The sequence below is a fragment of the Lactuca serriola genome, chromosome 4, assembly GCF_051521515.1.
Source record: "Lactuca serriola cultivar US96UC23 chromosome 4, Lser_US96UC23_V15, whole genome shotgun sequence".
In the NCBI taxonomy this organism is placed as follows: domain Eukaryota; kingdom Viridiplantae; phylum Streptophyta; class Magnoliopsida; order Asterales; family Asteraceae; genus Lactuca; species Lactuca serriola.
Window position 1 is genome coordinate 319173456 of NC_136411.1, and position 72089 is coordinate 319245544.

The 72089-nt window shown below is 36.4% G+C and overlaps 4 protein-coding genes, 1 long non-coding RNA gene and 1 pseudogene across 6 annotated transcripts; 1 reads left to right on the plus strand and 5 right to left on the minus strand.

The window, feature by feature from the left end:
• The first annotated feature begins 22446 nt into the window (after nt 1-22446).
• On the plus strand, nt 22447-23322 carry LOC145099543 (uncharacterized). Its single transcript, XM_079037105.1, has one exon. The coding sequence runs from the start codon at nt 22447-22449 to the stop codon at nt 23320-23322; it is 876 nt and encodes a 291-aa protein (XP_078893231.1).
• Nucleotides 23323-24518: 1196 nt separating this feature from the next.
• LOC145099544 (succinate dehydrogenase [ubiquinone] flavoprotein subunit, mitochondrial-like) lies at nt 24519-25412 on the minus strand. Its single transcript, XM_079037106.1, has 5 exons — nt 25370-25412; nt 25054-25123; nt 24844-24964; nt 24715-24752; nt 24519-24621 (listed from the first exon to the last, which is right to left on the minus strand). Exons 1-5 carry the CDS (start codon nt 25410-25412, stop codon nt 24519-24521), a joined length of 375 nt encoding a protein of 124 aa, XP_078893232.1.
• LOC145097350 (uncharacterized) lies at nt 24844-30034 on the minus strand. Its single transcript, XM_079034880.1, has 7 exons — nt 29362-30034; nt 28000-29104; nt 27599-27907; nt 25471-27494; nt 25220-25311; nt 25054-25123; nt 24844-24964 (listed from the first exon to the last, which is right to left on the minus strand). Exons 1-4 carry the CDS (start codon nt 29559-29561, stop codon nt 25566-25568), a joined length of 3543 nt encoding a protein of 1180 aa, XP_078891006.1. The 5' UTR covers nt 29562-30034; the 3' UTR covers nt 24844-24964; nt 25054-25123; nt 25220-25311; nt 25471-25565.
• A 2917-nt stretch (nt 30035-32951) lies between these two features.
• LOC145099545 (uncharacterized) lies at nt 32952-39869 on the minus strand (annotated as a pseudogene). Its single transcript, XR_013704624.1, has 5 exons — nt 39296-39869; nt 37569-37701; nt 36184-37300; nt 35816-36085; nt 32952-35725 (listed from the first exon to the last, which is right to left on the minus strand). The product of XR_013704624.1 is annotated as an uncharacterized LOC145099545 (transcript).
• Nucleotides 39870-42854: 2985 nt separating this feature from the next.
• Nucleotides 42855-43322, minus strand: LOC145097352 (uncharacterized). The gene is made up of 2 exons (XR_013704326.1): nt 43183-43322; nt 42855-43075 (listed from the first exon to the last, which is right to left on the minus strand). It is a non-coding gene; the product is annotated as an uncharacterized LOC145097352 (long non-coding RNA).
• Nucleotides 43323-43426: 104 nt separating this feature from the next.
• LOC145097351 (disease resistance protein RPV1-like) lies at nt 43427-47994 on the minus strand. The gene is made up of 5 exons (XM_079034881.1): nt 47513-47994; nt 46216-47314; nt 45822-46118; nt 43985-45593; nt 43427-43569 (listed from the first exon to the last, which is right to left on the minus strand). Exons 1-4 carry the CDS (start codon nt 47989-47991, stop codon nt 44022-44024), a joined length of 3447 nt encoding a protein of 1148 aa, XP_078891007.1. The 5' UTR covers nt 47992-47994; the 3' UTR covers nt 43427-43569; nt 43985-44021.
• Between the last annotated feature and the right edge of the window lie 24095 nt (nt 47995-72089).

Genomic DNA, 72089 nt, shown 5'->3' on the forward strand with positions numbered 1-72089 from the left:
TACTCGGCTCATATCAGCTATCTCTGCCTCTGTACGTGGACTTTGAGTCTTACTCAGCTTGGTATTTCTTTCGATTGGTAACTCCCCTTTCTTGGAATTTTCCATACTAAAATGCTTTAGTACCTTATCCAAGTATGTATCCTGACTGAGTCCTATCAGTCTCTTCTCCCTGTTTCTTACTATCCTTATTCCCAGAATATAAGGAACCTCTCCGAGGTCCTTCATAGCGAAACATTTCCCAAGCCAGTACTTGACCTCTTGCAAGGTTGGGACATCATTTCCTATGAGTAGTATGTCATCAACATACAATACGAGGAAGCTCACTATACTCCCACTGGCTTTGACATATACACAAGATTCATCTTCGCTTCGCAGAAAGCCAAACTCTTTAACTTTCTCGTCAAACCAAAGATTTCATCTGCAAGACGCTTGTTTCAATCCATAAATGGATTTCTCAAGCTTAGACACTCTATTTGGATGCTTCGCATCGACAAAACCCTCTGGCTAATTCATGTACACATCCTCAGTCAACTTCCCATTAAGGAAAGCGGTTTTCACGTCCATCTGCCAGATTTCATAATCATGAAACGCAGTTATTGCAAGCATTACCCTAATAGACTTTATCTTCGCAACTGGTGAGAAGGTCTCATCATAGTCAACTCCGAGAGTTTGAGTAAAGCCCTTCGCAACCAGTCGCGCTTTATAAGTGTGCACATTCCCATCCATGTCAGTCTTCTTCTTGAAGATCCACTTGCACCCAACTTTCTTACGACCTAGTACATTATCAACCAAATTCCAAACTTGGTTGTCGTACATGGACTGAATCTCGTTGTACATCGCCTCTTTCCATTTAGCAGACTCTGGGCCTGCCATGGCTTCTTTGTAGTTGCTAGGTTCATCCAAATTCATTAGTGTGTCATCACTAATAAACATATCCCCTTCAGTAGTAATATGAAAACCATAAAACTGGGGTTGAACACTAACCCTACTAGAATGTCTAAGAAGTAAGGACTCGTCAACGAGCTCAACAGGAGTTTCCTCCTCGGGTTGAGTGCCAATGTTAGAGGTTCCTTCATTGCTGTTCTCTTGAATCTCTTCAAGATCAATTTGCCTCCCATTGTCCTCTTGGCTTATTAATTCCCTTTATCGGAAAACTCCTCTTCTAGCAACGAAGACAACATTGTCACTCGGTCTATAGAAAATGTAGCCAAAAGACTTCTGTGGGTAGCCGATGAAATAACATTTCTCACTTCGAGGTTCGAGCTTGTCGTGAGTCTCTCGTCTTACGAAATCCTCGCAACCCTAAACCTTAATATGTGCCAACGAGGGAGCTTTCCCTGTCCACATCTCGTGAGGAGTCTTGGTAACCTTCTTGGTGGGAACTAAGTTAAGGATGTGGGCGGCAGTCTCTAAGGCATACCCCCAGAAAGCTATTAGTAACAAAGTCCGACTCATCATAAAACGAACCATGTCCAACAATGTCCGATTACGTCTCTCAGCCACACCATTCAATTGTGGCGTTCTCGGAGGCGTCAACTGCGAAACAATTCCACATTCTTTTAGATAGTCGTGAAACTCAAGACTTAGGTACTCTCTTCCTCGGTCTGACCGAAGCATCTTGATTTTCCTACCCAACTGATTCTCCACTTCATTTTTAAACTCTTTGAACTTTTCAAAGGTTTCTGACTTTTTCTTGATTAAGTAGATATATCCATATCTGCTATAATCATCCGTAAAAGTCACGTAAAAGCGGCAATTCCTTGTGGTGGATCTAAAGGGCCCACACACATCGGTGTGTATGAGATCCAGTAGATCCTCACCCCTTTCACAAGTGCTAGTAAAGGGTGACTTGGTCATCTTCCCAATCAAACAAGATTCACACGTGTCATCATCCCTAAGGCCGAATAACTCTAACACTCCATCCTTTTGGAGTTGGGCTATGCGTTTCTTGTTGACATGGCCAAGGTGACAATGCCACAAGCATGCTTTGTCTAGGCTAGTAGACGAATCAATATTCAATACATCATTTCCTAAATTATCAACAACCATCACAGATTCATAAATCCCATTACAAGGTAATGTATTAAAATAAAAGACACCATTCAAATAAACATTAATAGAACCATTACTATTATCAAAAGAATATTTGAAACCTTGTCTAAACAATCCATGAAATGAAATAATGTTTCTTGCCATATCTGGCAAATAACAACAATTTTCTAAATCTAACCCTAACCCATTACTCAGCACTAAAGAATAAACTCAGACTCTGGTCACAAGCGACAATCTTTTGTTTCCCATAATCAAGTTTATCTTCCCATGTTCCATCTCCCTACTTCTTCTTAGGCCCTGCAAATCAGAAAAAATGTGGTAACCACACCCTGTATCAAGAACCCGTGAAGTAGCAAATGATGAGTTATTAGATTTAATAGAATACATACCTGCGAAGGTGGGCTTAATCTTCTCATCCTTTATGTCTTGCAGATACTTAGGGCAACTTCGTTTCCAGTGGCCCTTCTGGTGGCAGTAATAGCACTCTGCTTCTTTGGGGTAGGAAGAGGGTTTGACCGAACCAGCTTTGGTTCCACTAGAAGAGGAACCATCTTGGTTCTTACCCTTATGGTGGCCCTTACATGGGAGTAGCCACAACAGGAGATGGTTCAACAGATTTGTCTTTGAGGCTGCTCTCAGTAGTCCTTAGTAATCCTTGGAGCTTGCTCAAGGAGACCTCTTCCCTATTCATGTGGTAGGTCATTCTGAACTGGTTGTAGCATGAAGGCAAGGAATGGATGATTATGTCGATAGCCAAATCCACATCAAACTTAACATTAAGTTTGAGAAGACGATTAGCATACCTCTGCATTTTCTACAAATGAGAGGTTAGGGATTCTCCAGTCCCCATCTTAGCGGTGATCATGTTAGTAATGATCTCATAGCGCTCTTGCCTCGCGGTTTGGTGGTACATGTCTAGAAAATCATGATGCATTTCATACGGATACATGTCCTCATAGGACTTTTGGAGTTCGAGATTCATGGTGGCCAGCATGATGCAATGAACTTTCGTAGCATCACGCTCGTGGGCCTCAAAGGCAACCAAGTCTTCAGGAGTAGCAACATCTGGGATAATCTTCTCAAGCTTTTCATCGAGGACATATTCTTTGTCCTCGTAGCAAGTGATCATGCGAATATACTTCATCCACCCGTTGAAGTTTGACCCATCAAATGTCACCTTTTGACATAGGTTCATCAACGAGAATGACCCAAAAGCGTTGTTGTTGTTGTTGTTGTTGTTTGCAGACATCTGAAAAATAAAAGGAACAAAGCTTGATTAGAAATGAGTCCCTAATTAAACACCCAAATGAGAAATTAGGGCTAGGACCCAACAACATTATTTACAACTTAGAAAGGGATGTCGTACTCTATAAGTAAATAATTTGAAGGTAAGTGAATGACGATTCACTAATTCTCACCATGAAAAACGAAAAAGAGATTAAGTTTTAAATGTATTTGAAAACTCCTAGATCTTTGAGATTCATTGAAATTTTCAATGGCATGTTTAAATCTCGATATACACTTCAAATTTGCGACTGGGGTGTCGAGGATCGCAAACAAGTTGTAAATAACCATGCGAATCAACATGGTGCAGTCAATGTCTCTATCACCTAATCAATGTGCCGGTTAGCCACGCATGCTCTATTGATCTATGATAAACATCGAGCCACCCTTTTCCACCAATGCCAATCCCAAATTAATGTGTCGGTTAACCACGCACGCTCCACTAACGTTTGACAAGGGTATAAAGTGTAATTCCATGGAATAGCATCATTTTCACATTTTGCCCTAAAGTAACTAAGATTGGGAATTTGTTAAAACATGTTAGTTACTTTGCAATATTCATTATACTTGTAATGAGGTATTAAGTGCCCTATCCTATCTGTTCAGCTAACGACCCTCCACCAATCAAGCAAGCGGTGGGTATGAGTGTACACCTATTAAGCGCCATTTTATAGGCAGCAACCTTATACCCACCTTATAGATCGGCTTCGTGAATGAGGCCTACTAGCGATAAGACTAGCTTTAATCTTATACATATATATTAATCTTGTAATAATATAATAGTATAGGGTTGAGTTTTAAACCTGTAAAACTCTAAGGGTTTGAAATTTAAATGACTTAAAATTAAACTTTTAATCATAAAATTTAAATTTCAAAACTTGAGGACAAGTTTTGAACTTTTCAAAACAAAAGGGATCAAATAACAAATAATTTAAATTAAACAATTAATTTCATAATTATCTATATTTGACCTAATCTAATTTTAGTTACAAGATAATTACCAAATAATATAAATAATCCACATTTATCATATAAATAAACTATTATTCAAAAGATTTGAAATTATCTATTATTTTGGCATGGATAATCATTCAATGACAATAATATTCAGAATTTCTCTTCAAAAAACGATTTAGGCATTAATCCCATGACAAAACAGCAACAAAATCCCAAAATATCCTCTATCTGACAGCTAAACTCGTCGAGTCCACATTGGAACTCGTCGAGTTCCTCATGGAACTCATCGAGTTCATCAAACAGTTAGCACAAAAAAACAATTTTCAACAAACAAACACTTAAAGCATCACATACAATAGAAACCAATGAAGGCTCTGATACCACTGATGGGTTTTATGCATAAGAACAATCCTATGCGCTCATAAAAAAACCTAATGCTTATATCTAGGTTTCTATATTGTACATGCTTTGAATCCAAGACTTATAAACCCTAATCTAGCATACATATATCAAAACTAACATATAGAATCAGATCTAGATGTTTACCTCTTCAATGGAAGCTTGATTCTCCTTTCATGGAGCTTAGAGTCACAATTGTAACTCCTCTAATGGCTTACAAACCCCACAAGCAAGAAGGCAATATGAGAGAGGGTGAGAGATGCTAAAATCGGCCCTAGGTTTCTCTTTGAATCAAGTGTAGCTGATTTTCATAGCCTAGGGGTCATATTTATACTGTATGTTGCTAGGGTTTCACTCTAAACCCTAATGGATAGCTTAGCCACCAAGCAGCCCAAGCAACCTTCTAGAATAAGGCCTTGGACGAAAATATGATGGATCCCCATCATAATTTTGTTCCCCCTTAGTCCATTAGGTTTCCTAGCCCAAAAACTCAACTATCATACATTTGACAGTTTATGCCCCTTTATTTAATTAATCTCTTTTAGTCACCAAATTAATTCCTAATTAATTTATGACCAATACCAATTAAATAAATATGATTTCTCCTTTAATATATTATTCTTATAATATATTAATAAACCATAATATTCTCTCTCTCTCTCTCTCTCCTTAAATTACCTTGTCAAGTTGCTTTGCTGAAGGCAACCCAAAAGGACCCTGCACAACCAGGTCAAGTACATACCAAATATAGTTACGGGCTTAGACACTAATCCAACAAATTCCAGAGTTTGTAGATCTGGTGGTGTGTGCCACAAATGGGCAAGGAGGGGCACTTTGCGAGGGATTGCCGCCAGTTAGCCCCAACTCAAGATATAAGGATCTGTTACCACTGCAATTAGGTTGGTCATGTGAATACCAACTGTCCATTGCTCGTTGCTTGGCCGGCACAGGCTCCAGCGCCGACTACACTGAGGATTACAGACGGGAGGCAGGGTAAAACAGAGCCCCTGAGGGCTCAGGGACGCGCCTTCCAGCTGGTATGTCTTTTTCTCCTATCTTATCATTTATGATTGTATTATGAACTTTTGTTTTCCTTTTTCATGAGTCGTTAGGACATAGGAGGTGTGAAAGGAATTTGTTGTCAAATGATGGTAGATGATTAGGATCCAGAGATGCTTTCGAGAATGAGAAGTTAGGGTAGAGAATCGTCAGTTCAGGGTAAGTAGTTGTAATTCAGAAATTCAGAGGTCTTCAGTTGGAATTCGGATTCATTTGAAGTTCAATTATTCTGTGTTAAGAGAATTATTTTGTGTGGGTTATTCATTCTATGGTGAATTATGGTAATACTTGGTTGGGACGGTTAAGTTGTGTATTGGTTTCACCACAAGAGGGTAGTGGTTGGTGTTTTAAGCGGGGGAGAATCGGGAATTATCTGATGGGGCGTTAGCCATTCAAGGTGTTGTTTGTTGCGGTTCGAATAACGGTTTCCGGAATGGTTGGATGATCAAACATGAGGTTAGGGTTGAATCGGCTCATATGCATGGTTAAGTCAGGATTATATTGTACAGATTGGATTAGGAGTTTGAAACCTCAAGTGGGGGAGAACTGACTATATGGGAGAGGGCACTAGGATGAGTCCCGGGTTTTGCTCAATAGTCCTAGGGTGGGCCGGATACACTGAAGGCCAACAAGGCGCACCAGTCAGGCCGAAGTCCCAGAGAACGGTCCATACATGCTGAAGGTTCTGAGAGTGGTCCACATAGGCTGAAGGTCCGGTGAGGCGGTCCACTCATGCTGACGACTCCTAATGTATTTTGTTAGAAATACGTTTGGGTATTGAGTATGCTGCTATGCTATTGTAATCAGTAGGTCTGTCTTCTGGTATTGAACATGCTGCTAAAGGATGCTGAAGACTCTCGTAATTTTTGTTATTTGCAAGATTGTTGTTAGGGGATAGGATGAAGTATGGAAGTTCTTGGTTTGATCATCTTCTTTCGTTGGTTTGGAGGATGGTAATGGCATAACAAGGAGTCAAGGAATTTCCAATGTTTTGGTTCATCATATGGCTTGATTTTGGGTTAAGTGAGCGGTCAGAGTGATTCGAGGATCATTCTTCTTGGATTTGGTAATGCTCCAGTTGGGTATTGGAAGTAGTTCCGAATGGATATTCATCAATTTTAAGGAAGTTTTCGTGAGAAGGCATCTTGGGTAGCCGCTTTCAAGCAGGCTTTAGTGGAAACTCGCGTTTGAAATCATGAGCATATTCGTACAAGGTCCGTGTTTTGGGAGACTATAACGTAAATGGAGGACCCTTTGATTTGTGGCGCGAGACATGAGTTTCAGACGGAGGGTGTAGTGTCATTGTGATGACGTAATCAAAGGATTATCTAGGTTAGAATGTCCTATTGTTCACGTTTTGGGAACCTGGTGGCTAGACTAGACGAGAGACTGGTAGTCTCAGCAACGGTTGAGAGAACCTTTACACCCAGGTTAGTGAGAGGTTGCGATAAATTAAAAGATTTTGGATGAAATGCAATGGTATAACCTTGGATTTCGAGAGATGGTTTTAGAACCAAGTTGGATTTTTCTTCGGGTATTTAGCATGTTGCTTTGTGGTATCACCCGCATGATTGTATGTTATGGGGAACTACTAGGACATAGAGAGTGGTATGATTGTTGTTGGTCGGTATTATGTGCATACTTCATATTGGTTGTCTAAATGATGACATATTGTGTTTGGTTGGGTTGAGGCGGTATTGCTTGTTGCAGTAGGCCAAGACACCCATTGAGGGCCGACGGTAAGTCGTAGCCACGGATGCTCAGGAGGAAGGATAGGATTGGAATGGAAGGCCAACGGACCCAGGGTGGTCCGAATAGACTGAAGGCCCAGTCAGGCGGTCCAGTCATGCCGAAGGTTCGACGCACTTTGGTTTGAGGAGTTAAAGGAGGTATTGAATTGTCGCAATAGCATGTAACCTATGATTCTGTTTTCTGGTGGGAACCACAAATGATCAGAAGTTAGATAGTCAGTCTGAGGGATAAGTGGAATGAAGTTAGCAATGGTTCAGTATGAAACGGTCTGTTAGGGAGTCAGACTGGTTTCAAGATTTCAGGCTTCAGATTTCAGATGAAGTGGAATTGGTTGCTATGTGGACTTATGGATTTGGATGTCTCTTAGGTGAAAAAATTTCGGCTAGGATTGATCGTCTTGGGAATGTCGTTAAGAGTATGAGTTGAGGAGGCGTCCCTCAGGGTGTCGGCTTGCCACGGATGGCAAAGGATGATTTCGAGGACGAAATCAAATTTAAGTGGGGGAGAGTATTGACATCCCAATTTCCAAATATAATATTTATGGCTTAAAAGATAAAATTTCCCTTGGAACTCGTCGAGTTGATGGCCTCAGAGTCGACGAGTAGGAAGTTTTGTTCTCGACGAGTTTTAGAGAATAACTCGACGAGCTGAGGCTGGATGAGGAAACCCTAATTTTTAGGTTTTGGGCCCTATTTAAAGGACCTTAAGTCCTTCCCTCAAACCTCCCTTACCACCTTCCTGTCCAGAAAGAAACCCTAATCGATGCTAACCCTATTTTGAGTGTGTGAGGCTAAAAGTGTGTTTTTGGTGCATTTATTGAAGAAGCTTGAAGGTTGAGAAGCTTGGAATGAGAAGGAGCTTGTAGATCTAGCACTTACATCGTCTTGGCTTTCATTTGAAGGTAAAAAGTCATTACCTTGACTTCTCATTGCTTAGATCTTACCTTGTGAAATAAAATGGTCTTTTCTAGTGCAAAATGGAGTCACTTTTGGATTTAAGCTAGTCACAAGGGCATGGTTTCAGATCTAGACTCCTCTAGACCCTTATGGACATAAAGCCTCAAGCTTTATGAAGCTTTGGGCCTCCTCCATGTCCAAAACCTCTTCCTAAGACTAGTATTGAGTGTTTTAGCTTCTTGGAGCCTTGCATGCACGTAAAGTTAGCAACTTTACATGGTAACTACACCCTAGGAGCGTAGATCTACAGTTTGAGGCCTTGGTTTCGCTTAAGAAAGTCTGAATGAGAAAAGGGCTGAAGGAACTTGATGAGTTGCATAGCCAACTCGACGAGTTGGATGAGGATTTCCCGCTTTCTGGATTCTGCATGAACTCGACGAGTTGGTTAGGGTTTACCTGACATTTTGTTAGATCGGTTTGACTGTTTGTACATGCTAGCTAGTGAATGATATTTATGTGTTGATTGTGTGATTGGGGGTGGGTTGAGGAGGTCCTGCTTTGTGCTGAAGGCCAACAGACCCAGGGCGGCCCGGATAGACTGAAGGCCCTGCAAGGCGTACCAGTCATGCCGAATGCCCGACGAGCGGTCCGAATAGGCTGTCAGCCCTGTGAGGTGGTCCAGACGTGCCGAAGGCATGGAGAGTGGTCCGGATAGGATGTAGGCATCGCGAGGCGTTCCAGTCAGGCTAATAGCTCAGTATGCATGTTGTTGTTAGGATATTGATCTGGTTTGTATGGTGTTGGTATTTTGGGGGTAACTCACTAAGCCTTCGAGCTTACACTTATCGATTATTGTTTCAGGTACTTCTGATGATTACGGGAAGGCAAAGGCGTGACCATACACATCCTCACATGTTATGATTTTGATTTCTGGGATACTCTGATATGAAAATATTTTGAAAAAATTGTAATAAGAAATCGTTTTTGAATGCTTAAAAAGTTTTAAATTGGCATGATTTTTATGGATATTACAATGCAGTTCATGAAATTAAAAAGCATTAAGTTTAGTGGTTTTGTTAAAAGTTGATAGCTTCATTTTATTACTTCTTTTACTAGTTTATTTTAGTTCATTCCATTTAATTTTAGTTAATCTATATGGATATTTTCCCTTTTTGTTATTATTCACCTTTATCAGGTACTTTCTAGTCTTTTAAACTTAATTGGAGGATTTACCAAAGACTATTCGACTTGGAGGTATAGAAGTAGTGCGGGACCTTTGGAGGCTTGCGGTTTGCTTATGGAGTTGAAGTGGTGCGATTAGGCTTGTTGTCAACTTGATCAAGAGAGCGATTGGCACTTAATTTTTAGATAAGGAATGATGATGAAGTGAATAGAAATCGATCTTTGGAAGATTAATGGAGCAATGGACCATCTTGGGAGAGTCAAGAAGACACAATTAGGCTATCAAGAACCTTTACATGTGGGTTGGACCAAGAAATAAAGGAGCAAACTAAAAGGCCATTCAAATGGGTCAAATGGCCCACTCAGCAGAATCCACGCGGTCCGCATGGATTTACAAATGGTCCGCGTGGATCGCACTGTGAAGGATCCGAATTTTTGCATTAAGCCTATATTTGGGGAAAGTTGGTGGGATACTTTTGGGCAACTTTTGGATCCGAGTTTGGTTGAATTTTTACTAGAGTTTTTTAGGAAGGAAAAGAGAAAACTCGAGAAAGAAAGAACACACTTTTTGCTCTCTAGAAGACCTTGAAGATTTGGAAGCTTAGATCATTTTTCTTTCATATTTACATCTTGAACAATGTTTTGTACCTTTAAACCACTTTGTATTTCTTTCATTCTGGCCATGCTTGGCTAGATTTATGTTTGGTTGATTAGGTTTTGACCCATGTATGATTAGTTGCTTTGAATATTTCATCTTATCTTGTGTTTCAAATGTTTTCTAGTCAAACATCTCCTTGTGTTTATTTATCTTTGATCATGAGCTTTGACTAGTAAGAAACAAATGGTTTCTATGTTTGTTTTCATTTCATTTAAACCATGGAAATGTTTCCTTCGTAATGATAATGTAAACATTTGATTATCTTTTGGACTTACTGAATCTTAAAGCTTAATGCTAATTGATTTCCACAAGACTATATGCTTCATTGGTTTTGTTGCTTTAATTAAGGAAATGTGTTTTGAGATCCTCTAACCATTTTAATAACAAAGAAGAGTTGAGGTAATTTGTGCTTATGAATTACTATAGCCAGGTTTAATTAAATCACAAGTGTTGTTCTATTTAATCTAATGCTAATTCAACTAAGATATCCATGTGATGTATTCCAAAATCAACCAAATTTCCTTCATTGATTTTAAATCAAATCATCTACTTGTTTATTTGTCATCTCTACATTCTAGCATAGTTTTAATTTTCTCAAACAATCAAAAAGATTTAAACCCCCCATTTTACTTTATTTTTTGTTTTAAAAGTATTTGGACAAGTGCTTTTCATAGAGATATAATTTGAACCAATCTCCATGGATACGATCCCTTTACCATTATACACTATTTTAGTGTAAAAGATTTAGGGTTATTAATTTTGTTGGCCTTGACAAGCACCAAAAGTGTACAACACACGTCTATGTTGATTTTAAGTGGGATCAAGAAATCACACACCCATGTTTAAATGATTTCCCAACTAAAGCTTCTCTCAAAGCCAGAAGTTGCAATTAATTAAAAAATGAAATTCAAATTAACATCTAACATCTATTATTGGCTAGATAATAAACATTCAATTAGTTAATTAAAATTCATAAAATAATTTTGGCATCAAACACACATTTAAACATCTAATGATTATCACACATTATGCTAATTAAGTTAAAGCATAAAAATTTACCATATTTTCAAGTTAACTAAACCCCAAAAATAAACTACTCTTTAAAACTAAAATTGATAGCAATCAAGAAATAGATTTTAAACATCGTCATCTTACTTAATAATAGTTAGCACAAAATAATGTTAAGGGAAATAAGATTACTCCCCTTGGTTCTTTCATTTGAGTGTAGCCCAACAAAAAGAAATACACATCCGAATATTTAGCCTAAAAGAAATAAGACCAGTAGCCCACTCGTGTATCTGTCAGCGTGTGCGTCTTATCCTAGCAATAGGAGGAATTCGAAACCTCTCCTCAAACTCAATCGCACCTTTCTCTTTCTTTATTCTTCTTGCTCTCGCTTCAAACGACCATAGCCTAAAAATCCACCAGGTTCACTCCTAGGGGGTGTTTGGGATTACTTTTTAAGCTCAAACGTTCTTTTTGTAAAAGTTCTTTTTGATTTTAGCTTTTGAGAAGGAAAAACCCAAAAGTTGTTTTTAAAAAGTGTTTGGGTTTCATTTCTTGACTTTTGAGTGTAATTTAGCTTTTAAAAGGCTAAAAGTCACAAAAATTCATACTTTCCTGACTTTTGAAATTTTTTCTTCTTTACAAAAAGTTACTTTGAAAAGAAATTTTGTATTTCCCAAACATATTTTTTCATTTTTTGATTTTTTGGAAAAGTTAAAAGCCAAAAATTCATTTCAAAAGTAAACCTAAACACCCTCCTAATTCTTGTTGCTTTCTTGAAATCGATCACACCCCACCAAAAATTGCGGCTCTCCTCCTATCTTACAATCGATCGAACACATCCCCACCCCTACTGTGGATCGATTAATAGGTAAATTTTACTGCTTTCTTGTTCGTTTCTCACTCTCCCTTCTTCCCTTTGTGATTCAAATCGCACCAAGCTACCCTTATTTCTTCTTTTCTGTTTTGAATCAAGATTCGTTTTTTATTTGCAGGTGTGCTTGTAGTGGAAGCGTATCAGTGATTTTATTGGTTTATATGGATGGAAGGAGGTGGGACATATGGGTGGAGAATGGTGGAGTTGGGTGGTGTTTAACGGAGGTATAAGGTGGTTAGGATATGGTGGATGAATATGTAGAGGTATAAGGGGTTGGTTGTGAGGATGGATTGGAGTGATAGATGATGGTTGGGTTATGGTTGTTAAGGGTGGTTGGATCATTAATAAAGATGGCTGATTTGGGCGATTATGATGGTTAGGATGAATGGTGAGGTTGGTAACTAGTGAGATAAGGGTGGTGTTTTGGTGATTTTATATCACTAATGTTATTTAAGTGAAATGGGGTTAATTTGTTTATCAATGTCACTTTGACAATTATTGAACAAATCGGTATAGTGCGGAGTGAACATTTGTTTAATTTTGTCTTTGTTGAAAGTATACTGTTATTTAGGGGGGAAGCCCCTGAACCAACGGGGGTCTAGCGACAGCTCCCCTGGGAGCGAGGTCCAAAGGGCAGCAGCCCCTGGTGGGGTCCAAGGGGCAGAGCCCATGGTTGGGGTTGAAATTTTTTATTTGGGTTATATTGATGTATTAAAAATGCTTCAGAAATCCAAATTTTTGGTAAATATACTCGGTTTTGTGATCCATATTCTAGACCCATATTTAAGTTGGTTTATGACCATTTTTGTACAGTTTTAGGACATAAAACTATCATGTGGTAGTTTTAAGACAGGAAGTCTTTCTGGTTATATGACCATATTCGAAATTAGTTGTTGGTACACTTATTCTTCATAACATCTTGAACATTCTCTCTTTTGTTTCTCTCAATTTTCTGAGTCTTATCCGATTAAAGATTTAGAGTACCACCCAAATACTTTAATTTGAAAGTGTAAACACGATTCTCAGAATTTCCAAGCCTTTTATTACCCTAAATTTCTAACAGTGTTTGGTGATAGAATATGTATGAAGATGGTCATGGTGGTGGATTGTTTAAAGATAAGGCTATGGTGGTAATGGAGAAGGATGGTGAAGGAGGGAATGGTGGTCACGGTGGTGGAATTGAGAAGATGGTGATTGTTTTTATGCAACCAATAAAATCACAAGATACAATCAAAATCTCCTTTAATCTTCATTATTAGATGCAAACTCTTGTTTATTTCCTATTTTCTTGAATGCACATGTGTAAGAAACCAAAAGATGGATGAAGACTTTCCTTAATGAATTTTTATATTTGACCTTTCAATACTCAGCTTTTGTATGTTTCTTTTGTCACATTGCTTGTGTGTTTAATCAAATGGACTTAAACTAGGTTAAAACAATGGACTAGCATTTTGTTGGGCTCCTTGATCTTGTAATATGATAAGCTAACCTTCATTGTATGTATTTGTGGAATGGTTGCAAAATAATTTTATTTTAATCACGTCTTCAACCAAACCCGAAGATCTCCAACATGAAAAACATCATTGATAGAATTTTGAGCGTGTGAACCAAATCCGTCAATTCCTTATTAAAAACATATTTGGACTTCATAAAATGAAGACCACCGCACCTTCAATTCCTTAGAAAACTTTGGACTTTATAAAAAGAATTCCAACTTCCATCATCCCGTCGAATAGGATATGGGGGACCCACCAAAGTAGGTCGCACTTGCTTTAACAAGTGAAATAAATTCGTCAATTCGTTATAAAAAGAATTTAGACTTCATGAAAAGAAGATCAAATCCTACCAAAATATGTGGAATAAGCAGTTGGGAACCCATGAAACACATGTTACACTTGCAATAACAAGTGAAAGAAAACTGTCAATTCAATTGCAAGCACAACATTTTATATTTTGATTTTCATAAAAAGAAAACCAACTCCCACCAACCGGTCGAATAAGCGGAGGGGAACCCGAAAGAATTGGGTTGCACTTATGATGACAAGTGGTTATGTAAGCCGTCAATTCATATCAAGTAGCTTGTGAAAAGCTATATTTTGATTTCGTGAGATGATAACCAACTCCCACCAATAACCGTCGGATAGGCAGTGGGGACCTAAGTAACTTAGGCGAACTTGTAAAAACAAGTTAATGATTCGTCAATTCGTTTAAGAGCTTTAAACTTCATAATAGGAAAGCTCAAAAACCATGTAAATTTTTTAAAATTAGGGGTAAAAATAGGTTTTTTTTTAATGTATTTAATTAACGTAAAACATGCACTAAACACATCCCCAAACTTTCAACATTGTTGGTCCCGAGCAGGGGCGGAACACAAACAATACAACTAGAGGGGCCTAATTGAGGTTTTATGTAAGATGACCTAGCATAACAAAATTAACTAACAATTATGTTGTGTTTTTCAAAAAAACTAACAATTTTAAAATATCTCAATAATGGATTATTGTTTTAATGTTTATTATTAAAAATCACAACATAAAATAACATTTTAAAATTTTATATCGTCATTTTTGAAAAAAAAAGGATGAAAGCAAAAATAAATAAATCAAATAACATTTAACAATCGATATATACATTTTTTTAAAATATAATAATAATAAGTTGTATTGATTTTTTTTTGAAGCTGTCACACCCCGAAAACCTAAGGCGGAAACATTTCCGGGGCGGACTCCACGTTGAGTATCAAATCCAATGTACATAGTAAGCAAAGTAAACAACCATTACATTACATATTTGAATTTACATTTGTTCAAAAGTAAAGTGTTACAAGTGTTATACATATATCATATGAACAAAAGTTAAGACGAGTCTTCTGTACGCTCCGTCTTCTCCAAAAGGATCGTTGGGTACCTGTCTAATATGGACCTGAGAATACAAGTAGTTTGAAACTCAGCATAAAGCTGGTGTGTTCATAAGATGTTTGTTTTTGAAAATGAACAAGTTCCTTTTGGTTTTTCGAAAGAGTTTGTTATCCAAGAAAATCCCATATTTTCTTATATGTAAAGTTTGATTAACTGTTTTATTACACGAATCTGGTTATGTACAATTGTTATCCCAGGAAAATCCTATATTTTCCTAAAAGAAAGTTTAGTTATTGAATCCCAATGTAATGTTTGATTATCTATCATACTTGTCATATTAGATAGGTATTCTGATATCCTAACTGTGTTACACTTGAATGTACCTAGATGTGTGCCTTCATATTCGTATACCTATTCTTAATCATATTCATATTCGTATTTTTATATTTGTATTCGTGTTCATATTTGTATTCCTATTCGTATTCATACTCGCATTCATATTCGTATTCCTAGTCCTATTCCTAATCCTATTCGTATTCATATTCGCATTCGTATTCGCATTCATATTCGTATTCCTAGTCCTATTCCTAATCCTATTCGTATTCGTATTCGTATTCGCATTCGTATTCGCATTTGTATTTGCATTCGTATTCGTATTAGTTCTAATTGATGATTAGTATGAATTATTCATAGATTATGAAATATAATTTAGATTGTAACACTTTATCAAGAAATCTATGATTAGTCTGAAAGCTAACTTCGTAATTCGAACTATTTGATTAACACATTTTTCGATATTAGAAACATACAGAATAAAGATATTTGAACTGAAAATAATAAGTTTGAGTACAAGATTTCCTTGTACTTTTGCTTGTATTCCCTTCTGAAAACATTTGAAAAACATTTGAAAAAGGGTAGGGGTATGAACTCACCGGTCGAGAAACGTGTCGGATTGGATGCTAAGTGTCGGTTCGGGGCTTGATAACGCGTGAGGTTCCTATGTAATATGAAATGATATACAAATGTATCTAATTAGACTTTAAATCACTAATTAGATATGATTATACACTCCAAGACGCGAAAACACTTCAAATCAAGTGTTTGGAGTGACCCGGGTGACATCTAGGGACATATAAGGCTCGGATATGAAGTTTACTCCTCAAGAGTAAACTTCATAAGAGGGTTTACGGTTCTAATGACCCATTCCCCATGAGTTTACGACTGTAAACTCATGGTGGGGTGTTCTATGGTGCTAAATGGCCTTATATGACTTGGGAAAATTAGCTAGGATGAAATCTAGGGCTTAGGAATGGATTAAACTCACATATGGACCATTTAATGGAGTTTACGGCCTAAGAAGATGTTCTTGGGAGTTTTACGGCCGTAAACATCCATGAATGTGGTTTTGGCATGATTTAAGGTCCTTAACTTGATTGTGGTTGCTTCTAGACTCATTTCTAAGGCTTATGGTGTGTTTAAGTGGCATCTTAACACATAAAAATGAGTTTAAGGTCTAAGAAGATGAGTTTACGGTCCAAGAATGTTCTTGGGCCGTAAACTCAAGCTTGTCCCCTTTGTGTAAGTTTTGGAGCATTTCTTGAAAGGTTAAGAGGTTCTACACTCTCATGGAAGCTTGTTGGAGGTGTTTAGGGGCAAACTAACACCTAAAAATGAGTTTACTCCCCATGAATTAGTGTTTACGGTCCAAGCATGTGCTTGGGCCGTAAACTCATGTTTATACTCCAATTGATGAGTCTAATGTGTTCTATGTACATGCAACTAGGTCTTTAAGTCATATCTAGGCTCCAAATGAGGTTTGGAAGGGTTTTATGGCACAAAAACCCCATGTACATGAGTTCACGGCCTAGGGATGTTCTAGGACCGTAAACTCATGCTAATGGTCCTAATCCTCATATAAATATCGAATTTCAAGGTCAAAGGTGTTAAACTAGAAGCTAGGATAATTACCTTGATGTTTTGAAGCTTGATTTGGATGTTTTTGGCTCAAAATCGGATTTTAAAGAGAGAGTAGAGAGAGAAAGTAGAGAGAGAGTGGAAAAAGCTTCAAATGAGGCTCTCTCAACTTTATATATGCTGAAAGTTTGGGACACGGTGGAATTTTACCCGATACTGTCGTCAAGTGAGGCTTTTGGTCGTACCCGATTTAATTATTTTTATAACTTGACGGAATAAACCAATTATTTTTCAAATTAATAAATTGAAGCGTTTCCATGGATTTTTAACGTATTTGGACAATTATTAAGTCATAATAACAAACTTAAAATAAATGACTTAATTTAGAAACGAACGGAAACAATTTAAGACGACGAATTTTTAATGACGTATCGGGTTACGACGACGGAACGAACTTCGGGTTGTCACAGAAGCCCTTAAAAATGCAGGTTTTAAACGTATTCTAAGTAACTAAAAATTAGGTTGTATTTGACAAATGCTAAGTGATTATTGAGAAACACTAAATATATAAAATAAATAGAATTAGATCGTTAGGCTCCTAAATGGAAAGTAAAAATTTTTGTTGACCTTTATTTTCTTTCTAGATCCTAAGCTACAATAAATCAGCTAAAGCAATTTAAAAAGGAAATATTACTCTCTTCTTCAACCACCAAAGAAAAAGTAAAAACAAATAATTTTTGATGTTTAATAGTATTAGATATATATATATATATATATATATGGAAGACAAAAAATGGGGAGGCCATGGCCCTTCTAAGCCCCCATTACGTTCCGCCCATGGTCCCGAGAAATAAAAAGAGAATTAAACATTAAGTGCCAAAAACTCCCTGATGGCGCGTCATCTCCAAAATAAACTGATTTTCCTTGAACGCACAATGTTGATGGTTGATTTCTCATTTGGCCCATCTCGATTACATGTGTTTGTTGGTTATTGTTTATTTGTTTGCATATGTCGACATAGTACAGTTGGGTTGAGGCAGTACGACTTTGTGCTGTTGGCCAACAAACTCGGGGCAATCCAGCCATGTGTTGTGGGCCCGGGGTCCATCCGATCTTATGATTTTGGGCTCAGAGGCCATCTAAATTTATGATTGTGGGCCCATGGGACATCTAATCTTATGATTATGGGCCCGGGGGCAATCCCGTCTGATAACTGTGGGCCTGGGGGCAATCCAATTTTATACTGTTGGCCTGGTGTGCATGCATTGTATATGTATTGTTGTGTGGGGTATTTTGGGGGAACTCACTAAGATTTGGCTTATAGTTGTGGATTTAAATGTTTTTTAGGTACTTATGAGGATCGAGGCAAGGCAAATGTGTGATCGTACACATCCCCCAGTTGATTTATGTGTTGAGAGATTATTTTGATACTCTGATTTCTATGGATTTGATTTGAAAACACTGTTGACTACCTTATCGTTTTATTGAAATGTCTTTTAAAATGAAAATTTTTATCATAGTTTTGGGATGTTAGAAAGACCATGTGAACATAGAAATCTTTTCATCTTCTACTTACCACATGTGCATGTGGGTTGAAAATAATGGTGTGCATGTGTATTCCCTCCTTTTCCATTGATTTGAAACTTTTTGACAATTACATAGACACCTTCGTTGTAGTCAAACTCCGTCATATTATGGCTTTGTGTATGGGTCTCATGTTTCAAGAAAAGACGCCACATATGTGATGGTAGAGGTTTATCATAGTTCATTGCAATAGCACTACGCTTCCAAAATAGTTGCACAGTTCTATTGAATGTAAGATTAATACATGCTCTAATCGGTAATTGTCTTGCACCTCGCAATGCATTATTCATACTCTCAGAGATATTTGTCGTTAACAAATCCCATCGACGATTTTCATCATATAAAAGACACCATTGACTTTTATGATTTGTCTTAAATATTGCCAAGCTTCAAGATTGATTGTTTTTAGTTATTTGATGCACTTGACAAACTTTATTTTTTGTTTCGTGCTTCTCATAGCCCAACAAAATCTTTTTAGACTCACTTTGTTGTACTTTTTTATGAGATTACTTCTAACTTTTCGGAGACAAAAGCGATGGTATGCTAATGGCTCTTTCCATTAATCCATATCTTTTATTACATGGATTATTCCTTGATGTTTGTCTGAAATAACACAAAGTTGCCTATCTTGAGAAACATATTGCCTAAATTGATATAAAAACCATCACCAACTATATGAAGTCTCCTCATCAACGATAACATAAACAATCAGTAATATATTATTGTTGGCATAATTTGTAACATCAACAAGCATTTTTCCCTTGTATGAGCCCTTCAAATGGAAACCATTAACAAAAATAACAGGTCGACATAGATGAAATGCACGAATAGCAGGTCCAAAATCCCCAAAAACATATTTATATGTTACTACATCTGATGAGCCATTTGTATTATGAAACCATTTAACAGTTGTACTAGGATTGGAAGCCTGTAAAGTTGCAATGTACTTAGGCAACTCAACAAAGTTACTCTCCCAAGTTCCATAAATATTACCAATGGCTCTTATTCTACCACGCCATGCCTTCCCATATATAACATCAACATGCAAAACATTTTTAATATCTGCTTGTATCTGTTTCACTGGATAAGAAACATCATTTTCAATTGAGTGGGTTATGTATGAGGCAATAGTTTCAGAGTTCAAACTGTTATTACTACCTATACATGAACCATAACAATTGTGTGCACCCATCCAACATGTAATCTTTCACATTATGAAGATTTTTCTTCTTAAATGCACAAACATACCATAATCTAATTTTACTTTCATATACTTTGAACTCTTTATTTTGTGAGATCGACCAAAGTGATACCGCTTTTTTTACTTCTTCCCTACTTCCAAATAGCATTTCTAACCTTATTTTTTTTTCTAATTCTTTCCAAATATCCATATGAACCGTGTCTGCAAAATTTGCTATGCCATCATTTCCTGCATCTCTAATATCATTCATAAAGTTCACAACTGGAGTTTCACTCAAATCATCATAATGTATCACTTATCGAGTCACTTGCATTATCTTCACTACATTGTGAGTTGGGATCATCAAAGCTAAAGTCATCATCTGCCTCAAATCTATCATCATTGGGCAAAAGAAATGATACATTTTAGGGGTTGGTCAGTTATGGTTGTACTTGACTGTGACATCAAAATTATGAAGAAGATCTAAAAAAAAAACAATACTTATAGGCACCCTTGTTCGTTCATGAGATATTTTTTCAAATTCAACAAGAACTTGCACTCAATATTTTGATTATTCTCAGCTAAACAATACATCACGTCTAGACTTGAATCACCTATGACTCGTGATATATTATATATGCCACCAAATTCGTAACATAGTGAGATACTCAAATTATAGACTATCTTGTCAACTCCAACATGTACATCAATCAACTCCTTAAATTCCTCGTAGCCCATTCTAAGTATAGCAATATTTGAAGAATACAAAGTTGATTGATCATCCTTTATTAATCCATTCACATATTCAATATTACCACACCCAATATAAATTGATAAAAGAAAAACGGACAATCTAGAGCCACAATAATAATATATACAAAAATGTTGTTACATGATAATTCATAACATATAATAGATAAATTATTATTCCATATATAATATTTAAAATCCAATACATGCAAACATTTTTAGAAAAAAAATATATACCTTATACTAAAGGAACGTGATTTTTTGTATATTCAAATGTGAATGTGAGATGAAAGAATTCAAAATAAAGAAATAACGGTGAAGGTTGTGAAGAACGTGTGAAATATTATTCCATTCAGTGAGACGAATTTATGAAGTAAAAATAAAATTAAAAAGACATGATTTGACAATTAATAGAATTATTTTTATTTATTATTAGGGTGAATAGTGTCTTTGCTTTTCTTATGAAATGACAATTCAATAATTAAAAAATTATATTCAATATTGGTATAAATTATAATTATATATGTTATTTAATTAAAATAAGTTCAGATATTTTTAATAAATAAAATTATATAGTTCATATAATTAAAATAAGTTGAAGGACTAAAAATATAATTAAAATGGTTTATATATTCATAATAAAATTTAATATAAGTTGATATAAAAAACTAATTTTTTTAAAATTAAAAGTTGTAAACTGAAAATATAAAATAAGTTTAAGGGTTAAATTTAAAATTTGATAAGGTTAAAAGTACAACTCCTTAAAAATAAAAATAATGGATGCCCTGATGAGATCACCAAATTTTTGAAAGACAAATAAAACGGTCCTATTTTTAAAATAATTTTCTATATGCCCTATTTAAAAATAAATTAAATTAAATTAAATTAAAAAAAAACAACTCTGTGAAAAGAACATTCTCCTACATTTACCAACAATGTTCACATCAAAAGGTTGTTATCATGGAAAAGAAGTGCATGCACATATCATTGCATCCGAGTTCGAACACACTGTTTTCATTATGAATTGTTTAATCCAGATGCACATAAAGTGTTCAAACATCAAAACATGGAGTACGCCCATAAAGTGTTTGATAGAATGCAAGAGACTATGTTCTTGGAATGCTATGGTTTTTGGGTATGTTGGAAGTGAGTTATTGAGTATTGCTCGGGAGATGTTTGATTTAATGCATTAGTTTTAGGGTACTTGCATAATGGAAGTTGTCGGAAATCCCTTGAAGGTTTCCCGACTATATGAAGAGATGGTGTGGCCGTTGTTGGGATTAATCAGGTTTTATTCGCAGGTTTAGATGCATGGCTGCTAGTTTAATAAGTTTAAGGTTTTTAGTTAATAGTTTATCATTGGTTTAAGTTATTTAAAGTTTGAATAAAGGAAAATGGGTAAAGGGGTTTGACTGTTTCAATGATATGTACGTTGGGGTTTTACAGTTTGGGTTTAGAAGAAGTCATACCATGTACCTTTTCTTTAGGATTAGATTAGTATTTTTCTGTTTTAGCTGTCCCGCGTGATGTATGCATGTAAGCCTATATAAAGGCTTTCTTTGATATGAATACAGTGAGTTTTTTCTGCAAAAGTACACCGGTTATACTTCATATTAAAAATCTTTATTCTCTTCTCCAAGTTTATATATATATATATATATATATATATATATATATATATATACACACACACACACACACACACACAAGAGTTTAGAGAGTGAGATTTGAGGCTTTCTAACCAACATTTGGTATCAGAGCCCCACGGTTCTGGTGAAGGGGGTGTAACTCGTTTCTGTTAGCAGGCTGAAAAAATTGCAGCCTCCATCCTTGATCCATCTGTTCAGTGTTAGAGGAGCCTAACCAGAAGCGGAAGAGACAAGCAGATAAAAAAATCAAAACGGGTGGGATTTTGGTTTGGCTTGCTTGCTGGGTAAAAGAAAATGTGATAGGCAGAAGCTTTGTTTTCTTGACCGGTGGAAAAAGCTCCTGGAACAGGTGAGATCGGAAGAGGTTGGGGCTGTCACAAGAAAGGAAAAATGGCGTTGGCAGTAAAAGATGGTGGTTCAATGTCATATCAGATTCCGGTTTTGACCCCAACCAACTATCCAGTATGGGCAGTCAAAGTAAAGTCCATCATGGATGCACATGGCATATGGGAGACACTTGAAGCAAAGGTATTGGGTGGAGAATCGGATCCAAAGAAGAAGAAACAAGCTCTTGCTTTCTTGTTTCAAGCAATACCAGAAGAGATTGTGTTGCAAATGTCCGATTACACCGATCCAAAAAAGGTTTGGGAAGGATTAAAAACTCGGTATTTGGGTGTGGATAGGGTAAGAACGGCTCGATTAGCAACTTTGAAGAGGGAACTAGAAAGTTTGCGTATGAAGGAGGGAGAAACCGTTGATGATTTTGCAGCCAAGTTGAGTGGTTTAGCTTCGAAAGCACGGAGTCTCAGACATGAACTTGAAGAAGTTGACTTGGTGAAAAGGTTACTAATTGATTCTATGCCCAAGTCCTTTCTTCAAATTGTGGCGTCAATTGAGCAATGCTTTGAGTTGGATACGATGCTTTTTGATGAAGCCGTCGGTAGACTAAAGGCATATGAGGAGCGCATCAAAGGATCAGAGAAGGTGGAGGACGTTCATGGTGGGTTGTTGTTGTCAAGAGAAGAAAAGTCGGATGGTTGTATGCATTGTGGCAGTGGCGGTTCACATCGGGATGGCTTTGGATGTGGCCGGGGAAGAGGTCGTGGGTCCAGGAGGAGCCAAGATGGTAAGGAACGTGTTCGTGACAAGAGTCACGTAAAATGCTACAAATGTGGTGAATTCGGTCATTACAACAACGAATGTCCAAAGTGGGAAAAAGAAGCAAACTTGAACCGGTGTGAGGATGAGGAACTAGCACTGCTGTGAATAATCCACCTGATTAAGGGGATGATTGTTGGGATTAATCAGGTTTTATTCACAGGTTTAGATGCATGGCTGCTAGTTTAATAAGTTTAAGGTTTTTAGTTAATAGTTTATCAATAGTTTAAGTTATTTCAAGTTTGAATAAAGGAAAATGGGTAAAGGGGTTTGACTGTTTCAACGATATGTACGTTGGGGTTTTACACGTTTGGGTTTAGAAGAAGTCATACCATGTACCTTTTCTTTAGGATTAGATTAGCATTTTTCTGTTTTAGCTGTCCCACGTGATGTATGCATGTAAGCCTATATAAAGGCTTTCTTTGATATGAATACAGTGAGTTTTTTCTGCAAAAATACACCGGTTATACTTCATATTAAAAATCTTTATTCTCTTCTCCAAGTTTATATATATATATATATATATATATATATATATATATATATATATATATATATATATACACACACACACACACACACACACACACACACGAGTGTTTAGTGAGTGAGATTTGAGGCTTTCTAACCAACAGCCGTGTGGGTGGGATGTGACAACATTTGTCTCGGTCAAACGCTTATCAACCAAAGCATTCATAACACCAAATCCATCATGATCACATATTCAGTGAGTTCTTACAACCATAAATTAAACTAGCAAGAGATGAATCAATTACTTCTCTTTGTAGTCAATTCCTTTGCTTTTTGTAGTCGATTCCTTTGCTTTCTCCTTCGATGAATCGAGATCCCAAACCAAAGATCCTTTTTCGTAGCAACACCCAAGAACAGTGATCAAGCAACAATGGCAACTTCTTTTCTCTTGTTATAAACTTGAGTTTTGCATGACATTCACACATACTTTGTTTCAACATAATCATAAGATGTAATTATTACCATATATAACCATTTTCATACACGCATATGAGATATCTTTAACTTTATAAACTACAATCTTATTGTCAACTGAGACACACTTTGGCTTTATCCATGACAAGTCAAAGCAGTAAACATAAATCAGTACGCTCTAAGTCTAAAAAAACAAAGTTACAAACACAATCTACCAGAGACAACTTATGTGCAGGTTTTTGGGGTTTTGCATCAAATGACGAATGCAGCAACAATTTATTATCAAAATTTTGCACAATTAATAAAATAATTCTTGATAATAGTAACCCAGCAAATTCAATCCATGTGCGAGGATTTTATTAATACACGCGAGCCTTTGGTGGGAAAGTCTGCACGTCATCATCAAGAGTGTTCATGTGAACCGGCCTGTAGTCTAGTCGCACCTTCTCATTCTCCCAGTATCTGCACATATTTTAAGATCATCATATAATGTCATGATCAAAAAAAGTAAGATGTTATCTCTTGAATTTAAGAGAGAAATAGAGAGATATTTACCCGAGTGTGTGTTTCATCCATTTCTCATCATCTCTTTTCTGAAAAAGCATCAAATCGAATATTTATGAGAAAAGATGAATCGAAAACGAAGATATGAAATTGAAAACGAAGATATGAAAGTGAGCAAACCGTGAAATCTTCACGAGCATGAGCTCCTCTACTCTCTTTCCTGGCTTCAGCTGAATGCATGGTGATGCATGCATTAATCAAAAGGTTCTCCAACTCTATCGTCTCTAGCAAGTCAGAGTTCCTGACATATGACTTCACATAAATACATCTTTCCAAAACAGACCATAATAAATAAAAAACACTAAATCTTAAAAGTCCAATTGAATTTACCATATCAAGCTTCTATCTTTCAATTTGACATCATGATAACTTTCCCATGCTTTGTCAATCAGATCACAACCTGTATTACAACACTCACACACTCATTAGTCAGCCAATATGGTAACAAGGAAACATATATATATATATATATATATAAACACACACACAAAGACACCTTCTAATGTTTCTTAATTGTATTCCACAATAAACGTGTGTAATGTTTCATGTCCAATTCTATCAGCACCATGCGACGATAAGCTTGCCTCTCTATAAAATAAGATGAAGAAAGTTACAGGCGGAAAGATTTCGTTTTACAGTATATTACAAGTCACCGGATTAGGATTAGCTGAAACTTTAATTACTGGCATCATCAACAACAACAAAACCACCTTATCAGATCAAAGTAGGGTCATCAATAGAAAGTACCTCATTTTACAATAGTTCCATGCCTCCAGAATTTCTCAAAATCATCCCTGGATCAGGGTAGAGGAGACTAATTAATGCATTATCTGCATGGGCACCTATACGTAGCAGAATGCATCTGGATTTAAGGGGTGTATTTTGGATTTAAACCCACACGCCTCAAGAAGCTTTCCGGGACCAACAATTAGCAGACCTTCCAACAAATGAATGCTCCGGGGAAGATGACTTATTCTTGTACCATCTATATATAACTTTTCTAAACATTCCAAACGTCCAAGTTCCTCAGGCAATTTCTCAACTCGAATACAATCTCGGAGACAGAAAAAATTGAGGCGTTTCATCTCACAGATGCTATTCGGGATATCTTGTAAAAATTCACATTTCCCAAGGCTTAGCTCCTCTAAACATTTTAATTGGCCAAGATCCTCTGGTAACTTCTCAAGCAGCGAACAATTAGAAAGTATAAGATATTTCAGGCGTTTCAACATGCAAATGCTATCCGGAAGATGTTTAATCTTTGTAAATGACAAATCTAGCTCCTCTAAACATTCTAATTGGCCAAGATCCTCAGGTAACTTCTCAAGCAACAAACAAGATCGAAGCTTTAGAGATTTCAGATGTTTCAACCTATAAATGCTACCCGGAAGATCTTTAATCATTGTATGTGAAAAATCTAGCTCCTCTAAGTGTTCTAATCGGCCAAGATTCTCAAGTAACTTCTCAGGAATCCAACACGATGTAAGTTTGAGGGATTTCAGATGTTTCAACATATAAATGCTATCCGGAAGACGTTTAATCATTCTAGATGACAAAGTTAGCTTCTCTAAACATTCTAATTGATGAAGATCATCAGGTAATGTCTCAAGCAAAACACAAGAACTAAGTTCAAGAGATTTCAGATGTTTAAACATATAAATGCTATCAGGGAGGTGTTTAATATCTGCAGACAACAAACCAAGCTCCTCTAGATATTCTAATTGGCCAAGATCCTCAGGTAACCTATCAAGAAGCCGTAAATCATCAAGTTTAAGAGTTTTCAGACGTTTCAACTTACAAATGCTGTCTGGAAGATGGTTTATATTTGTAGACAACAATATTAGCTCCTCGAGAGATTCTAACTGGTCAAGGTCCTTGATCACCTCTACAAAACTGCCTTTGAGTTCAAGCTTTCTCAAACGTTGTAATCCACAAATGCTTTGTGAAAAAGTCTTGAGGTTTGTGCAAGAACACATACCTATAGATAAAAGCATCTCAAGATTTCTAGTCAGTGAGGGACGGTCTTCTTTATAATCACAGTCAAACCAAAACTTTGGCAAGTTATTGTCAGGGTGAAGTGGACATCTTTCTAGAGACTGTACAAACAGATGTAACTCGGCTAAAGGACCAACCTCAAGTGATTCATCAACACTACAAGAAGTATAATCCTCTATGTTAAAGTTAAAAGATTTAAACCTCAAACAACCACTTAAGTCTACATGGGCAAGCTTTTTTAGACATCCAACGGGAGTGTGAAGTTCTACCAATCCACTACACTCTTTGAGATCTAACTTCTTGAGATTTGGAGTCATCCTAAGGTCAAGGGTCCTCAAATTTGAATGGGTAATGATGAGTTCGGTGAGCTTTTGACATTCATTGGCCATGTGAAGTTCTTCCAAACAATAAGACTTTTTAAGATCTAACTTCTCAAGGTTTGGAGTCATCCCAATGTGAAGGGTCCTCAAATTTGAATAGGTGAGTAGTAAGCATCTTAGAGTTAGACAGCTTTCAGGAAAGTGAAGTGTTTGCAAATATTTGCATTCAAGAAGAATCAACTCTTCAAGATTTGGAGCCAGCCCAAGGTCAAGGGTCATCAAGCTTGAACCTTCAAGGTTGACAGATGTCAACTTTAAACATCCAGCAGTCATGTGGAGTTCTAGCAAATTATCACAATCTTTAAGAGTCAACTTCTCAAGATTTGGAGAAAGCCCAAGGTCAAAGGTACTCAACCTTGAACGACTGAGGTCAAGGAATCTGAGCTTGTTAAGAACCTAAAATAAGAAAAAAGCAAAATGAATATTGGTGTAATAACAAAACAATGTAGGCAAAACATTATAATGAATCATGCAAAATGATCAATCAACCATAATTTTACCTTTCTTTCCCCCCCTTCCCAAAGTTGTACAATTCTGCTGTCATCCATCCTAAGTGCAACAAGATTATTTGCTTGAAATGTTGTGGGTAAAGACCTGAAAGGGTAACAGCTCCAATGCAGATATCGTAAAGTATTTGGGAAGTCAGCTGGAACGACTATGCTAAACTCCAAATTACTGGAAAAATCTAACTGCTGGACTGCAGAAACGGAAAGAAATCTAAGTTTCTTCATCTTTCTCAGTCCTTTTAAATAAATATGAGGACCGAATTTCTTTGTGTGGAATTGTATATATTTTGTTGCTTTAGTACCCTGCAATCCAAAAGAAGTCACCGTGAAACTTGTATCATAATAACTATAAATGTGTTGGTTTTTCCTAACATACAAATAAACTTAATCCTTACCAAATCATTAGCCAATACATCTTCAATTTCATCGATTTTCCACAATCGGCTATGCTTATGAGGCTCATCGGGATGTGAGCGACGAACAATATTCCTACCCATTTCCTCAACATGATCATGCATCCCCACCCGCTCATCACCATAAGAATCACAATAAATAGCTACGAGAGATTTTTGCTCAAGAACTCGTAAACCAATTATAGCACAAAATCCACAACTTTCAAGTGCTCTGATTGCATCGTCCTTCTCCCAACCTTTCAGGTTACATGCAATATCTAGGAATATTTCCTTGTAATCGTCGTCTAGACTGATAGAGCTAATTTCCAATTTTTTCAAAGTTTCCGTTAACGGGATTGTTTCTAGTCTTTTTAGGGCATCTACCCATTCAAGCTCATTTTTACCACAAAGAGACGAACCTAAAACTTTGATCGTTAAGGGAAGTCCAGCGGCATAGCGTACAACTTGTCTGGATAACTCTTCATACCTTGGAGATGGAACCTCTCTCCAAAATGTATAAGTCTTGAAGAGGCAAATTGCTTCCTCATCCGATAACAAACTGACATCACGAATGAATTCCACTCGGTGTGCTACAAGCACTTGCTCATCTCTTGTTGTAATGATTATTCTACTTCCCAACTTGAACCAAGTAATCTCACCGGCTAAAGCCTCAAGCTGGTCTATATGATCAACATCATCTAGAACAACAAGAACTTTTTTATCAAACAGCATCCTCTTCATCAAGTACTTTCCGTCAGAAATACTACTTACACATATGTCTTCATTTAAGACATCTGATAAGACTTGCTTTTGTAACGACTTTAAACCGGACAAAGAAGCATTTTCCCTAACATTTTCAACAAAGCTTTTACCTTCAAACTGAAAGGATATGTGATCAAAAACAGCTCTTGCCAAAGTTGTCTTTCCACCACCTCCCATCCCTTTGATCCCGATCATGCGCACATCATCACAACCATTTCCTAAAGCTGGTACAAGAGTTTTGATCCGGGTCTCCATTCCTACCAACTTTCCATCAATGTTAAAACTGATTGAACGTAACTCTAGTGATATCTCTTCAACTATTCTTTTGATAAATTTAGCTTCATGCCTGTATTTTAAAAAAGATTCGATTAGCTTACTCAAAATCCCATGTGACCGGTCACTTTCAGATCTATAACATACAGCCCCACATGAAAAATAACATAGTTACATAATCATATTCCATGGTTATTCTTTGGACAAGACTTAAAACTTGAATTAAAATTTGACAATTTAAGATGCCATGTACGAGATTTTATATCCAGGTTATATGCTAAATCAAAAAGATTCAAACAATAATATTGCAGGGAATGATCAAAGAATTACCCATCAGCAGTCTTCTTCAACTCCCATCCAGAGAGATCCGCTGATTCTTTCAGAGCCTCTCTCCATTTCCCAGCAGCTTCTTCCTTTTCATGTTTTGCAAACGCTTCCGCCACTGGCCCGCTTTGTTTGCGGACTTCTGAAGGTTCCACGTCATAGAAGACAGGGTAAGCGATATGCTCGTTTGTCCTGTGGCACTCCATTATCTTAACAAGTTCATCCAAGCACCAGGATTAAGAGGCGTAGTTCTTGGAGAAAACAATGATGTAAAATTTGGAGTCTTCAATGGATCCGATGAGCTCATCACTGATGTTTTTCCCTTTTTTGATTTTCTCATCGTCCTTATAAGTATGGATGCTTTTGTTCTGAAGAGCATGATAAAGATGATCAATAAAGTTCGTACGAGTATCTTCGCCCCTGAAACTCAAAAATACATCATATTTAAAGCTCTTGTCAAGGGATGAAGTTGAAGAAGACGCCATTTGAAGGTTTGATCGATGGATCCTAATAAAAATCAAATCTTTGTTGGCGAAGTTTATGCAAAATGATTGTAAAGAAACTTTGGATGTGATGAATCGAGTAAAGAAACACTTCGATCCGATAAATTACTTGCAACTTGCAAGCGAATGTGAACGGAATATGTGTGTTTGGAAAAGCTGGAATTGGGTGGAAAAGAAAAGGCTCTTCTTTGGGTGTAGCTTTATTTTAAATGACAAATTTTATTGCCTTTAATACGTTGTATTTCCCTTTTGAAAAAGATTGCATTATGCGATTATGTCCATCCTTTTACTTATTATTTTACTGGTTATAACGCATATCACGGATAAAAAAAAGATAAAATTACTTTTAATTAAATTATAAGTTAATTATTGAGTAATGATAATAAAAAAATTAAATAATTTGTAAATATAAATGTTTTATCTGTAATTTGATAATAATATAATGATAAGTTGAAACTATAAAATCATAATATTTGAATATATATGTTATAAAATTATGATTTTGTAAAATACAATAAAACTATGAATGTAGTTTTAAAAAATTGAAATATTCATGAAAATGACATTATATGAAATTTAAACTATATTGCAATATAAGAGAAATAAGTATATAGAAAAAAAAGAAATTTATATATATATATATATATATATATATATATATATATATATATATTGTTTAATAATGTGGATTGACATATATTGTGCGAACTTGTGAATAGTGTTATTTTGTGAGAATGAAAAATTAAATATGTTGTTTAATAATATGAATATGTTCAATCTTACATAACTATTGTCATAATTACACATTCTCACTAATTAAATTGTCTATAAGGCTATTATAGAATTTTGTTTATTATTCTCATTCTATCAGAATGTTTATTGAGTCGTATATAGTAATAATGAAAATAATTGAAAAACGACGTGTGAGAACAAAAATAAATAAGAATATATATATATATATATATATATATATATATATATATATATATATATATATATATATATATATATATATATTCGGTGCAGTTCGGTTTTTTGTGGTTTTTGTAAGACTAGAAACCGCACCGCACCATACCAAATATTTTCGGTTTTTGCAAAACTAAAAACTACACTGTCGGTTTTCATTTCGGTTTTGGTTTTTTGGTTTCGATTTATGCGGTTTTTTCGGTTTGTGGTTCGGTTTTTGCTCACCCTAGATGTAACGATAGAAATAAGCAAGAAAAGTAATCACCCAACAATTATAGAATTGAAGTCTAGTATTTTTATGGAGGGACATAGCAACATATTTACCATCTTCGAACAAATGAAGTTGATGGAGGCGATATAAGTTATAATCAAAACCGATAAGTACAAACTTATACAAAAAAAAATATAGCACACATAAACATCACAAAATAACCCAATCAATTAGCACAAAGCATGTGAATCAAAAAATAAAAAATAAATAAATACCAAGTCAAATGGAGAGATCATAGTGGTTATAAAAACCTAAAAGGACAAGGTGCAACAATCAACTTTGGATACTTTTGTAAATGAAAAATAAGGACTGCTAAATAATAATTTTAAAGGCTAAACCCTGTTTGTTACAAGTGGTTTTAAAAAATCGACATCGCATAGGGTTTCATATTCAGGACATGAATTTTTAGATAAACATATAGATATCTAGGCTTGTGTATGGGGCAATTTTAAGGATGTAAATGAACTGAACGTTCGACGAACTATTCGTGTACTGATCAATAGGCCTACTGTTTATGTTCGTTTATTTAATAAATGAATGAACATGAATACAAAATCTTGTTTGTTTAGTTAAACGAACGAACATGAACAATAGTATTGTTCATTCATTTATGTTTGTGAATGTCCGTTTATGTTGTTCATTTACCTTCGTTTATGTTCGTTTGTTTAAGTATATTTATGTTCAATTGTTTTTTATTATGTTACTATAGTATATTTTCATTTATCTTTATATATGTTCAATTATGTTTATTTATCTTTGTTAATTTATGTTCGTTTAACATGTTCACGAACATAAATAAACAAACATAAACAAGGTAATTTGTTAAAAGAACGAACATGAACAAGAAAATCCGTTCGTTTATCTGTTTGTGTTTATTCGTTTGTTCGGCTAACTTAAACGAGCGAACATGAACAAGCCATTGTTCGTGTTCGTTCGGCTGGTTTATAGCCATATACAGTTTGGTTCAGTTATTGGATTTGATAGCATCGAACTAGAACCATAACCATTCTCATTGGTTAATACATTTTAGTAACATGTAGGTATTGATTAATGATTATTATTGGTTTTGGTTCATGACCACGCGTTACAAAAAATTAAAGACCATGATTGTGGCGTTGAGACTTGCTATATAGAAATAAACAGGAAGATGGTGATTACTCGAATAAAAAAAGCATAATTAGGTACATTTTGAAGTATAATGTCCTAAAACACAATATTATAATTCTATATATTTTTCAAGTACAATGTTATAATAGAAAGAAATGAAAGTAGGATGCGATAATACACAAACAAATGAAAGTACTATGCTATTTCCTACATTTAGCCCTAACAGTTGCATATCAGGGTATACCTCCCCATGGTATAAGTTTGTTGGGAATTTGGGATTCCACCCATGTTATGATGTACAGTAGGTAAAACTGGAATTGCCTCCTTTGTAACATTAACACCACCAAAGATGGCATCGGTTTCAGAGATACCAAACCTCTGGTGGTAGGTGACTCAAGTGAAGATACATGTGGTCCTTCATTGGTACTATTTGAAGAAAGTAATATTAATCGCATATAACTAATGAACGATTTTGGAATTGATCTAAAAACAATTAGTCACAACCAACAGAAATCCATGGGAATGATGAAATAAAGCTTAAGTAATACCTCAAAAGAAAGGCCTGCAAGTGCTAACATAGCCTTCCCATCTCCTTTGCAAGTATGAGCAGAGATTGCTGAGTAACATGCTCTACCATATCCCTGAAAACAAAATAGTGATGAAATAATTCTCAAGATCAAATTAAACTAAGATGATCAATAGAAAACAGCATGCAACTATGCAAGAGTATACCTGTTACAATAGTTCTTTGTGTATTAGCTTTTCCTGTCCTTCCAAGCTTCTTCAACTCATCCCACCACTACATAGCACTACGATGTTCCATTTCCTGGGGTTTGCATCTCGGATGTAAAGCCACGTGACTCAAGAACCCCTTTGGACCCAATAATAAGTAGACCTTTCAACAAGAGAATGCTTTGCGGAATATGACTTATGCTTGTACCTTCTATATCTAACTCTTTTAAGCACTCTATACATCCAAGTGCCTCTGGCAACTTCTCAATCCGAATACAATTGGCAAGATTGATATGTTTTAGATATTTCATCTCACCAATGCTATTCGGGATTTCTTGTAAACGTTCACACTTCATTACTTTTAACTTCTCTAAATATTCTAATTGGCCAAGATCCTTGGGTAACTTCTCAAGAAAAAAACAGGAGTTAAGTTCAAGAGACTTTAGATGTTTCAACATACAAATACTATCCGGAAGAAGTTTAATGGTTGCAGAATACAAAGTGAACTTCTCTAAACATTCTAATAGGCCAAGATCCTCAGGTAACTTCTCAAGAAGAAAACATGAGTTAAGTTCAAGAGACTTCAGATGTTTCAACATACAAATGCTATCCGGAAGATGTTTAATGGTTGTAGAATACAAAGTGAACTTCTCTAAACATTCTAATCTGCCAAGATCCTCCGGTAACTTCTCAAGAAGAAAGCAAGCGTTAAGTTCGAGAGACTTCAGATGTTTCAGCATACAAATGCTATCTGGAAGATGTTTAATGATTGTAAAATACAAAGTGAGCTTTTCTAAACATTCTAACCGTCCAAGATCCTCAGGTAACGTCTCAAGAAGAGAACACGAGTTGGTTCGAGAGATTTCAGATGTTTCAACTTACAAATGGTGTCTGGAAGATGGTTTATCTTTGTAGACAACAATATTAACTCCTCGAGACATTCCAACCCGTCAAGGTCCTTGGGCACCTCCACAAAACTTCCTTCCACTTTAAGCTTTCTTAAACGTCGTAATCCACAAATGCTTCCTGAAATCTTCTCAAGGCTTGTGCAAGCGCACTTGACTAGAGAAATAAGCATCTCAAAATTTCTAGTCAGTGAGAGCTGATCTTCTCTATAAAAAGAAATAAGCATCTCAAAATTTCTAGTAAGTGCCAAGCTATTGTCGGGATGAAGTGGGCAGCTTTCTATGGAAACCTCAATCAGATGTAACTCAGCTAAAGGAACAACCCTTAGTGATTCTTTTACACTAAAAGATTCATAACCCTTTGCCTGAAATGTAAGAGCTCTAAAGCCCAAACCACCGCTTACATACAAGTGCGAAATCTCTTTTAGACATCCAAGAGGAGTGGTCAGTTCTACCAAATTACAACATTGTGCAAGATATAAGTTCTTGAGATTTGGAGTCAACCCAAGGTTAAGGGTTCTCAACTCTGAATGACTAAGGTTGAGGTTTGCCAACTTTTGACATTCATCGACCATGTGAAATTCTTCCAAATAATAAGAATTTTCAAGATCTAAATTCTTGAGATTGGGAGTCAGCCCAATGTCTAGGGTCCTCAATTTTGAATTAGTGATTTGTAGGGATATGAGATTTAGACATCTACTGGGCATTTGAAGTTCTACCAAATCACGACATTGATCAATAATCAATATCTCAAGATTCAGAGCCAACCCAAGGTTAAGAGTCCTCAACCTTGAATGTGTGAGGTCGACGGATGTGAGCTTTAAACATCCAATGGACATGTGAAGTTCTTCCAAATCATAACAGTTTCTAAGATCTAATGTCTCGAGATTTGGAGTAAGGCCAATGTCAAGAGTCCTCAACTTTGAATTAGCAAGTTTTAGGGACCTGAGATATAGACATCTATCAAGCATTTGAAGTTCTACCAAATTACAACATTCTTGAAGATATAATGTCCTAAGATTTGGACTCAGCCCAAGGTTAAGAGTCCTCAACTTTGAATGACAACTGTTGAGGTTTTTAAGATTTTGACATTGATCAGCCATGTGAAGTTCTTCCAAATAATAACAATCTTCAAGATCTAAATTCTCGAGAACCAGAGTCAGCCCAATGTCAAGGGTCCTCAATTTTGAATGATAAATGTTGAGGTATTTGAGCTTTTGACATTTATCGGCCATGTAAAGTTCTTCCAAATAATAACAATCTCCAAGATCTAAATTCTCGAGAACCGGAGTCCGCCCAATGTCAAGGGTCCTCAATTTTGAATGACAAATGTTGAGGTATTTGAGCTTTTGACATTCATCGGCCATGTGAAGTTCTTCCAAATAATAACAATCACCAAGATCTAAATTCTCGAGAACCGGAGTCCGCCCAATGTCAAGGGTCCTCAATTTTGAATGACAAATGTTGAGGCTTTTGAGCTTTTGACATTCATCGGCCATGTGAAGTTCTTCCAAATAATAACAATCACCAAGATCTAAATTCTCGAGAACCGGAGTCCGCCCAATGTCCAGGGTCCTCAATTTTGAACGAGTGAGTTGTAGGGACTTGAGATTTAGACATCTACGGGGCATGTGAAGTTCTACCAAATCACAGCAATGATTAAGAATCAACTTTGTGAGATTCGGAGCTAGCCCAAGGTCAAGAGTCCTCAACCTTGAATGTGAGATGTCGACATATATGAGCTTCAAACATCCAACAAGCATGTGAAGTTCTTCCAAATTAGAGCATCCTCCAAGGTTCAACATCTCGAGATTTGGATTAAACCTAAGGTCAAGGGTACTCAACATTGAGCAACTCAGGTTAAGGAATCTAAGCTTGGTAAGAACCTAACATAAGAAAAAAATACAATACAAGATGAATATTGGTGTAATAACAATAGAATGGATGTAGGAAATTACAGTGAATCATGAAAAAACAATTTGACTGTTTGCCATCTCAAGTGAAACAAGATTATTTGCTTGAAATGCTTTGGGTAAAGAACAAAAAGGGTAATAATCCACACGTGGATATTGTAAAGCATTTGGAAAGTCTGGGTTGGCTATATTATTAAATTCCGAAGTACGGGAACAATATCCAAGATCCAGGGCAAGAAGTCTAAGTTTTTTCATCTTTCCAAGACCTTTTAGAGCAATATGCGGATTGAGTTTCTTGGCATGGAGTAGTATACATCTTGTTGCTTTAGTGCCCTGTAATCAAAAGACAGTCAACATGAAACCTAAGTTGTAACAAATGAACATGTGTTAGTTTTCCCCAATTAACTTAGAAAAAAAAACTTGATTCTTACCAAATCATTACACAATATCTCTTCAATTTCATCGGCAATCCACAATCGGCTATGTTTGTGAGGCTTATCCGGGTGAGAGCGACAGACAATATTCCTGCCCATTTCTTGAATATGGTCATGCATTCCCACACACTTGTAACCTTGACTATTATAATTAGAAATAGTTATGAGAGATCTCTGCTCAAGAACTCTTAAACCATTTCTAGCATGTAATCCGCAGCTTTCAAGTGTTTTTATTGCATTGTCTTTCCGCCAGCCTTTCATGATGCATGCAATATCTAGGAATATTTCCTTGTAATCCTCCTCTAGACCAATATAGCTTAATTCGAGTTTTTTTAATGTTTCTGCTAAAGGAACCCTTTCTAGTCTTTTTAAGTAATCTACCCATTCAAGCTCATTTTTACCACAAAGAAATGATCCCAAAACTCTGACCGTTAAAGGAAGACCAGCCACATAACGCACAACTTGTTTGGATAGCTTTTCATATTGTTGAATAGGAATATTGCCACCAAATGCATACTTATTGAAGAGGCAAATTGCTTCCATATCGGATAACAAATTGACATCATGAATCAACCTCACTCTGTGTGCTATGAGCACTTGCTCATCTCTTGTTGTAACGATAATTCTACTTCCCGGCTTAAACCAATTAGGCTCGCCAGCTAACGCCTCAAGTTGGTCTATATGATCCACATCATCTAGAACAAAAAGAACCTTCCTATTGGGCATCATCCTCTTCATCATGTGTTTACCATCATAAACACTACTTACATTGATGTCTTTATCATTTAATACGTCAGAGAGGACTTGATTTTGCAACAACTTCAAACCGGATAACGAAGCATTTGAAAATTCCCTCACATTCTCGACAAAGCTTTTACCTTCAAACTGAAAGCATATTCGATCAAAAACAGCTCTGGCCAAGGTTGTCTTCCCACCACCTCCCAACCCCTTGATCCCAATCATGCGAACATCATCAAAACCAATTCCTAAATATGATACAACATCATTGATCCGGGTCTCCATTCCTACTAATTTCTTATCAATGCTTAAATGGGTGGAATGTAGCTCCAGTGAAAGCTCTTCCACAATCTTTTGGATGAATTGAGCTTCATGCCTGCATTTTCAAGAAGAGTAAATAAGTATACTCACAGTACGTACCACATGACTGGTTACTTCATTTCTATAACATACAGCCCTATATGAAAAATAACATAGTTCGTATAATAATATTTCATTTTTAATCTTTGGACAAGACCCAGAAATTAGAGTTAAAATTTGATAATCTAAGATGCAATGTAAGAGCCTTTTACATCCAGGTTATATGCTAGATCAGTAAATTTTCAAAATACAAGAATATTGCAGAGATCTAATGAAGGAATTACCCAGCAGCAGTATTCTTCAACTCCCATCCAGCCAGATCTGCTGCTTCTTTCAGAGCCTCCCTCCATTTCCTGGCAGCCTCTTTCTTTTCATGTTTTGCAAAGTCTTCTGCCACTGACCCGCTTTGTTTGCGGACTGATAGTTAGTTTTGTTTACTTCTTTTTATAGTTTATTTTAGCATATTTCATTCTTAATTTAGATAATTTCCATGCATATTTTCCCTTTTGTTATTTCATGACTACTTCGGGTACTTTCGAATCTTGTGAGCATAATTGCAGGTTTTTGGGTCTAGCGGAGCGGGAGTGTTCGGGACGTATGGGAAGCGATGAGATTTGGTAGACAAAAAGGATGTTAGGCTTGGTGATTGTGGAGATGATGCATGGAGCGTGCTTGATGATTATTTGAAGGCTTGGAGAGAAATAAACATTTAAATTTGCAAGATACGGGAGTGTATTCAAGCATGCATAGATTATTAATCGGGCGAGTTTACGAGCTATGAATCATTTGGAGAAGCCAAATTGGGCTTAAATTGAAGAAAACTTGAAGAAAAATGGGCTAGGAGCTGATTGGGCTCGCACTGGGCCAAGTGGGCTAAGCTATGGAGGCCCAAAACCTCAAAGATGCTACATTCAGGGACCACCCGCGCAACCCACCCGCGCAACAGCACGCGGGTCGCGCAACCTCCTGCAGGGGCAGTTTCGGAAATTCTTCTTTTGAGCTATTTGAGGAAGGTTGGTGCCCATCTTTTGGAGACTCTTGGACATCCGATTTTTGGAGATTCTCTCTGGAGTTTTGAAGACTTTTGAAGGCCAAGAACACTTGAAGAACATCATATTTTTACCTCTTGATTCTTGCTTAATGTTTGGTACAATCTTCTCTAACTTTGTTTCTTTGGGTTTAGCCATGCTTGGCTAAACTAATCTTGGTTGACTTTTGGTTAATCCTTTGAACTTTTGTTGAATGTTAAAGAATCCATGAACATGTTCTTAAATCTTTATGGGAATGTTTTGTGTTTTAACATCTTATCACTACTTGTATGTTTTAGTTCATGAGTTTAAATGTGTTTGTGGTGATTAGTTGGCTAATTTCTTGATTAAGTAAAGGATCCTCAAATTAGCAAGCAACAAATGATTTTTGTGTTGTTTTTGCTTCACACAATCATAAAAACATTTCCTCCAACATTGTGGTGAAAGCATTTGACCCCTCTTGGATTTGGTGACTTTTTGGTTCTTAATGCTAGTTGACTTTCACTAATTACATGCTATTTGGAATTAGTGACTTTGACTAAGGAAATTGTTATGAGCTTCTCTAGCCATTTCAACAATTAAGAAAAGTCTAGGTAATCTCAAGCTCCTTGGATTACTATAGCCAAATTAAGGATTTAAATCAAAGTATTGCACCATTGGATTCTAATGATATGTTCATCAAAAGTCAAAGTGAGGAAACTTTAAGTCAACCATCTCTCCCTTATTGATTTTACATCAAACTCTTATTTTTGTTGCATTTGTCTATTTAAATCATAGTTAATTCTAGTTTGTTTCAAGTATTTCAAAACACCAAAACCCCCCATTTTATTTTTATTGTCATTTTACAAGTATTTTTACAAAGAGATATTTCATAGAGTTATAAATTGAACCAATCTCCGTGGATTCGATCCCTTTACCACTATACACTATTTTAATGTGTAATATTCAGGGTTATTATTTGTGTTGGCCTCGACAACCACCACGGACTTCCGAAGGTTCCACATCATAGAAGAGGGGATAAGCAGTATGCTCCATACTCCTGTGACACTCCATTATCTTAACAAGTTCATCCAAACACCAAGATGAAGAGGCATAGTTCTTGGAGAAAACAATGATGTAGAATTTCGAGTCTTCAATGGATCTGATAAGCTCATCACTAATGTTTTTCCCTTTTTTGATTCTCTGGTCGTCCTTGTAAGTATGAATGTTTTTTTGTTTAAGAGCTTGATAAAGATGATCAACGAAGTTCGTATGGGTGTCTTCACCCCTAAAACTCAAAAACACATCATACTTAAAGCTCTTGTGAACGAATGAAGTTGAAGAAGATGCCATTGAAGGTATGATAGAAGGACCCTGATAAAAATCAAATCTTTGTTGGGGGATTGAAGTTTATGCGAAATGACTGTAAAAAACTTGGAGGAGATGAGTGAGCAACCCGTAAGTGTAAATTACTTGTAAGGAAATGTGAACGCAATGTGTTTGTTTGGAAAAGCTGGAATGGGTGGAAATTAAAGTAAGGCACTTATTTGGTCAAAAGAAGAGGGTAGCTAAGTAGCTTTATTTGAACAAATTAAGATTAAAGGCAATGTTTATTGTCTGTATATTTTCCCTTTCGAAAAAGATATTGTACTATCTGACTACATGCTTATATTTATGTAATTCTTTTACTTTAGAGTGCATTATTTTACTCTATTTCTTAATAATCTATCTTTTTTCTTTTGGACAACAAGTATATAATAATTAAGAAAGTACTAGCAAGAAGCTAGGTAGGAGTTACAAGGAAAATTTAACAAAATAAGTATCGGGTTTTGACACCATCCTTCCCACCTGAACAATTAGTTTTCATCCTTGAATTGATTCATAAGTGTGAGATAAACTGTACCTAACTTGCCAACGCCATGTTTAATTTAGGGATATTTGAATGCACTTTATGGTTTCTAAACTCCCACATAACCCACAATAATACGAAATGCTATAGCCACATATACTTCAACCAAATTACCCCTACCTCCTTAACTATTGCACAACTCAAAAATACGTGAGCTTTGTCCTTTGTTTCTGACTATAGATACAGCAAGTAGGGATGGAATTGATTCCTGCTTTATTGAGATTAACCATGGTAAATAGTCTCCAATGGCTCACCTTCCAGGATAAAAATGTCAATTTACTTGGGACGAGATTGTTCTAAAATTGTTAAAAATCATCATTTAATTGTTTCTTGAAAAACTTTTAATCTTTGCATTTGTCTTCTAAACAACAAAAGTCATCGGGTGTAATTGGTTTCATATTACAGGCAAGTCCTGTTTATACAACTTTCACATGCAACTTTAGTCACATAGTACAACTTTATACACTTATAATGATAAATCACCAATCATATCGCATATGACGTACCAAAAGGCAAAAGCATATAAGATGTAATTATTACCAGAATCATTTTCACAATACAATGAAAGGTGGCAATCAACACACACATATGATATGAAATGATTCTTAACTTTGTAATTAAATACAACCTTATTGTTAATCGAGATACACTTTGGCTTGATAATGGTAACCTTTCTAGGAAAACAGTAGGCGTGATCCTTGTGAGAGAATGTTATTAATATACGCTCAGCCTTGTGTGGGAAAGTCTCCACCTCATCATCAAGAGTGTTCATGTGAACTGACATGTAGTCTAGTCGCACATTCTCGTTCTTCCCATATCTGCACATTTTAAGATCAACACAACATCATATAGCTAATTATAAGAGATTAATGATTTTCAAATTGTAATAATATCAGCAAAATAATGCATAAATGCTAAATGCAGGAAATAACATTGTACTTTCATTCATTTGAGTATTATAAAGTACAATTTTTATTTCTTTCTACTACAACAAAAATCTACTCAATTCTAGAATTGTATTCGTAATATCACTTCTTATTAAAACATTATATTTTGAAAACTCTACCCAATTATAGCATTGAATTTTCAATTTCATTTCTTATTAGAACATTACACTTTGACATTTTGTATTTTCATATTCATTTCTAATCAAAACATGAAGTTGCTTTAAAAATCAACCCAATAATAGCAATGAACATTGATTTTTTATTTGAACGTGATAGCTATAGCCCGGTATAGTTAAACAGGTTGGGTTGGGTTGGGTTGAGATTTTCAACCTATTTAGTGTTCAGGCAACAAAACACGTCAACCCGAAAATGACCCAACGTAACCCACTGCCATCCCTATTTTTTACCGAAAGCATTGTGTTGGTTTTAGAGACTAGGACCAAGCTGAATTTTAGAAAGGACACGTAGAGGATGAATGGACAATGTTTACAAATTTAGACAGCTAAGACAGAATATATTTCATACAATTTCAACAAGGAGCATACTAATGGAGTAGAAGAGTATATCAAGTAGTAGTGTAGTACTAGTGGGAGCAAGTACTACACCCAAAAGAGAGTATAAAGTAATTGGGGTCTACGATCCATATAAAGAAGGGGGGACGAGGATGTTGTTTACCCACCACAAAAAAGTGGGATGGTTAAAGTGGAGGCTGACCATAGGAGTTTTATGTAACAAGGTCCTGTGGAATTTTTAAAGGGAGACACTTAGGTCTGCTACGCTGTATTTACCCTCTTACTTTTGCCCCTTTTTTGTTATTGTTGTTGATAATTTGGTAGATTATCAAAGTATAATAGTTTCTCCAACTCTATTGTCTCTAGCAAGTGTTGGAATTAACCCCAAGAAACATTTGAATTAAAGCAATAACATGAACATTATGTATCAGAGAAGAGAGATGTTTGTATGTGCACTAAGTATCGCCTTTATTGATCAAGCATCAGTTACATTTACAAAAACAATTCATACACATATATATACGTACTAATCATCACAATGTTTAGTGAACCATTGTGACTTTTGACCAATATAACGGTTCCTAACTTCAACTTCCTTTCTAACTATAACTGACTTCCTAACTGCATTAATTACTTGTTAAAAATACTAAAATAACCCTAAGTCTAGATTACATTTCCAACAGCAAGTCCTAGTTCCTAAAATATGTCTTCACATAAATTAATACATCTTTCAAAAGAGACTATAAAAATACTGAATCTTAAAAGTCCAATGGAGTTTACCATATCAAGCTTCTATCTTTCAAGTTGACATCATGATAACTCTCCCATGCTTTGTACATCAGCTCGCAACCCACAACACTCACATAGTCAGCCAATATGATCACCAGGAATAACATATGTATATAAATATCTATATTCTATACACATGCACACACACACACACACTGACACACACCTTCTAATGTCTCATGTACATGTGTGAAAGACAGCAGCATTATTCTGCATGTTCAATCGGGTCTGAGAGGTATGAAGTGAACCATTTAAATTCCTGATTTCGTGTAACCATGCAATGGTCTTCTCTCCAGCATCCTTTTCCAATGTTTTTTGTTTTTTTACCTGTATATAGCAGAGAAACTTGAGGCCATATGATGCATTTTTTTTCTATTAATTATACATGCAAAACTTGGAAAACAACTTCACCTGGCTTATGGATTTCTGCAACTCTATTACCACAAGCTCTACCAAAAACAACAATGCAAAGAAGAGAATTTGCTCCAAGACAATTTGAACCTTGAACTGAGGCCAGGCTGCCTCTCCATGGTAATTAGTTGTTTCAGAGATACCAGGAAGTCTCTCCTTGAGAACCTCTGGTGGTAGGAAATTCAGGTGAAGATAAATGTGATTCTTCATTTTGTCCTGTTCAAAGGAAGTAAGCTTAACCGCATATAATTGGGAAAATGATGCTTGACTACTAAATTAGGGTTTAGATCTTGATGCAAGATTTTATTGATCAAGAAACATACCAACACCACGAACTTCTCTGATTTCCATGGTCATTGATCTTGAAACAACATCCCTTGATGCAAGATCCTTTGCAGTTGGAGCATAACGTTCCATAAATCTCTCACCTTCACTATTCCTTAAAATACCGGCCCCCTTCACCACGAGATCCTGCATTAAGATGAACCAAGTTTTAACAGGATCTTCAATTTAACTCTGGTTAGAATGAAGAAAAATACACCAACCTCAGTAACGAGGCACTCAAGATCCTGAAACAAGATATTAATAGAAATCCATGGCAATGATGAAATGAACTTCATTTATACCTCAAGAGTAAGGCCTGCATGTGCAACCATAGCATTCCCATCTCATGTGCAAGTATGAGCAGAGATTGCTGAGATACCATAACCCTGACAACAAAATGAATGGATTGAGATAATTAGTAGATTGCTTATTTAGAGAACACAATTAACATTAGTTAATGAAGGGTCAAATACATGAATAGCAATGTACTTTCATTGATTTGCTTATTATAGCATCTTACTTTCATTTCTTTCTCTTACAACATTGTACTTTGAAAAATGTAACCAATTAGAGAAATGTCATCCAAATACAAACCAATCATTACTATATGATAAGAAAATATTTAAAAAGTACATTTCTATAATTAATAAATTTTTTAAAGTACGATATTTATTTGGAAAAAAATTGTAAGTACAATGCTATAATATAATTGATGATTTTTGTCTGATGAATTAATAAAATTCATATCAATTATAAAATTCAAATCAAAGTAAGATGATCTATAAAAAACAGAGAGAGTACCTGTTACAACAGTTCTTTGTGAATGGCTTTTCCGTAATCATCCCACTATTATGTAGTTTAACATTTCGTTGCTTTGTATCTCGAATGTAAAACCAGATGACTGAAGAAGCCCTATCGACCCAAAAATACACAGACCTTTTAACAAGAGAATGCTCTGCGGAAGACGACTTATGTTTGTACCTCCTATATCTAACTCTCTCAAACATCCTAAACATCCAAGTTCTTCAGGCAACTTTTCAATTCGAATACAATAGCGGAGGTTTAAGTTCTCTAAACATTCTAATTGTCCAAGATCCTGTGGTAACTTCTCAAGCAGCGAACAATCATAAAGTTTAAGATATTTCAGGCGTTTCAACATGCAAATGCTATCCGGAAGATGTTTAATCTTTGTAAAGGAAAAATCTAGCTCCTCTAAACATCCTAATTGGCCAAGATCCTCCGGTAAATTCTCAAGCCATGAACAAGAAGTAAGTTTGAAAGATTTCAGATGTTTCAACATACGAATGCTATCCGGAAGATGTTTAATCTTTATATATGAAAATTCAAGCTTCTCTAAACGTTCTAATCGGCCAAGATCCTCGGGTAACTTCTCAAGAAACATACAGAAAACAAGTTTGAGAGATTTCAGATGTTTCAACATACAAATACTATCTGGAAGATGATTAATCTTTGTAGACCTAAAAACTAGTTCCTCGAGACATTCGAACTGGTCAAGGTCCTTGGGCGCCTTAAGAAGATTTCCATCCACTTTAAGCTTCCTTACACGTTGTAACCCACAACCTGAAGACGTCTCAAGGATTGTGCAAGCACACATACCTACATAAATAAGTATCTCGACATTCCAAGTCAGCATGTGTCGTTCTTCTTCATAAAAACAGCTAAACCAGAACTTGGGCAGATTATTGCTGGGTTGAAATGGACCTTTTTTTATGGACTCCGCAATGAGATATAACTCAGCTAGACGACCAACCTCAAGTGATTTATTCAGACTGCAATAAGTATAATCCTTTATGTTAAACAAAAAAGATTCAAACCCCAAACAACCTTTTAAGTCATAGTGGGTAAGTTTGTTTAGACATCCAATAGAAGTGTGAAGTTCTACCAAATTAGAACATTCTTTAAGATCTAGGTTCTCCAGATTTGGAGTCAGCCCAAGGTCAAGGGTTCTCAAGTTTGAATGACTTATGTTGAGTTTGGCGAGCTTTGGACATTCACCAGCCATGTGAAATTCTTCTAAATAGTAACATTTTTTAAGATCTAAAGACTTGAGATTTGGAGTCAGCCCAATGTTAAATGTCCTCAACTTTGAATTAGTGAGTTGTAGGGATATGAGATTTAGATATCTACCGGGCATGTGAAGTTCTACCAAATTACGGCATTTAGCAAGAATCAAAGTCTTGAGATTCGTAGCTAGAGCAAGGTCAAGAGTCCTCAACCTTGAATGTCTGAGGTCGACGTAGATGAGCTTTAAACATCTAATGGGCATGTGCAGTTCTACCAAATCAGTACATCGTCGAAGAGTCAAGGTCTCAAGATTTGGAGTAAGCCCGAGGTCAAAGGTTCTTAACCTTGAACAACTGAGATCAAGGAATCTGAGCTGGTTAAGAACCTAACATAAGCAAAAAAATGAGAAATATTGGTGTAATAAAAGAATAATGGATGTATATTTAAACATATGTGGAACCCAAGATTATCTCTCCTAAAGAGCCCTTGTGGGGAGAAGTGGGACTCCAACATATATAGTCACTTATATTACCGTGTCGAACTGATGTGAGATACACTAAAAGTATAACATTATCATAAATCAAGCAAAACAATCAATCAACCATAATTTTACCTTTTTTTCTCCGCCTTCCCAAAGTTCTACGATTTTACTGTAAGCCATCTTAAGTGCAACAAGATTATTTGCTTGAAATGCCTTCGGTAGAGAACTAAAGGGGAAATTGTTCAAATCTAGATATCGTAAAGCATTTGGAAAGTCTGGGCTGACTAAATTAGATTCCGTATTACATAAACGACCCCCGAGAACCACAGAAAGAAATCTAAGTTCCTTCATCTTTCCAAGACTTTTTATAAAAATATGCGGACTGAGTTTCGCGGTGTAGAATTGTATACATTTCGTTGCTTCAGTTCCCTGTAATCCGTAAAAATGACCATGAAACTTGTGTCTTAGCATTAGCAAATGAAAACGTGTTAGTTTTTCCCAACATAGAAATAACCTTGATTCTTACCAAATCATTAGCCAATATATCTTCAATTTCATCATCAATCCACAAGCGGCTATGCTTGTGAGGCTTATCGAGGTGCGAACGACGCACAATATTCTTGCCCATTTCTTCAAGATGGTCATGCATTCCCACATGATTACGAGAAATGGTTATGAGAGATTTTTGTTGAAGAACTCTTAAACCATTTCTAGCATGAAATCCACAACTTTCAAGGGCTGTAATTGCATTGTTTTTCTTCCAACCTTTTAGAATGCATACAATATCTAGGAATATTTCCTTGTAATCGTCCTCTAGACTGGTATAGCTTAATTCCAATTTTTTTAGAGTTTCTGCTAATGGAATTGTTTTTAGTCTTTTTAGGGCATCTACCCATTCAAGCTCATCTTTGCCACAAAGAAACGAACCCAAAACTTTGATAGTTAAGGGAAGACCAGCGGCATAGTGTACAACTTGTCTTGATAGCTCTTCGTACCCTTGAATTGGAACCTCTCCCCCAAATGCATACCCACTGAAGAGGAAACTTGCTTCCTTATCCGATAAAAGATTGACATCGTGAATCAACTTCACTCGGTGTGCTACCAGCACTTGTTCATCTCTTGTCGTGATGATGATTCTACTTCCTTGCTTAAACCAATTAGGCTCACCGGCTATCGCCTCAAGCTGGTCTACATGATCCACATCATCTAGTACAACAAGAACTTTTTTATCACACAACATCCTCTTCATCATGTGTTTCCCATCATGAACACTACTAACACTGACATCTATATCATTTAATACATCTGAAAGGACTTGATTTTGCAATGTCTTTAAACCAAACAAAGAAGCATTTGAAACTTCTCTGACATTCTCAATGAAGCTTTTACCTTCAAACTTAAAAGCTATTTGATCAAAAACAGCTCTGGCCAAAGTTGTCTTCCCACCACCTCCAATCCCCTTGATTCCAATCATGCGAACATCATCAAACCTCTCTCCTAAAGATGATGCAACTTCTTTGATCCGGGACTCCATTCCAACTAATTTTTCATCAATGTTGAATTTGATGGATCGTAACTCTCGTGAAAGCTCTTCAACGATCTTTTTGATGAATATGGCTTCATGCCTGTATTTTCAAGAAGATTCACTTAGCGTACTCAAAATCCCACATGAGCTGTTACTTTCAGATATATAACATAAAATCATATGAACAATGATGTTGTATAAAACATATTTCATGGTTATTCTTTCAAGAAAATGCAAAACTTGAGTACAAATTAGATAATCAAAGACGCCATGTGCAGAGATATGATGAAACAATTACCCATCTGCAGTCTTCTTCAATTCCCATCCAGCCAGATCTGCTGCTTCTTTCAGAGTCTCTCTCCATTTCCCAGCAGACTCTTCCTTTTCATGTCTTGCAAAGGCTTCTGCCACTGCCCCGTTTTGTTTGCGGACTTCTGATGGTTCCACATCATAGAACAAGGGGTAAGCGGTATGCTCGTTCGTCCTGTGACATTCCATTATCTTAACAAGTTCATCCAAGCACCAAGATGAAGAGGCATAGTTCTTGGAGAAAACAATGATGTAGAATCTGGATTCTTCAATGGATCCGATGAGCTCATCACTGATGTTTTTCCCTTTTCTAATTTTCTCGTCGTCCTTGTAAGTATGAATGCTTTTGTTCTGAAGAGCATGATAAAGATGATCAACAAAGTTTGTACGAGTATCTTCGCCTCTGAAACTCAAAAATACATCATACTTAAACCTCTTGTGAACGGATGAAGTTGAAGAGGACGCCATTGGAGGTATGATTGAAGGATCCTAAAAAGAATTCAATCTTTGTTGGCGAAGTTTATGCCGAAATGACTGTGAAGAAACTTGGATGCGATAATTTACTTGTAAAATTCGTAAGGGATTAATGTGAACAGAATGTGTGCGTTTTGGAAAAGCTGGAATTGGGTGGAAAAGAAAAGGAAGTTGTTTGGTGTAAACCACGGATAAAATATACTGCGTTATATTTTTTATTTATTAATTAATTTATTTATTTTTTTACTTGGTGTAAACCACGGATAAAATAAATTTTATTTTTCAATCATATTTATTCTTAAAAAAAATTCTCAGCTTTCATCTATGATTTCTAATTAAAATTGTACTGAAACTCATACCATACAATCAGAAAAGTTTTGTTGAAGTTGAGATCAAAAGACAACTTTTTCTAAAAAAAAACTAAAGAATGACTATTTATATTGGTGCGCCACTCTAAAATTCCCTTCCGCCATCTGATAAAGTTTTGGATGCTTGTTACGATAGTAATACATAATAAACAATGAACAAATTTTCAATATATATATATATATATATATATATATATATATATATATATATATATATATATAAAGCAACCATAAACACATTTATATCATGTTCTTTAGCTTAACCAATCGATAACTTCTCATTGTAAGCAAATGATCATAGAAAACACAAATAGAGTACCAATCATATATTAAAGACCATTATTAAAATAGTTGAAAGGCCTTAATTTATGGACATCACTTTCACCATACATATTGTAGCTACATCAAAGTTAAAAATATCTCTTACTTCAATTGTCCCATAATCATCCCTTCAAGCTTTGGTTCTTGGACTTTTTCTTGATAGGCATGACGTTGTCATGATTGATCATTTCCATCTCTTTTAGCTTAAAAAATCATAATTTCGACCACCTTGTAGCAACAAATAAGGAAGTATTCAATTTTGTTGACTGGTATAAATATAAGGATCATTTGATGCATAACATCACAAAATATGAAAAGTACACCATCAATATATTATAGAAGGTTTGCCCGTCATCTAGAAAAAAAAAGAAAACCCATAAGCAAGCCCAAAGTTAAGGCCTTTGAGAAGTTTTGAAGGGTGTTCTTTAGTTGCATCACTTTTCCATATCTAGAGCAGCAAAAATATCATTTCCCGAAGTAGCTAGGTTGGTTTTTCCAAATTTATCAGCCTATACATAAGAACAAAACATTAGAATAGCAAGACCACTACTGGAATTTGCTACACAACCATGTTGATATCAATCTCATTTGACCATAAAGAATATGGAACCCAAAGAATGAGATTAATAACCAAAATTATATAACAAAGAAAAATTATTGAAAACAGGAGAATGATTAAATCAACAGTAAAACTACAAATCGGAATAGGAAGAGTACATATGTAATCTGAAACTCATAAGCTTTTTACAACATACACATTGCTATTATAGGACGTGCGATGTAAATACCTTGTTATTATAAGTAAAAGATAAAGTACATTACATATATTAGTATTGGGAGTAAAGTGCATCGCTATTAAATCTAATTGGTCAGTTATTTTAGATTTTTAGTTAAATAATCTTTTACCTTGCAGAAAGCTCATTGATGAAAGTAACCCTATTAATCGGATACCATTTAGGGAATTGATCCAAGACCCAAGAAATAAAAAACCAGATCTCACAAATAACAGAAGTCGACCATAAACCATAAGAACATTCGACTGGATTTGTTATTCTATAGGAAATAAAAGTCCAAAATGATCATCGCACAATAACCACAAATTTATAAGGTGTGATTTGAATCTTTGAAATTGGAACTATTTGTGAAAAATGGTTACATTCCATTTTGCTTCTATTGATCTGAAAAAAAAAAATTATTAGCTTTCAATAATTAAGTCATGGTCACAATTTATAATAGTAATTAGTATAAATATAAGGGATGACCACAAAATACCAAAATAGGTCGTCATTTAACAAATCGACTGCATTTTTTTTTAACTTTTAACAAAACAGTCATCAATTTCGCAATGGGTTGATTGTAAATAGTGAAAATTCTCTATAAATTGTTCCCACCAGAAAAAACCATAAAAACTAAAATTAAAGAAAAAAAACAGATTTTTTTCAATTATATTGTGAACACGATGATATAATTTCACAAAAAAAAAAAGTAAATATTAATTCTCATTAACTTAATCCATATTAACAATTTATGGTACTATATGAAAGTAGCATGCTATTTTTGGCTGACAATGAAAATACCATATGCTATTTTTGGATAAAAATGAAAGTAACATGCTAATTTTGCCTTAAATTGGATGTAGCATGTTTTTTATGTCGTAAAATCAAAGTAGAATACATATATAGCCATAAAAATTAAAATAGAACGTTGCTTTTGCATAAATATGAAAGTAGCATGCTATTTTTGGCTAAAAATGAAAGTGACGTGCACGCATGTCGTGATCCTCTTTGACCCTCTTTAGGCTTCCAGGAGTTCCCAATAGCTTCTCGCTCTAAGTATGTGTCCTTAATATGATATAAAATTGTAAGTAAAAAATGGACAATTAAAACTCATTCGCTTTCATGACGAATATCAGACTCCGATCTAGCTAAGCTCGAGAAAAAAAAAAGAAACTCAACATTTTGAACAAATCAATAGAGCTACAAAAAGAAACTATTATAACTTTTTTTGTAGAGTATAATGATTTAAAGGGATTGAAAGAGCAATCCTCAAATGGAAAAAATTGAAAGTGTGATTCTATAGTTTAAACAATATATGAAAACACAATGTTATACCTGGATAGACACCCAAATCATGAAGTTTCAGAGATATTGTGCAAAACGTCATATTAGAGGACTTTGTAACTAAAATATAAGACTTTGTGAGTAAAATATAGATTCTCAATACCATTTCTGATCAAATAGTGGCTTCAAAATGATAAAATGCCATTTTTCACCAAGAGTGTGATCCTACACCCCAAAACCTATTTCTTCTTTTTTCAGCCTCTTATGCACACCTATAGCCATAAAAAGAGAAATGTATTTTCATGTCTTTTTTATCAAGAAACTAAGAAGTAGAAATTCAAATCTATTTTCATTGCTATATAAAGAAAAGAAAATCAGAAATACAATGTGATAATTTGGTAGATTTTCATGAAACTTAGACATGCAAAGCGTATGCATAAATAACTTTGCAACAAACTTTGTAACGCCTAAGCAAAGAAAGTTTAGAAGTTATATCCTACTTTACCATTAAATGGGGCAAACTTAAGAACACCTTTAACCACTTAAATTTCATTTTAGGAAGATTATTTAACAGTTGATAAACATTAGTTACTTTTTTTTAAGATTTTGACCATAAATGAGAGCTAAAAACATAGAAAAATTGAGATTTTGGACTACCTTCCCATACTCCCAGCGGTGTTCATAATTTATGGCACCAAATTAGAAAAAAACATAAAAACCCGAACATGATATGAATTCATTAATGAAGAAAACATTAGAAAAAAAATTAACAAACATGGGTTTCTCACTTGCTTTGTAGATCAGAAGTGGAAAAAAAATACAAAATTATAAGGTTTGTGTGTGTCTACGATCACAAATCAAAGAGAAATAGAGACCGCAGAGAGGAAGAGTAACGACAACAGTTTGACAATGATTGTGATGGTGGTGATTTTACGGCTGCAACACTGGTAGTCAGGTGCGATGGTGAAGACTGAGGTCGTACCTCCTTTTCAAGCCCATAACACCACCATATTCCACTCACAACTTTGTCGATAACTCCATCTTCTTGTAAGTAGTGGAGGAAGATGAGTTTTCTCATTCTTCTTTGTTGCAATACCTAATTTAAGTTCACCTGATTTATGGAATCGAACGCCGTTTCTTTTATCTCGATGCTTTGTTTCTCTGCGATGTAAAATGTATATGTGAACACTTCAACCGCTTTGGGACTTTGTGCAGACATGCATTCAACATACTCATGAAACATGGAATTAAGGAGATACATGAGCAGTACATTGAGAATCGTTGGAGAAAGGATGTGATATCAAGGCATTATAATTTTGGTAGACATGTATATGATACATGAGACAGTGAAATTAACAGATCTGTCAATCAAGCATACTACAAATTTGAAGCATGTTTGGAATACGTAAGAAAAAATAAAGAAAAAATGGATTTGTTTGTTAAGAAAACAGAAAGCATGCTGAAGGAATATGAAAACGATCCTACAAATGAATTGCAGAAGAATAGGACAGATGTTGAAGAGGTAGGAAAGCTTATGGGCATATCTATTCCAAAAGATATTGACATCAATGTTCCAAATGTTCAAAGCAATAAAGGATGCGGAAAGAAAAGTAGAATTCAAAGTGCATCAAAAATAGCGTATAAAAATTCAAACAAGCAAACAAAAAGATGCTCAGGATGTGGAGAAAGGGCTCCTCATAACTTGCGGACATGCCCAATCAAACTTGCAGTAGAAAAATCATCAAAAGCTACATAGATATTTATTGCTTTAATCAGTAATGAATAAGTCATGATTTTTTTTTCAAAATAATATACTTTTTGTTTAGTACACTTTACTTTTTTTATAAAACAGAATTTACTATGATTTTGTCTACTGGATTTAATCTACTTTGATAATTCTTTCTTTGATTTGATAATATATTCATTCATGATTAAACTTCTATTAAATATTACTACAAGCATTTAAGATTACATATAAACTGTTATTCAATACATGTAATCATTACTCATAACCATATACAATATTCATTTGTATAATCATAAAATATTATGTAATACTACTTCATATGTTTTGTTTAATCATAAGTGATTAAAAATATGATTACACATAAAAAACATCTAACCATTACATATAACCATATACAACGACATTGTTCCTAACAAATATAAAACATTGCTCATAAAAAATCTAAAGATAACAATATTCATCATCATAGAATAACACCAAACATGATAAAATCTTCAATAACAAACAATTTCACAAGTCTCAAATATCACGTTCCCCATTTTCCAAGATTCTTGTTCTTCATATTCCTAACTAGATTTTCATACAGATTGTAGCTGACTCCAAGAACTCTTCCACCATTTCTTAGAAAGATTATCTCCATTGAACATAACAAATCTTTACTAAATATCTGATATAGAGAAATATTGTTCATTAAAAAAGAAATCTTCTTTAAATGAACAACATTCCTCTACTTCAAAGAGATCTAGTAAAGATCTGATATATTCAATGAAGATAAACTTTTTAAGTAATGGCAGAAAAGGTGTTCTTGGAGAAAGATACAATCAGTATGAAAATCTAGCTATGAATAAAACAACAAGAATCTAGAAAAATGGGGAACACGTTATTAGATACAACAAAATTAGCTCTTTTAGACTAACATACTCCATATTTTACCTGAAACAAAATGGAAGTTGTTTACATCATAAATAAATAATGGTGATATATAAAAATTGAAGAAATTAATAAACAAAACTAACCATTTGGAAGTATAAGGACTCATCTTTGAAGAAATATAAGGGGTAACACGAGCCTACCCCCTTTATACAAACATAATCACTTATCAAAAATACAATATATGGTTGTACCAATCAGTTTTTGTAACTTCCAAAATTTAAAACATTATATTTCATCCAAAAACTATTAAGTTAATACAACTCGTTTTCAAAATAGTTTAAAACATCAGATTATTCCCATAATCATATCATGAAACATAAAACATGAGGAATGATACGATCACGCCTTCGCCTTGCCACGATCTCCTGAAGTACCAGAAACAATAAACCAACATTGTAAGCCCGAAAGCTTAGTGAGTTCCCCCAAAGTACCCATACACACAAGCATATGCATACAACAAAGAACAACATATTATGGGTCCAATCAACCTTCCGGTTGGAATACCCCAGGCCCCTCAACCTTCGGGTTGGAATGCCAAAATACTGCGAGTCCAATCATCCTACCTGGATGGAATACTCTCGGCCCACAACCATCGGGTTGGAATGCCCCAACAGCTATACCTACCATAATAACTATTATGGGTTCAATCATCTCGCAAGATGGAATACCCCAGGCCCCTCAACCATCAGGTTGGAATGCCAACATACTATGAGTCCAATCATCCTACCGGGATGGAATACTCCTGGACCACAACCATCGAGTTGGAATGCCCCACTTCCTATACATACAATAACTACTACTATGGGTCCAATTATCCCTCAGGATGGAATACCCCAGGCCCTTCAACCATCGGGTTGGAATGCAAACATACTATGAGTCTTATCATCCTACCGGGATGGAATACTCCTGGCCCACAACCATCGGGTTTGAATGCCCCTACACTAGCAAGCATGCAACCTCATAATACTCTACAAAATCGACATACTAGGGCCCTATCATCCTAATGGGATGGAATACCCTCTGCTACTGCTCTACATGCATATCCCGCAGGTATCCTCCTACCAACGTACAAAAGGAAAGACCAACTACATGTCTATAAACATATCACTACCCAACTACCAGGGTGCTGATCTAATAGAACTTGCCATCACTTCACTATCATATCCTCTAGGATACTAAGTAACAGAGCACCACATCATATCATTATCCTATCTACCAGGATACTAGCAAGCATACAATCACATAACATAACAAGCTATAAACAACAATTCAAATGGACGGCCTTGGTGCCTTGGACCCTTGAGTACAGTGAGGATAACTCACCTGGAATGAAGAACCGAACCACGACGGCACAAACCCAAAGCACTGCTCCAACTCCAACACCTACTGCCATCAAAGGACCCTTGACTTGAAGGTCAAAGTCAAACTCCAGGCCAAAGTCAACTTCCTGACTAACTCTACTCGCCGAGTCAACCCGCTAACTCATCGAGTCCTTATACCCTGAAGCTCTTAGATCATGACTCAACTCATCGAGTCACCCTAAGACTCATCGAGTCCAAGGATCTCCGAGTCCTACCCCTGCTCAACTCACAGAGTCACCTCTCAACTCACTGATTCAAGGATTAACCAGAAGAGATTGGGGTTCTGCGACCAAACTCGCCGAGTCCAAGAACAGACTCGCCGAGTTCAAGGCCATCTTCAACAGACTCGCCGAGTTGTTCTTCAAACTCGTCGAGTCCAAGAACATATTCATACAACTCGTCGAGTACACCCATGTGACTTGTCGAGTCTCTCCAGTTCTCAATCCATATAGTGGCTTTTCGAGCCATGCAGGGGCTCCAATTCATAGATCCACACTTCTACAGTCTATCCCTCACGTAAAGTGGCAAACTTTACGTGAATCCAAAGAGATCTAAGCCCAAAACACTCTAGGGCCAAGGTTAAGGACTAAGGGACTTCACCAACAACCCTTAAACAGAAGCTTTATGCCAAAATGGACCATCCCAAACCTAGATCTGAGGTAGCAACCTCAGATCTGAACTCTAAACTCGAATTAGGTCTCAATCATACCAAATATGCCCCAAATCTCAACCATAATATAGATCTAAGCATAAGAGCCCAAGAAACGAAATAATACCTCCAATGCAAGCTTCCACTGAAGTAGATCTCGGATCTATACCACTCCCTTGCTGCAATCCTCTTAATCTTCAAGTCCCCTTTCAAGATTTCTCCTCCAAAGCTCCAATTTCTCTATCAATGGAGTTCCACTTGATTTCTAGGGTTTGCAGGCTCTCAAAGATGGTAAGGAGGATGAAGAAGGGACATAACATTCTTTATATAGGGCACAACCCCCGGGATTAGGGTTTTCTCTCTTCAGCACCAACTCGTCGAGTTGGCCACTTACTCCGCGACCAATCCCGCTCCGACTCACCGAGTAAGGAGGCCTACTCGTCGAGTCCCTTCCTTAATTTACCCTTTTTTCCCTTCAACTATACTTCTGAAATTTCGGGATGTTACAACTATCGCCCACTTAAATTAGGCTTCGTCCTCGAAGCCTACTGCAACATACACTTCAGAACAAATCCTTTACCCTGCAGACTCCAATTTCTCAATCAACTTAGGTTCTTGCAACCCTACTACTACATCTCTCTTATAATGACTTCTTCTTGCGTGGAATCATTGCCACTACTCCAAGCCGACCATTAGCCTTTCTCCTCAATAACACCTCATATCAACCACGTACCACCCGATGATACTGTCCCTTCAAATCAGGGACACACTTCCGCACTCTGCGTACGCTAGATACCCTAATCACCTACTGAGCTCTGCTAAAACACTAATCCATCTCTCTTCGCCATAAATTGGTGATAACCCTGATAACTTGCAACCTAGAACTAATCATGTTCCCTCTCTGAATCTATCCCTTGCATGCTGACAGGATACCGCATCCTTCAGCTCCCATAATCCATCATCCAACCATATTGTGCCACACTTGTTCCTGGTCTAATTAGTCTCGGGCTGGAATACCAGGCACGCCTATAACGGGTCCAATCATCCCCATGATGGTATACCCTCGCATCCTCATGTACATTTGGCCCAATCAACCCTCGGGTTGGAATACCAAACGCACCAGGTCCAATCAATCATAGGGTCTAGTCATCCTCATGATAGAATACCCTAGATTGGAATACCTCCATGTACATAATCCAAACCTTACCCTTTCCTAAAACCAAGGACCTTGTCCTTGCATCACCCTCGAACACTACCGCTTGGCACAACCGTGTGTAACCCACACACATCTCACCATCACGACTAATCAAATATACCAAGACAGGAAACATCTCTCTTGATCTCTAGGTCCTCGATCTCCGACTATAATATCCTCATACAATCCTCATTACCGGTCCAGACTTCTTCCGAGTCTGTCAACCTTCTATCTCACTTTCCTCTATCCAGATCTCCAATCTGCAACTACTATCCTTCTCCTCTTCCAAGGAGACTGAAATCATGACTACGCCTCATCCACATCGCCACAATGGCAAAACCTCATTATATTTTGCCCCTTAGCAGCGCACACCGCTATCTCATATCATACATATATATACTTCCGATCTATATCTCAGGGGACTTCCATCCCATAATCCTGGTAGGCCTCTGGTCCTACCCGCAACGACCTTCCGGTCCCTAACACCCTGACCTTCCGGTCCACAACACTCATAACTAACGTAGTCATCCGCATTTCCTCAGTGACTCCACCATTCGGGGCAACCCCACCAGCTGCTATCATCCATCAGCATCCTCCCTACTTGCTCCAAGGTCCATGATTCAGGTCAACCCTTACTACCACTGAACCGCCTCATTGCACCATTCCAATAATCAACATTCAAACCGCGATAATTAACACTCTACACCCCGCGGCTTATTCAAGAATTTCCAATTCTCCCCCACTTATAGCACTAGCTATCATTCACAGGTAATGAGGCTGACATACTGCTCAATCGAACCTACTAATACACCAAACTTCAAGAAGCCTATGTTCCTACTAAATTTTCCAAATTCCCGAATCATGACCTTCCTTTCAAACAATTCCCACACCGGACACAAATCCTCAAAATAAGGCCCTCAATACGAACTCCTCTCTAACACATACAACACTTATATATCATGCAAGAAGCAACAACACATAATCATAACATAAACAAAATAAAGAAGGAAAACATACCAGCTGACACCTCTGGCGCTGACATGATCTCCTCGGTCACAAGCTGATAAGTACGCCCTGGAGCCTTCGGAGGCTCTGCTCGACCCTGACTCCCGTCTGTAAGTCTCAAAGTGGCTAGCGTTGGGGCCTGCACTGACCTGGCAGCCAACAGAGGACACCAGGCCTTCATATGGCCCACCTGATCGCAATGATAACAGATTCGGACTCCTGCAGCTGAAGTCGACTGCCTACAATCCCTGGCTATGTGACCCTCCTTACCACACTTATGGCACCCCGAAGAAGAACGACAAATACCCTCGTGCACCTTGCCACACTTCCCACAAGTGCGACTCCTCTGACATCCCTGACGATAATTTGCGGCCCTCATCCGCTTCGGTGCAGGCTGCGACTACACCGGGGCCTTCCTATGCTCTCTCAACTGGAGCTCAATCTCTAACTCGCGCTGCCTGGCGGCCTCCTGTAACTCCAACAAGGTATCACATCTCTGAGTGGATACCAACTGCCTGATGTTCGTCTTAAGCATGCTCAGATATCGGGACATCTGAGCCTGCTCCGAAGCAAACTCAGGGCAAAACATCTCCCTCTCCGTAAACATCTTTGTGATCTCCGTCACCGACTCATAATCCTACTTCAGCTCCAAAAACTCCTAAGCCAATCTCTCCCGTTCCACCCGTGGAACATAACGAGTACTGAACATGTCTTGGAATTGATCCCAAGTCGCCGCAGCTCTCTGTGCATCAGAATACGATCCCGTAGTCAACCTCCACCAATCCTTCACCCCAAGCCTCAACAGGTTCAGAGCACACCTCACCCTCTGATTAGCAGGGCATGAACATGTGAAAAAACAACCCTCCACATCTGACAACCATCTCATAGAAATGATCGGATCCTGTACTCCATCAAAAGTAGGGAGTTTCGTATTGTTGAAATCTCGATACTAAAAGCCCCAACTGGTTCTTCCCCCTGTCGCTACCACTACCACTACGGCTGCCGCGGCCGCTGTCTCTGCAAGAGCTGCATATCGCTCATCAAAATACTCCACCATGGCGGTCTTGATCAACCCAAACAGTTCCGGTATCTCAACTCGAAACATAACAGCAACCTCCTCACGCAGGATCTCGCGAATCCTGGCATCCAACTCATCTATCCTCATCTGAACAATGACCTCGGGTGGTGCTGGTCCATCCTGACCACCCTCTCCTGATCCCGAACCGGATCCTGACTCAATACGTCTTGCATCCGCCATATTGAAAAACACCAACAAGATCCTCAGAAGCCTCGCATAACCACCGAAAACGAATCTCTAACTAACAACCCAGGGGTTGTGACTTCCTTGACACGCGTATGGGTCATGTGCTTTCAGTAGTACAAGCCCATACTACCTTCCACACCTACCCATATTTGTCTCAAGTATCACCACAACGCCCTAAGTACAAACATACATAGCAAGCACTAAATCCTCACTCCTAGAGGAACACTGAATATCTCATATATAAAGGAACCCTAGGCTAGCAGGCATAACAAATTAGGCAATTCTATCATGCAATTCCTGAAGATCCCTAGCCTATCACTAGCATGTTGTTCCAAAATATCACATAATAAATAACTTGTATGGTATTTTGGGGTAACTTACTGGCTCCGGCTGATCGTACCCTCCGCGTCCTCCTTTACTTATTTTGAAAACCATTTGAAAACCTCTTTTGAAAATCTCTCCTTGATTTGAGACTGGATTCACACGAATGTTCCTCCAATTCGCTCAACCCAAGGCTCTGATACCAACTTGTAACGGCCAAAAATTTCAACCAATTTAAAAAAATTTATTTCATCCAAGAACCATTAAGTTAATACAACTCGTTTTCAAAATAGTTTAAAACATCAGAGTATTCCCAGAATCATATCATGAAACATAAAACATGAGGAGCGGTATGATCACGCCTTCACCTTGCCACGATCTCCTGAAGTACCTGAAACAATAAACCAACACTGTAAGCCCGAAAGCTTAGTGAGTTCCCCCAAAGTACCCATACACACAAGCATATGCATACAACAAAGAACAACATACTATGGGTCCAATCAACCTTCCGGTTGGAATACCCCAGGCCCCTCAACCTTCGGGTTGGAATGCCAAAATAGTGCGAGTCTAATCATCCTACCTAGATGGAATACTCTCGGCCCATAACCATCGGGTTGGAATGCCCCAACACCTATACCTACCATAATAACTACTATGGGTCCAATCATCTCGCAAGATGGAATACCCCAGGTAGGGATGTTATTCGGGTCGGAACCGAACTGAACCGACCCGAACCCGAATAAACCGAAAACCGAATAAGGGTAATTGTATGAACCGAAAACCGAACCAAATAAGCAATACGGGTTCGGTTCGGTTCGGGTATTATTCGGTTCGGTTCGGTTCCGACCCGAATAACCCAAATAACATGTACAAGATGATTAAGGAGCCGAATAACCCAAATATCCCAAATAACATTTACAATGTGATTATAAATATTGTATTTTGTATGACTTTTGTAGCTTATGATAAACACGAATAACACAGATTAACTATTCTTGATATATAAAATGTAAAATCCAACCACCACAATCTTAAGATATAGTTATTAAACAACATATTAAACACTAAACATTAAACATCCAAAACACCTAAAAAAACTATCTATAAGTATATAAGTTAAACATTAAACATTACGTGTGTATTTTGGGTAACGATTGATATAACATAAGACCGAATAAGCAATCGTGCAGATGGAAAAAAATGTGACTTTTCATATTCGGTTCGGTCCATTTGGACCGAATAAGCCCTTATTCGGGTAACCCGGACCGAATAACCCGAAAACCGAATAAGCCTTATTTAATTACCCGAAAACCGAATCGAATTGCTTATTCGGGTCTAATTCGGTTCGGTTCGGTTCGGTTTATGGTTTGGTTTGGGTTTTCGGGCCAAATTCTCATCCCTAACCCCAGGCCCCTCAACCATCAGGTTGGAATGCCAACATACTATGAGTCCAATCATCCTACCGGGATGGAATACTCCTGGCCCACAACCATCGAGTTGGAATGCCCCACTTCCTATACATACAATAACTACTATTATGGGTCCAATCATCCCTCAGGATGGAATACCCCAGACCCTTCAACCATCGGGTTGGAATGAAAACATACTATGAGTCCAATCATCCAACCGAGATGGAATACTCCTAACCCACAACCATCGGGTTTGAATGCCCCTACACTAGCAAGCATGCAACCTCATAATACTCTACAAAATCGACATACTAGGGCCCTATCATCCCAACGGGATGGAATACCCTCTGCTACTGCTCTACATGAATATCCCGTAGGTATCCTCCTACCAGCGTACATAAGGCAAGACCAACTACAGATCTATAAGCATATCACTACCCAACTACTAGGGTGCTGATCTAACAAAACTTGTCATCACTTCACTATCATATCCTACAGGATACTAAGCTAACAGAGCACCACATCATACCATTGTCCTATCTACCAGGATACTAGCAAGCATATAATCACATAACATAACAAACTCTAAACAACAATTCAAAGGGTCGGACTTGGTGCCTTAGACCCTTAAGTACAGTGAGGATAACTCACCTAGAATGAAGAACTGAACCACGACGGCACAAATCCAAAGCACTACTCCAACTCCAACACCTACTGCCATCAAAGGACCCTTGACATAAATAACCAATACACCATAACACCCTTGAAGGTCAAAGTCAAACTCCAGGCCAAAATCAACTTCCTGACTATCTCTACTCGCCGAGTCAACCCGCTAACCAATACCCTGCTCAACTCATAGAGTCACCTCTCGACTCACTGATTCAAGGCTTAACCAGACGAGATTGGGGTTCTACGACCAAACTCGTCGAGTCCAAGAATAGACTCGCCAAGTTCAAGGCCGTCTTCAACAGACTCGCCGAGTTGTTCTTCAAACTCGTAGAGTCCAAGAACATATTCATACAACTCGTCGAGTACACCCATGTGACTCACCGAGTCTCTCCAGTTTTCAATCCATACAGTGGCTTTTCGAGCCATACAAAGGCTCCAATTCATAGATCCACACTTCTACAGTCTATCCCTCATGTAAAGTGGAAAACTTTACAAGAATCCAAAGAGATCTAAGCCCAAAACACTCTAGGGCCAAGGTTAAGGACTAAGGGACTTCACCAACAACCTTAAACATAAGCTTTATGCCAAAATGGACCATCCCAAACCTAGATCTGAGGTAGTAACCTCAGATTTGAACTCTAAACTCGAATTAGGTCTCTATCATACCAAATATGCCCCAAATCTCAACCATAATATAGATCTAAGCACAAGAGCCCAAGAAACGGAATAATACCACCAATGCAAGCTTCCACTGAAGTAGATCTCGGATCTATACTACTCCCTTGCTGCAATCCTCTTAATCTTCAAGTCCCCTTTCAAGATTTCTCCTCCAAAGCTCCAATTTCTCTATCAATGGAGTTCCACTTGATTTCTAGGGTTTGCAGGCTCTCAAAGATGGTAAGGAGGCTGAAGAAGGGACATAACATTCTTTATATAGGGCACAACCCCCGGGATTAGGGTTTTCTCTCTTCAGCACCAACTCGTCGAGTCCAGCTGATAACTCGGCGAGTTGGCCGCTTACTCCGCGACATATCCCGCTCCAACTCAGCGAGTAAGGAGGCCTACTTGTCGAATCCCTTCCTTAATTCACACCCCCAATTTCATGCCTAGAAAAGACCGATTTGTTTATGCTTTGTTTTTAAAATCAGAGTAATTGTTTAAAGAAAACCGTTGCGGAATTTGTTGCAAAAAAAAATAGGATAAGAATTTATCAAAAGCATTTATTAAAGAAAATGTATTTTCATTAAATAATAAAACCTCGGGATGTCATGTTCCGATACAGACCAAAAGCATAAACAATATAAAATAGACCTTACAACAGTTATTTATAACTACCGATCTATAATCCAAAATCTCTCGTCAAGTCCACCAACTTATACCCTTGTGCCATTACCTGTAATGAAAAGAAAACTGAGTGGGTCAGGCTTGGGAGCCTGGTGAGCATATAGGGTTTTCAACCCATAATAATATAATTATTATATTTAATCAGCAAACAATCAACCCAATTACCCATCCCCATTATCTTCTTAAGGTTTTACCCTAAGAACCAACTATCCTTCATTCATTTATTCCTAAGCATTTACCTAAGGAATTGACACGAAGTCCATTGCTGCCAAAGTTTATTTATCATGTACTAAATCCATAGCTATCTGGCGCTAACTCCATAGTCACCAAGGTTCACTTAACAAGCGCTAACTCCATAGTCGCCAAGGTTCATCAAATAGGCACGAAGTCACATCGTCGCCAAGGTTTATACAATAGGCGCTAACTCCGTAGTCACCAACTATCCCATCTATCCATGTTCTACCCAACATTTTCATAGATATAAATACTTACACAGTTTAAATCATTTATCACCTGTATAAAACATCAATTCCACGCCCATCTGAAATAGACAAATAATATATAAACACATAACACGTACTTCATAGCAAATACTTCATATTTATGTGTTAGAAGAAAGTAACTACGCACTCACTTGATTAGACGATGCTCGGACAACACTACGACTTGTAGAAATAGTATTCTTCGGTAGATCTGGAAGATCTTCACAAAAACCGGGCTCCTCGCGGGCAGAGCTTCGGCTCGGGAATTTCACTTCTCGGGATCTTCGGGGCTCGGGAATGATACCGAGGCTTCGGGATATTTCTTGCACGAAAATCGAGGAAAAACGGGAGAGAGAGAGAGAGAGAGAGAGAGAGAGAAAAGAGAAAATGAGCAAAGGAATAAGGCAGTCTCACACCTTTTATATAGGGTCTGGATTCACGATATACGATGGGCGTAAATCCTAGTTACGCTGGTCATAACTCGGATAACATCGCTGACTCCCCCCCCCCCCCCTTTGGATAATATCGGAAATTTATAATTAAATTTAATATTTTAATTATTTAATAAATTTCAAAATTTCATATCTCCCTCATACGAGCTCCGTTTTCGACGTTCTTTATATCTCCGTGTAGGTGAGACTACGATCTACAACTTTCGTTTAGACTCCTTCGGCTAGTTTTGAATTTATTTTTATTATTTATTTTTAGTAGGCAGGGACAGGAAAATTCCGTTATAAATTCATAACTTTTTCATCTGACGTCCGTTTTCGCCTATCTTTTTATCGTTTCACTACTATTAACGAGATCTTCGATTCTTGTTTAGATTGTTTCGGCTAAAAACCGTTCGATCTCAAATCGAGTATTCGGGCTGCATACCGCTAAGTCGAAACTTAGAAAAATCATAACTTCCTCATACAAAGTCAGATTTGGACGTTCTTTTTTAGCACGCTCTCAGTTTAACGTATTCTAGTACTTTCGTTTAGATCGCTAAGGCTAAATATCGCTCTAACATAAATTCACTTTTTACGTCATTCAGCGTCGAGCCGGTTCTGTCGCGAAACTTCGACAGATCATAACTTCTTCGTTATAACTCGGATTTCGACGTTCTTTATATGTACGGAAATCCTTGTAACATATACTATAACTTAGTTAAGATTAATCCTTATAAATAATCTTCCATCAAAAAGTCATTTTTGATGCTTATCAATTCTAAATTGACTAGCCCTGATCTACAGGCGTTACAGTTATCTCCCCCTTAGGATGATTACGTCCCGGAATCATCAACGAAACCGTCCTTACATTAAATTTCCATCCTAATTAATAACAGTGATGCTCAATCTTTCATCTGCTTTTCATACTATGTTGGACTTTCAATTGTAACCTTCAAGTTACAAAATAAATCCTTATTGTGGACTCCTTCTTCTTCTTAGGATAAATACATTCATTTATCTATTGTAACAGACCGATGAGTCGTGTCCCGATGAACTCTCATCGTAGTCGGACTCAATTTGATATGACCACTAAGGTCGGAATAACCATCATCCTACTAGCCATTACCGAAACAAGGGTAATGACAAACTTGAATAAAATGAAATCAATTACTAGCTTCTTGGTAACCTTGTGACTTTCCCTGATCCAAGCGTGAGTCATGTGCTTCCGGTAGTATAGATCTCTACTACCATTCACACCTACTCATACTCGTCCCAAGTATTGTCTCGCAGTCAACCAAGTCACCATATAAATCATATAATCATTCAACACATCAGATAACAAAACCAGGGTTAATATTATTTCTTGAAACGATTACACAAAGGTTCAGGTTTACCTTATACTATGCCTCTAACAGGCTACACTTCCTGATACAGAATTTATATATAGATACGAAGTCTTCATCTTTTAATCCTCCCATCATTTTCTGCTTCATCGAGGAGCATGTGGAATGCCCTTGGCTGTGGAGGTGTGTTTTTCTTTGGGCAGTCTTTAGAAATATGCCCTTCTTCATTACATCTGTAGCACACCTTCTTGATAGGTGCGCACTTGTTGGCGTAGTGCCCTGTCTTCCCACATTTGTAGCAAGTCATCTCCTCGCTACATTTCCCAAAGTGTTTCTTTTTACACTTCTCACACCACTTAGCTTCATCTCTTCCCCCAGATTTCGAGAATTTGTTGTCTTTGTCGATTATTGAAGATCCTTCATGTTTCCTTTTCTCTCCAACTTCAGCTTTTTCCAGACCCTTTTCTTTTATTTGGGTCTCAACATTCTTGGCTGCCAAGATGGCGGCCTTCAGAGTGGTGGCTTGCTTAACTATCGGACCAAAGTCCACTGGTAATCCATTGGCAAACTTGTTGACCTTGGAAAGTTCAGTTGGAATTAGGTATGGAATAAGCTTCATCTTCTCCGTAAAGCTCGTAACGTATTCAGTGATGCTCAATTTTCCCTTCTTCAAATTTTCGAACTCATTGTTGATTTCCAGAAGATCTTGCTCAGAGCAGTATTGCATTTTAAGTTGCACCACGAACTATTCCCAAGACATCTTGCTAGCTTCCCCATTGGGCATCGAACCAGCTCAGTACTCCAAATTTTAACAGAGGAATTGCAAGAGCGATCTTTTGTCTGTTTCTACATTCGCAACTTTCAAACATTGTCTCCATTTCCGAGATCCAGTCCATGACTTGCACCGGTCTCGGGCTCCCAGAAAGACACGGTGTTTTGGATGCCATGAAATCCTTGTACTTGCACCCACGTCCGTCATTCCCTCCATCCTGGTTGTTTTGGCGAACTATTGGTGGGTTGGCTTGACCAACGGTTCCACTATAGTTCCCCCCTTCCGAATGCCCTCCATTTACTTCGGGCTCTTCCACTTGAATTGGCAGTTCTTCACGATTCTGTCGAAGCAACCGCCTGGTCTCCTCCATCTGACGATCCAACATTGTTTGAATCATCATTTGTACACCAACCATTTTTATTGTCTCAGGTGCTGCAGCCACAACATGTATTTGCTCAATCACTGGTGGTTGACTCCTATTCTCGTTTGCATTTCCAACTCCGCTTCTTGTTCTTGCCATCTTGATCTATACACCGAATAAGATGAAATTAGATCCTTATTTAAGATAGATATTACGATCTTCCATATCCCTCCGAAACGTTTACATGCTAGTTCTAATATCGTAGACGTACGCTTAGAATCCTAAACACATAAGGTTTCTAGACCCGGTCGACAACAGACCATAGATCCGAACAAATAATATCATATATGGCAAACATATAACATTTAGCACTTAAAGGCATTTCAGGCATCTTTCCTAAAATAAACTAGTGCCTGTGTCAATTTAGGTGTACTACCTAAAATATAATGGACACACTCAACTCACAATCATAGCTTAGCATTTTAAGTTTAAGTCTAGAAATAAATCCATATTCCTAGTTCGCTTAAACTAATGCTCTGATACCAACTGTGACATCCCCAATTTCACGCCCAGAAAAGACCGATTTGTTTATGCTTTGTTTATAAAATCAGAGTAATCGTTTAAAGAAAACTGTTGCGGAATTTGTTCCCAAAACAAAATAGGATAAGAACTTATCAAAAGCTTTTATTAAAGAAAATGTATTTTCATTAAATAATAAAACCTCAGGATGTCATGTTCCGATACAGACCAAAAGCATAAACAATATAAAATAAACCTTACAACAGTTATTTATAACTACCGATCTATAATCCAAAATCTCTCGTCAAGTCCACCAACTTATACCCTTGTGCCATTACCTGTAATGAAAAGAAAACTGAGTGGGTCAGGCTTGGGAGCCTGGTGAGCATATAGGGTTTTCAACCCATAATAATATAATTATTATATTTAATCAGCAAACAATCAACCCAATTACCCACCCCCATTATCTTCTTAAGGTTTTACCCTAAGAACCAACTATCCTTCATTCATTTATTCCTAAGGATTTACCTTAGGAATTGGCACGAAGTCCATTGCTGCCAAAGTTTATTTATCATGTACTAAATCCATAGCTATCAGGCGCTAACTCCATAGTCACCAAGGTTCACTTAACAAACGCTAACTCCATAGTCGCCAAGGTTTACTCAACAAGCGCTAACTCCATAGTCGCCAAGGTTTCCTCAACGTGCGCTAACTCCATAGTCGCCAAGGTTCATCAAATAGGCACGAAGTCACATCGTCGCCAAGGTTTATACAATAGGCGCTAACTCCATAGTCACCAACTATCCCATCTACCCATGTTCTATCAAACATTTTCATAGATATAAATACTTACACATTTTAAATCATTTATCACATGTATAAAACATTAATTCCATGCCCATCTCAAATAGAAAAATAATATATAAACACATAGCACGTATTTCATAGCAAATACTTCATATTTATGTGTTAGAAGAAAGTAACTACACACTCACTTGATTAGACGATGCTCGGACAACACTACGACTTGTAGAAATAGTATTCTTCGGTAGATCTGGAAGATCTTCACAAAAACCGGGCTCCTCGCGGGCAGAGCTTCGGCTCGGGAATTTCACTTCTCGGGATCTTCGGGGCTCGGGAATGATACCGAGGCTTCGGGATATTTCTTGCACAAAAATCGAGGAAAAATGGGAGAGAGAGAGAAGAGAAAATGAGCAAAGGAATAAGGCAGCCTCGCACCCTTTATATAGGGTCTGGATTCACGATATACGTTGGGCGTAAATCCTAGTTACGCTGGTCGTAACTCGGATAAGATCGCTGACTCCCCCACTTTGGATAATATCGGAAATTTATAATTAAATTTAATATTTTAATTATTTAATAAACTTCAAAAATTCATATCTCCCTCATACGAGCTCCGTTTTGGACGTTCTTTATATCCCCGTGTAGGTGAGACTACGATCTACAACTTTCGTTTAGACTCCATCGACTAATTTTGACTTTATTTTTATTATTTATTTTTAGTAGGTCGGGACAGGAAAATTCCGTTATAAATTCATAACTTCTTCATCTGACGTCCGTTTTCGCCTATCTTTTTATCGTTTCACTACTATTAACGAGATCTTCGATTCTTGTTTAGATTGTTTTGGCTAAAAACCGCTCGATCTCAAATCGAGTATTCAGGCTGCATACCGCTAAGTCGAAACTTAGAAAAATCATAACTTCCTCATACGAAGTCAGATTTGGACGTTCTTTTTATGCACGCTCCCAATTTAACGTATTCTACGACTTTTTCTTAGATCACTAAGACTAAATATCGCTCTAACATAAATTCACTTTTTACATCATTCAGCGTCGTGCCGGTTCTGTCGCGAAACTTCGACAGATCATAACTTCTTCGTTATAACTCGGATTTCGGCGTTCTTTATATGTACGGAAATCGATTTCGGCGTTCTTTATATGTACGGAAATCCTTATAACATATACTATAACTTAGTTAAGATTAATCCTTACAAATAATCTACCATCAAAAAGTCATTTTTGATGTTTATCGTCTCTAAATTGACTAGCCCTGATCTACAGGCGTTACATTTACCCTTTTTTCCCTTCAACTATACTTCTGAAATTTCGGGATGTTACAATTTTCATTTATAAAGAAAAGATTCTTCAATACAAACACTAAAAAACAAAACTAAAATCTTACAATGATAAGATTCTGCATGGTGATTTATTCCATGCAGTAAAGATATGCTCAATTATCAAGAAAAAGATATATTAAATTATAATGTGTTTTACAACAAGTATAATCATTTATGATTACAAAAACAGAAAAAAATAATCGATACAATCACTAATGATTACATATAAGCAACATATAATCAATACTAAAAACATAAATTAGATACAAAAATATAACATAATCACTTCTGATTAACATTCAATAACATAATTCACACAAACAAACTTACATAATAAAATCCACCAAAATACATATTAACTTGTTTTCCATCACCATGTTTTCCATCATCATAAAAACAAACATTCTTCACAATATCCATAACATAGACAACATAAACAAACTTGTTCATATAACATCATCAATAAGAAAATACTCAAATAAAAAAAATTGACAACCTTCTTTCTATATTCCATTGAACATCATATGCATGCTTACCACGAATATTTTAATCAACCTTTTGATACTCACATGCAGCTTTCAACACATCATCACGCTTTGTATTAATCTCAGAAGTTAAAATTGCTACTGCATATTTCATTCTCAACTTTTCCAGAATTTTTTCTTGAGAACCACCTTCTTTTGGAAGACTACATTTCCATTTAGAACATTTTTCTCCAAAATAACTCTCCATATGTCTCGGAGCAAAAACTCCACAATCCACTTTGTTATAAATTGTCCTCCATGGCATTGTCAATCTTACTGGAGTAATATTTTTATCAGCCATTTCATTTGCTTTAACATGATTGATCTCTTTTAGATACTTCAAAAAAGACTTTTTCTGAAAATCATATATGATTTCAAGTCAGAAAAATATAAGTATAATAATTATAAAATATATCATATATGATTTCAAATTTAAAGAATAAATATCATGTGAAACTTACAAGAGGTTTAAAAACTGCACCATACTTATCATCAAAATCAGCATCATCTGCACCATTATCAATAACCTCAAAAGCACGTTTCTTCAGATTCATAACAATAAGATATATGTGCTTATGCCTCAAAACCGGGAAAAATACCTAACATCAACATGTATAATATTATAAATAATATATATATATATATATATATATATATATATATATATATGTATAAAAAAATAATTATACCTTATCAACATCCTTCAAAACCTTCAAGTCTCTATCACCAGAAACACTGCGAGAGAAGCTGTCCTTGAAAACTTTATATTTTGTAGTTTCATTCAAATGAGTATATTCAAATGACAAAGTGTGTACTATAAGAAAATCATAAATTATTATATAATAACATGTAAATATTTAATAAAAAAAAGTTATTAATGATTATCAACATATGAAAAGCAAAGAATAAAATAAAAACTTACAGTGTCACAGTTCATGAACAATCTGAGTGGAGAATTAACAACATCTCTGAATTTCTCTTGATGATTTAGTATACGAGACCATGAGTCAAGAACACTAACATGCAAATGGGGTTTTTTATAAAGACTTTCATAATTAGCTCTAAACCCAATAACATCTGTTTCCATTAAGCAATACAATATCCATGTATATATTTATTTACATGTTATTTAAAATAAAAAATTATAATTATAAAAATAAAAAATTATATTAAAAAAATTAGCCTGGATTTCCTTGAAGATTAAAAAGTCATTCACAAACAACATTTTCTACTTGTGTTAAACTAGGTTTAAAATCAATTAACTTTTCCTTAAATGGTGGCTTATAAACATAAGAAAGCTTCATTTGTCTCTTTCCTTTGACATCCACTACTTATGTTGCTTCTTCATTTATATCTCTAGAAACAGGTTTTGATGGTCCTTCTAATGTACCCAAAGGGGGTGCAAAAGAAACTGGACTAGCATCAATAACACCAACATTTGGAATAACACACTCTAGACCAGCACTTGGTTTTCCCAAAATAACTCTATCCTTAATCTTTTTCTTTGTCATCCGTTCAGAAGAAATTTTACTTTGAGATGACTTTTTGGAACCTTCAGAATCTTGACTAAATCCAAGACTAAAACTTGGAACAAGATCAGTTTTTAATGATCGAGTCTCATTTGAATCCTTGTTTTTATTTGAACAACCTTCAACATTTTCTACCCAATAAAATTATAAAAATCATATATGAATAAACAATAATTATAAACAAATTACCTCCATCTTTATTTTTATTTGAACAATCTTCAACATCTTCACCTTGTCCATCCTTCTTTGCTACAATAACTTTATCAACAGTGTGATCTGAAATTACTTTATTCTTATGATCATCCTCATCCAAATTTAGAGTCCCTAAATTATTAAAATCATAAATGAATCATTTATATAACATATTTATATATATTTTATGTATTAAAAATACATAAATAAATACTTACCATCATCAATACCAATCAAATTCAAATTCACATCATCTTCAACTAGTTTCTGATTTAAACAACCATCAGTACCTATAAAATTCAAATATAAAAAATTAAAATCATATATAATTAAACTATATATAATAATAAAATATGCCTACCTTGATAAAAAGTTTTAAGAAAACTTTTAACAACTAGATCGCAAATAAATTGACTAAAAGATACACCTTCCTAGCTATCAATTAGACCCACACTCTTAATAACATTTTCGACAACAAAATTTAAATTCATGGCCTCTTCTTTATTACATCCACTTCTATTTCCTTGTTCATCATCTTCATCATAATCACCTTTACCTTCAACATGATTTTTGCCAATATTGCCCTCATGTGGACCACTTCCATCCCCCTGACCACCAGAACATTTCCCTTGATCATAATCTTCAACATTTTCATCATCATTAAGAAAATCATTCCCGTAATCTTCATCATTAACTTGAACAAAACCAGGTCTTAATATTGGTTCCTTATATTTTTGTGAAACATAACGGAAATCAAAACTTTCTATGCTTAAATCTTCAACATGATATAATAATTTCCAATTTTTCAAATTTTGACTTTGCGGAAACTTCAACACTCCCTCATCTATCTTTACAACAAGATCCTTTTTCAAATCCTCCATCTTCTGATACATACATGAAATTTTACTTTCATACACCTACATAAGAAAAAAGATACTTACAACTAAAATACTTAAACATAAAAAGTCATAAATGAATAAACTAATTAAATCTTAAATGAATAAAACTATAGAATTACCTCCACATCACTAACTTTATTAACATCAAAATCTTCTTCATCCTCATCACATAAATCCTCTTCACCATCAGATTCAACCTCATCACCACCAGATTCCTCCTCATTATACTCAGATTCTTGAAATGCTTCTTCAACAT

Excerpts from the sequence above, each read along its gene's own strand:
- LOC145099543 (XM_079037105.1), top strand. The coding sequence starts at position 22,447 with ATGGCGTTGGCAGTAAAAGATGGTGGTTCAATGTCATATCAGATTCCG.
- LOC145099544 (XM_079037106.1), bottom strand. The coding sequence starts at position 25,412 with ATGCCAGTAATTAAAGTTTCAGCTAATCCTAATCCGGTGACTT. Across the intron at positions 25,124-25,369 it reads TAATCCTAATCCGGTGACTT|GTTGTGATCTGATTGACAAA; the intron begins GTAATATACTGT and ends GTTGTAATACAG. Across the intron at positions 24,753-24,843 it reads ATGCTCGTGAAGATTTCACG|AAAAGAGATGATGAGAAATG; the intron begins GTTTGCTCACTT and ends ATGCTTTTTCAG.
- LOC145097350 (XM_079034880.1), bottom strand. The coding sequence starts at position 29,561 with ATGGAGTGCCACAGGACAAACGAGCATATCGCTTACCCTGTCTTCTAT. Across the intron at positions 27,908-27,999 it reads ATGTATTGGCTAATGATTTG|GGTACTAAAGCAACAAAATA; the intron begins GTAAGGATTAAG and ends TTTGGATTGCAG. Across the intron at positions 27,495-27,598 it reads GGGAAGGGGGGGAAAGAAAG|GTTCTTAACAAGCTCAGATT; the intron begins GTAAAATTATGG and ends TTCTTATTTTAG.
- LOC145097351 (XM_079034881.1), bottom strand. The coding sequence starts at position 47,991 with ATGGCGTCCTCTTCAACTTCATCCGTTCACAAGAGGTTTAAGTATGAT. Across the intron at positions 47,315-47,512 it reads TTGAAGAAGACTGCAGATGG|GCATGAAGCCATATTCATCA; the intron begins GTAATTGTTTCA and ends TTGAAAATACAG. Across the intron at positions 45,594-45,821 it reads GGGAAGGCGGAGAAAAAAAG|GTTCTTAACCAGCTCAGATT; the intron begins GTAAAATTATGG and ends TGCTTATGTTAG.